Source organism: Festucalex cinctus, chromosome 18 (assembly GCF_051991245.1).
Source record: "Festucalex cinctus isolate MCC-2025b chromosome 18, RoL_Fcin_1.0, whole genome shotgun sequence".
Classification (NCBI taxonomy): Eukaryota; Metazoa; Chordata; class Actinopteri; order Syngnathiformes; family Syngnathidae; genus Festucalex; species Festucalex cinctus.
Window position 1 is genome coordinate 4,262,331 of NC_135428.1, and position 72,089 is coordinate 4,334,419.

The 72,089-nt window shown below is 37.9% G+C and overlaps 2 protein-coding genes across 3 annotated transcripts; both read left to right on the forward strand.

The window, feature by feature from the left end:
* Nucleotides 1-595: 595 nt before the first annotated feature.
* flrt1a (fibronectin leucine rich transmembrane protein 1a) lies at nt 596-57,954 on the forward strand. 2 transcript variants are annotated; one of them, XM_077505680.1, is made up of 3 exons: nt 596-1,135; nt 42,132-42,373; nt 53,836-57,954. In XM_077505680.1, the coding sequence occupies exon 3, from the start codon at nt 53,919-53,921 to the stop codon at nt 55,962-55,964; it is 2,046 nt and encodes a 681-aa protein (XP_077361806.1). In that variant the 5' UTR covers nt 596-1,135; nt 42,132-42,373; nt 53,836-53,918; the 3' UTR covers nt 55,965-57,954. The 2 variants fall into 2 exon arrangements, with proteins under 2 accessions (XP_077361806.1, XP_077361807.1); XM_077505681.1 differs by lacking the exon at nt 42,132-42,373.
* Nucleotides 57,955-67,369: 9,415 nt separating this feature from the next.
* On the forward strand, nt 67,370-71,804 carry zfpl1 (zinc finger protein-like 1). The gene is made up of 8 exons (XM_077505758.1): nt 67,370-67,559; nt 68,047-68,154; nt 68,247-68,358; nt 68,433-68,626; nt 69,797-69,875; nt 69,992-70,177; nt 70,928-71,045; nt 71,126-71,804. Exons 2-8 carry the CDS (start codon nt 68,053-68,055, stop codon nt 71,310-71,312), a joined length of 978 nt encoding a protein of 325 aa, XP_077361884.1. The 5' UTR covers nt 67,370-67,559; nt 68,047-68,052; the 3' UTR covers nt 71,313-71,804.
* Nucleotides 71,805-72,089: the final 285 nt, after the last annotated feature.

Consider the following 72,089-nt stretch of genomic DNA (forward strand, 5'->3'; position numbering starts at 1 on the left):
TCTGCATTGTGCTTTGAGGAGCTTTATCATCTTTGCTAACATTTGCATCTTCTTTTGTGCTGGATTTTTGCTTGTCTCCCCAAATGAGAATATCTTTTTTTTTTCCCCACAGAAAAAAAAAAAAAACGATAGAGCAAAACTAAAAAGATCGCATGATGGGGGGGGAGGCGTGCCGACATATAATTACACCAGCCGATTCATTTCAAGCTCTCAAGATGACAGTTCTTGTTTTAGCATGCGAGGCGTCAAATCGAAGCGGTTTCGTCTGAGCTCCAATCCAGTGGGGATTGACTGCACCCCCCCCCCCCCCCCGCACTCTGCCTGGTTCCTCCTTCAGTGAGCAGCGGTCCACATCGCCGCTCTGGAGACTGTGGCAGATGTGCAGCCAATTTGGAAAAAAAAAAAAAAAATGTGTGCAATGATTACAAAAATTAAAAAAAAAAAGCAAAACAGCAGCTCGTTTTTTTTTTGAGTCGATGCAAATCCTGCAGAGCGATGCGATTCCGATTCATTCACAAAATAGCATGTGTCTATGCATGGAAAACAGAAAGAGGAGGGAGGGAGGGAGGGAGGGAGAGCTGTGTGCCTCTTTCACCGTTAATCCTCTCCATCCTTTACGCTTCAGTCTGCCTCTTCTCTCTGAGGGAAATAAAAGCACGTTTCCGCGTCTCTTGAGCTTCATCCCCACCTCTCTGTGACAATAGAGAGCCGACACATTTTTTTTTCCTTTTTTTTTTGTGCAATCCCACAAAGGGCACGCTTGATTGAGCACGGCTGCCTCCGACGACTAATTGCTCTAATAAGTTGGCCGGCGCACGTTTTTTTTTTTTTTTTTTTTTTTACGTTTGCAGGCAGTTCCAGTGCCGCATCGAGGAGATTCAGGGGCGGGAGGGAGCTTTCCGCTCGCCGGCACATGAGAAGCTGGCAACCTCACACCATCAACGCGGACCGGCCAGCCAGCCAGCCAAGCGATCCGCCGGAGCATTCCTTCATCGAAGCGGCGACGACGACGACGACGGCGACATATGGGAATACAACTAGCCGAGCTTGCGGTCACACCTGGTGAGGGGACCCGTGCGGCGAGCGTCTTTGCACCCGTGTGACGGAAGGAGAAGCGACGACAGCGTCCCCTCCGGTAGGTGATTCTTGATTGACGTGCGTGCAACTGCCAATATTGTGTTCGTCGTTCGATCTTGACCGTATTCACACCTTCGTTTTTTTTGTGCATTACAAGCAAACATCAACACACTATTTGGCATCTTTGTGTGTAACCAACTGCTATGGCCGTGAGACAATACAATCGACTTGTGCCAGCTACCACTTGATTGAGGATGCAGTTTTAGCTGGCGGCTTTGACAGTGTGATCCGAATAGGCCCATTCTCTATATATCCATTTAAAAAAGCAGGCAATATACGTTACACTACATAATCAACATTTAAGTTTAGGGTTTGGGTGCAGCATGTTTCATGAATGAAAGTTAAACATTGACCAAAATAAAAAAAAATAAAATAAAATAAAATGCTAACCTGTCACTGGTTAAATTCTATAAATTGTAGTAGTCACATGAGTTCTGCTTCATGCTTCTCCTTAAGCCACGCCCCCAAGGCCAGGTGCCCATTTGATTGCCGTGATGGACGTGAGCAGAAAATACTGCATAAATCAGCACCGCAGCGGCGCCCCGCTCTCCCTCTCACCATTAATTGTGTCATTAAGATGGTAAAACTGTCTGATTTTATGACAGTGACAAAAGAAATTGTCAATCGGATCAACATGGGAGGGGCTTTGTGTTTGCTGAATCAGCAAAAAAAAAATCAAATGTCACCGCTTTGCGTCTTTGTATGATGTAAAGACAGTTAATTGAATTGATAAACCCAACTAATCGTTCCTGTCTCATCATGGCTACCGAACGGTCTAAAACACGATTGATTGGTCAAGCTAACACTTCCGATTAGGGCTGCACAATATATCGAAAAAATATCGATATCGCAATATTGGCCCTTTCAATATGTATATCGCAAAGGCACGCAATAATTTTTTTATGGAATTTTGTGCTTTTTATATGAATTTTACCAGTCAGATGCTAACTAAAATGTGCACCGTCATTCAATAGTTGGAAATGATCAAAACATAATTACAATTAACTCATTCACTGCCAATGACGACTATAGACGTCAAAAATCCAAGCAAACAGCCAGTGCAAATTTTGACAAGAAATTTGAATTTAGTTTAGTTTAGTTATTCATTGTTTTCATTCATAGTTATTAATCCCCATTGTTATTAATAACAACAATGACAACAATTTCATTGCTAAGTGCTACCGTCGTGCATCGTGATCGGTCTTGGTCTTACTGAGACCACAAACTGGGTCTCGACCTCCAGAAGTCAATTTAGTCGACTAAAATTGCTCCTTATTTTTGTCGACTAAAGTTGGACTAAAACTCCAATGCAATCAGGTGACTAAGTTATGACTAAGGCTTTAATTATATTTAGTCAGAAGACTATAACTAAAACTAAATTTAAATTATTTTTTTTTAATTAAAATTTTAATTTAATTTTATTTATTTTAATTTTTTTTTTCAAAATTAACACTGGCTGTTTGCTTGGATTTTTGATGTCTATAGTTGTCATTGGCAGTGAATGAGTTAATTAACTAAGATAACATGAAAGTTGCTTATTTTTGCCCCATGAAAAAATGTTTTTCTTTCATTAGGTAATAAAAATGTAATTTCTTTAGGTACATATCGCAATAATATCGATATCGCTATGTTCAGCAAATATATCGCACGTTTTTCCAATATCGTGCAGCCCTACTTCCGATATAAAAACTAGCAATAAGAAAGTGCGTGAATAAAGGACGGCAGTAGATTGAAGAAAGCTCGACTTAACCTGCGTGTTGGTACGTAGCGAGCGGCTGCTCGACAAACAGATGGCGTCTCCAAAGGAGACCATCTTGTGAAAGTTGGATGAGGTATTCTTGGATGGGCAACACTTGGACGTTCGGGAGCTGAGGCCGACGTCTGGCAGTCACCGAGAGCGGCATTGATTAGCAAAGGATCTTCAAAAAAACAAAAAAAAAATACAAATCCTCAGTCGCACCTCGGCTGCCATGCTGCAGAGTTGCCGCTGAATTGATTTGCATGCCTTATTCATACATCAATAGATATGCAAGCAATTGAAATTTGCAATTGTATGAGGAGCTCAGACACGGAGATGCTTGGTCATTAGTCAGTCTTGTCTTTGCATCTCATTACTAAAACAACACTCGGTGGAACGAAAACCTCTGCCAAGGTTGAATAGTTGACAAAATGGGGGGGAAGTTGTGTTGCATTGCGATTTGTTAGTCCGTATGCAGTAGCAGGCTACTTCCTGGTTTATGTGACTGATAAAAGAAGGCAACAGGGACAGCATCGATTTCAACTCCATTGTGACTCAGTGTTGTTTTACACCTGCTGTTCCGGAGACACTCGATGAGTTTGGAAATTTACGGCGCTTTCGTTTTAATCAAACTTGAGTTCTTTAGCTTTGTATTCTACGGTGGAGCGTGAGTAGCAATATTAGCATTAGCATGAGTAGCTAACAGGATTGTTTTGCTATCATTATGTTTATGTCGGGGTGTGAATTGCCAAGTACCTGACGATTCGATTCGTATCACGATTCATAGGTCACGATTCGATTCGATACCGATTAATCCCGATACGAATTTATAAGTCCATTGTTGTGATTTTTTTTTTAAATTTAAATTTATAAAATACTAATCAGTAAACTTGTATCTACAAGTAAGTAATTTCTAAATTTGAATGGAAAAAAATCGCAACAATCGGCTTATAAATTCGTATCGGGATTAATCGGTATCGAATCGTGACCTGCGAATCATGATACAAATCGAATCGTCAGCAATATATTGCATGTTTAGTTGGCAACCTGTTGGAGATTACAGACTATTCTTCAAAATCATTCATAATGCAACAATCCAAGTCCAAAGAAACGATTGATGCCTCCGATTTGCTTTACCCCCCGGTCTATTTCCGACCTACAAGTTGTTTGACACAGTTGTACACAACTGAGAAAAAAAAAAAAAAAAAAAAGCTTTAAAAGGTTTCACAGGAACAAGATAACACCCGACTTACAAGGGTGCTTGATACCTTCGACACATTTAGTAAGTGTCAGTCTTGCCTCAAAGCAACTTGACTATATCAGACAGAAGTGATGCAGTTTGAGCTCGACCAAACTGCAAACTGTCTGCCCTCTGTCAGTGCTTCTTAATCACACTGGGAATATGTGAACTTCCTGCCTTGAAGCCATTAAGAGCGGAGGCATTTTTATTTTATTTATTTATTTTTTAGATATCCATGACAACGCAGTCATTATAACAACTCACCTGCTATTTGTTGCCATGGAAAAATAGTTAAGAGTGGGTGATGTTAGAGATATGAAATAATAACAATCCATATATATCAGTATTTTCTTCATTCTTGGACTTTAGAATCATATGAATGGCCTGTTTGTTATATTTAAATCTAAAATGGGGCTAATAAGAAATAGTATGTAGGTCCTCATTTTTCCAGTTAAATTAGACTTTTAAACTATCACTTAAGCTTCTATCATATTTGCATATGACACATTCATAATTTACCAATTAGAGTCATTTCATCAAGAGTTTATCAATTTCTAAGGAAATTCAGGAATCAGTTAACTCATTCACTCGCCGCCATTTTCACATTTCGCAATCCCGTTCGCTCCCGGCTGTTTTACTGGATTTTGACTGATTTTGCAAGGCCCACAGAATATTGTGTTCTATTGCTATGAAAGCATATCAAAAGAAATATTAAAGTCTCTTCTTTCATCAGGAAAAAAAAAAAAAAGTATGTTTCTGTCTGTTTCCGTTTTGCAGCAATTAGCATTAGAAGAGAGCTAAGTCTCATCAGTTTTCACAAATCTATTTAAAATTGTAAGTAATTTAGCTTTTTTTTCTACATGGCCCTGGTTGATCTCCTTTGCTCTGCTGCCACCTGCTGGCCGTTTGTGTAATAACTACGATTTCTGCAACCGTTCTTTGCAGTTGAGAGGCTGCATCAAAGCCTTCTGTATGCTCTAGCATAAAAAAACAAAAAAAACGTATAAATACGTCTTTGGGACACGTAGAACATTAAAAAAAACGTATTTACACGTTATTTGGAGCAAATTAGTTAATTGGCTAAGTACGATCCATGTTGCCATTTCGTTTGTCCACATATTGAAGGAGAATTATTTTGTGTGTGTGTGTTTGGGGGTTGATCCAACAAGTATTTCGCAATGCGCGTGTGAATGTTTTCTCTCAAATATTCAGTAGAAAATTTCAGCGCCTTATCGGTCGAGATCGAAAATGCTTGTTGTCATGTGTTCATTGTCATGAGGCTTGTCATACCATTTTGCATTCGCTGGTTTTGCTGTTCAAATGACAGCCGGTCCCGGTCAACTTGCAGGAGTAGAAACGCTGCTTTCTTCTGCCGTGCTTTTAAAAGTCTTCGGGAGATTGAGGATGGGAAGAGAGAGAGAGAGAGAGGAAAGGAGAGGAGGTTGATGTTGGTACCCTTGCTACAGGCGTCTTTGCTGAGCTGGACAGCCTCCATATTAGACCTTGGTGACAAATTCATCTGGTGCACATTTGCAGGGTAAACAGCTTATTGAACTACAGGTTCAGCTCAGACCTCCAGCCAAACGAGCACCAATTTCAAAAAAAAGGGCTCTCTTTTTTTTTTTCATATAAGCCCTTTCTTCCTGACGATAAATCCTCTATTTCTTGATTTCTATGGGAGCAAAGGCGTCACATCCTCGTCCACATGCGACATTCTGTGCCGTCTATTAGTATATTTCATCGCAGAAGACTTGGCAGTGCTGCCTTTCATAGATTTATTCAGACATATATTGCAAACCTGCCGCCATCCTGTGCAGCAGACGTGAGTTTTATGAGCGCTATTTATTTGGCAGATTGGGAGTGGCTCTATCGGCGAGCCTAAATCCTTCCTTGAGCAAATAAATTTGCAAATGAATAGAAACGGTGAAAACGGTCCTCTAATTGACACGTTTAGTTTGCTGATTGTACGTCAGCATCAAATATAGTTTATTCACGCAAAGTTATAGTTACGAGAATATTCTTTTGACTAGATGGAGTGTCAGACCTCGGCACGTTGTCAGTGTTGACGGATGTTGCCAGAGAGGTATTCAATGATTAACAAAAAAAAAAAAAAACAAAAAAAAAACCTCTGTTTGCCTCAATAATAAACAAACCTTTACATGTCATTTGACCGAGGCCGAGTGATTCAGAAAACAGGGCAAATTGCTTGAATGATGATTTTAGCCTTCCCCTCTACCGCTGTAGCTTGAATGTGTGAAGTGTTTATCGAAAAGAAATTGTTCCGTGGGCTAAATCGCTTCCAAGGAAAACAACAACAACAACAACACACTAGCCATAATTTTACGTCTGGGCAGGCAAGTTGATTTAAAAACAGATGTGGTGGAGATTCAGACATAGTTAACAACATGATCATTAAGGGACAAGGATTAATAATTGACCTTTTATGATGCTCAATTAACTCATTAGCTCCAAAAAAAACATATAAATACGTCATATTTTAAATGTTTTAAGTGTCCCAAAGACGTATTTATAAGTTTTTTTTTTTTTTTTATGCCAGAGCATAGAGAAGGCTTTTATGCAGTCTTTCTACTGCAGAAAATGATTGAGTGGCAGCAGAGTATAAGAGATCAACCAGGCCATGTTAAAACTCCCACAGTTTTCCCACAGTTCTAAGCAGAATTGTAAAAAACGATGAAACTTAGCTATGTTCTATTGCTAATTGCTGCACAGTGGAAACGGATAGGAATCTACTTTTCCCTGATAATAGAAGAGACTCTAATCTCTGTTTTGGTATGTTCCATGTTTTTATAGCAATAGAACATAATATTTCACGGGCCTTGAAAAATCAGTCAAAATCCAGGAAAACACTTAAGTGAAACTGGTTGGGAGTGAATGAGTTAACAGCATAGACTTGCTCTTTCGAATGTGAAATGGATAACGTGTCCTAGCGCTAACATATGCTAGCAGGCTAGCTATCATGTTTTGCTAAATTACTCAAAGAAAACTCAAACATTTGATACAAACCTGTGATAAAACGGAGTCTCCCACAAACCTAAAGATTGAGGTTTGGTTAGGGTGACCACATTTTCAAAATGAAAAACTGGGGCACTATAATTTCACCAAATGATGCGCACCAATTGCTAAATGCTAAACGCGATCTTGGTTGACTCTTCATTATCCAGCCTCGGTCGCCATAGCTATTGGAAGCTGGCTGTGCCATTTTCCAGTCACGCATTGAATGTTAATTTAATATTTTTTGTTTTTGTTTAAACATTTATTAATTTTGTATTGTAAGTGCACAAAAACTAGTTTTCCCCACAAAAACAGCATGTGTGCCACAACTGCCTTTCCCCCCTCCTTCTTCGTTTCTAATTTAAGTAAAATAGATTTTTGGATATTAAATATCGATTCGATTAATAAATGAGAATCTCGATTCTTTTATGAATCGATTTTTTTGGCACACCCCTAGTGCCCAATATCAACACCTGATTGTGTACTGTGTGTTTTATCAATTTATAGTAACCTCGAAGATGAATAAAGAACTCACAAAATTGTTAAAGGGTACAACCTTCATTTTAATGATTGATTCAACGAGGTTCTCGTCTGTTATCCTGAAAAAAAAAATGATCAAAAATGGATGTGGTGCTCCGCAGGCTAACTCAAAATTAAGTTTGAGTCTCCTTCAATTAATCAATTGATTATCTATCCATTTTCTTGACCGCTTATTCCTCGCAAGGGTCGCGGGTCAATTGATTATTAATTTCAGAATGATCAATTATTGATTTCATAATTACTTGAACCAACGTCCCTGACTTTTTGCCAACTTCGGGTACCCTGGCACACATTGTTTACAAACATTGTGGACGGTCAATCGGGTAAATAAATACCAAATTTCACGGTAGATCTGTTTTCAATGTTGTCTTGCATGATGTTGCCAGGCTAGCATCATAGTTAGCATATCTACACGTCACAGTTTTCAGGCTTCGGGTACTCCGGCTTCCCAGCATATTCTAAAAATATACGTGACAGGTTCACTGAAGACTTTAAATTCCCCAAACTGTAGGTGTGAGTGTGAGTGTGAATGTTTTTTTTGTTTTTTTTCCCTCCGCCTTAATTCAGCTCGAATTGGCTCCAGCTTACTTGCAACCTTCATGAGGACGTGCTGTTGAAAATGAATGGATTATGCAGCCACATAAACAGGGCAAATAATTAACACAGCACCGTAGCAAAATACAACAATAAAACAATTCAATATTGCTCGTCGTCGTGTAGGTGTACCTAATGAAGTGGCCGATTACAAGAATGCTAAAGAATTGTGACCTGGTTTGACAAAATCACTACACAAGTAAATGAAAAACAAGAGCTGTTCAGTGACTCAAGTTAATGTCGAACATGAACAGCCCCACAAATTACCAGCAACAGAATCGTTTTTTTTTTGTTTTTTTCCCCCCCAAAAATTGCAACTATCGCTCCCATCTGCGGACTAAATTTCCCACTGTGCTTCAGTGAACACAGTCGATGCAGAAAGCAAGCCTGCCTCCCAACATTTTGTCCAACAGAAATGCAGACTCATCCGCGCGCACGTCGAACAAAAACGGTTAAGGGCGACTGGGGGTTGATGATGATACCCGCACTTCGATGTGCCGCCGCGACGGCCACATAGACCGATTAACATACACCCCTCGAGCCCGCGATCGGGTCGATTGTGAAGTTGAACCTCGCAAACAAAGATGAGAGATGAACAATTTCAGGGGCGGGGGGAAAAAAAAAAAAAAAAAAAAAGAGCAAACATCAGCTACCTTCCTTCCCTTCTGCCCTGTTTCACTCTTGCAGTTTGTGCACGTCCTTTCACGAGCACATCAGCTGCAATGCTGATATAACCACTTACTCTGGTTTTCGGCTTACACGTGGCCTCTTATAGATAGTACCGTATTTTCCGCACTATAAGGCGCACCTTCAATGAATGACATATTTTAAAACTTTTTCCATATATAAGGTGCTAAATAGAGGCTGGGGTTACGTTATGCATCCATTAGATGGTGCTGCGCTAAAGGGAATGTCAACAAAACAGTCAGATAGGTCAGTCAAACTTTATTAATAGATTACAGACCAGCTTTCTGACAACTCCAAAATGAATAAACAGCTGTTTTATTATTTTCTTTGAGGTAAAGTATTAGCATTAGCTAGCGATCCAAGATGGCGGGATCTTCTGCGCATGCTCGTCACCGATCGTGCAGGGTCACCGATAGCGTCTTGACAGCGAGACCTGTTGCGGCTCAATATTGATCCATATATAAGGCGCACTGGATTAAAAGGCGCATGGTCAGCTTTTGAAAAAAATTGAAGGCTTTTCGGTGCGACTTATAGTGCGGAAAATATGGTACATAAATAAATTGTCTAATGATGTTGCCTGTATATGTTGGATAACTTTCTTCTTTTTTTTTTTTTTTTTTTTTGCTTCTATATAAATATCAATATATTAGTTTCTATGAAAGAGCTAGACCAGTGGTGTCCAAACTACGGCCCGGGGGCCATTTGCGGCCCGCGACATCTGCTAAAAATGGCATTTGACTCAGTTCAAATAAAATAAACAAATCAAAAATGTTTGGAGATGGTCCAAGTGAGTAAGGGAGGGTATCGAAAAACAGGTGCCACTAAAGGTTATTTTAGTTAAATAAAACGAATGAAAAAAATTATAGCTACAATTCAAAATACAGTATTGTTACCGAAATAAAATAAAAACGAAAATACTTTGTAAAAAAATGAAAACTAACTAAAACTCACCATAATTATAGCAAACGTGTCCTTCGTTTTAGTCTTTGGTAATTAATTTGATTGCACGAGCCTTTGGGGATGATTTGAAATGTGTTTTTTAGTAGATTTATTTTGATATAAACCGGAATAATGACGTTTGAAAGTATGTCACACAGAAGTGACGTCATCTAGCAGCAGCCAATAGAAAAGCACCTTCAGATGACGTTGCTCCCATGCTGTTTCATCTTTAATTATCAGTTTTCAATATCTCAGTTTTGCTTCATTATGGGTTCATTTGTGCTGCTTTTTACGCTTATTACTTCTGTACAGCAAACCAGTGATTTGTGTTAGGATCTTACATACATGTATAAATTCATTTATGTTCCTGCTGTTTACAATTTTTAATATCTAAAATCTGCATAGAGCTTATGTTTGCATATTTTTTTGGTAGTTTTCACAAATCGCGATGTCATTTGTTTGTTTATGTTTCTTCTTCTTTTTTTTTTTTTTTTAGCAAGGAACGCTAATAGCCGTGATCAATTTGATAATAGTGGCGTTTTTATATTGGTTCATTTTTGGTTCAGCGTGTTCCAAAATGAGCTTGTTTGTCACACGTCGTGATGAATTGAAACATTTCTTTCTTACACACTTTGCCATCAGCCGCATCACATGCTGGCCTAATTAGCGAAAAGAGCATTTGAGAGGATTTATCGCGAGTTAGTTAGAACGCTTGCGAAAATTTGCTTTTTTTTTGGGGGGGGGGGGGGGGGGGGGTGTCTTATTGTACAGAGGGGAAAAGTGTGCCCTAATTAGTTGGATGAGTACTATAATGAATACATTAACTCTTTTACTGCCACACGTTATTTAAAAAACAACAACCCCCAATGCTAGCGGATTTCGAGCATTTGAATTTTTTTTTCGAAGCAAACAGAATATTGTGTTCTTTTACTACATAAACAACATGGGGTACCACATAAAAGATCGCATTCCAATCTTTCATTAGAAAAACGGATGTTTCTACCTTATTCTACTAATCACCATTTGAAAATAGGTAATTTGAGTGACATTAAGCGAAAATTTAAGATACATTTCCTCCACAACAGTGACATTGAAACAAATATTTTTTGTTTAGTGACGCTCCATCAAATTAGGTTTAATTTTACAAAGGCTTTGATCATTCACGTCAGCCTTGAAAACGTTCTATTTCATCACATTGCGGTCATGTTTCATTGGAATTCGCAGCTCTAGTTAGGGCCCGAGCAGCTACCGCTGCCATCCGCTGGCCATAGTTAGTGGGTGTTTTTGATTTCACAACTCATTGACCCCGGCTGCGCTGCACTTGGACGGTGCACTGACCACTGATATATTCACACAAAAAAAAAAAAGTAGTTGTCACTTAACGTTTACGGCGGCATACATCGCGCTTTTACTCAACGTTATTAAACGTTTTTGGCGGTCAAAGAGTTAATTTGCTGCGGGTAAACCTGTTGACCTCTGCAAACAAAGCAGCGCGGCGCACGAAAGGCACGTTTTTCTGTGTGGTTACTATCAACGGTGTGAAGTGATTTCAATACGTGCATTCGAATAACTGTGCTGCGACGACCCGCATATTGTGATCCCATTTTCCATTAGCGTGAGAAATGATTCTATTTACTTTCCGTCTCATTCTCCCCTTTTTCATTTCACCATTGTATCCTCCTCTTCCCCCCCCCCCCCCCCCCCCCCCCCTCAGAAGTCACAACCTCTCTCCATCTAGCTGCCGTGTTTTTTTTTTGTTATCGTCAAAGACAAAAATGAGAAAGCACGAGAGCGAGAGGACGCCTCGGCTTTGTGTCCTCGCATCTTTCGCCGCTCTCTTCATCTTAGCCCCCCCCCACCTCGTTCCTTATCTTCCATCTATGTGAGTGACAGCTGGCAGCCAGTAGGGTACAGTGGGCCATGCCAACCCGAGTGCACATTTTTTTTTGGGCCAAGCGACTTGAGAAAATGCACACTTGAGCGTGACTGCCTCATGCGTGCTGGAGTCGAGAATCTTGCTTCGCTTTAGCACGTGAGCATCCTGTTCCTCGCATACTTTGAAATTAAAACGTGGCAAAGGTTTGTCCGGAGTAACGAATCCGTTGTTATGGGTGCGATGCTTTGAAGTCAACCTTTTAAAGTGGGATATAAGCATTTATTTTAAAAACTACAAGGGACTCTATAGCTCTAGATGCAAGATAACATTATAACTGTTTGCGCAAGATAATGTGATTCAAAATAAGAACTGTATCACAAAATCAGCTATTTATAAATACATATTGTAAGCAAACACGTATACCAGGGATTGGCAACTTAAATGCATTTTTTTCAGTGCTACTCCGAGAATGTATGACAAAAATACTATTTTTAGATAAGAGAAAATAACCATGTACTGGAATTATTTTTATTTTATTTATTTATTTATTTTTCCATTGAAAAGGCCATTCAAGGGCGGCACATAACTGTTGAACAAGAAACCAACATTAAGTGCAAGAATGCATTTTGTGCAAACCAATTTTTTCCAGAAGAATCAACTCACTCGAAGTTATAATATTATTGAGGTACAATGTTTGTCCTTCATATCATTCCAAATCCACAAAAAAAAATAAAATAAAATACACCAACTCATGCTGTATTATAGGGCAGTATAACACCCAGTGCAAAAAAAAAAAAAAAGCCTGCCATCTAGTGGTGAATGGTGATATTACAACTTAAAACTGTAGATGCATATTTACGGATTTTGTTTTAATTCCCCCCAATATTATGTAATTATTAAATATTATGTATTTATTTATTTATTTTTCTGAGAGTCTTTTTACACATTTACTCTATTTTTAATATTGGTCAGTATTTTCTAGTTTTTCGGTTTGTAAAGGGATTTTTTTTTTTTTTTTTTTTTTTAATTCAATTTTCCCGCCAATTTTTTTCCAAGGGTCACTCAGAATGTGGACATACAGTTGCCCCTCCCTGATATAGACCATTTGTGTGTTCTTGTTTTTATAGGTTTACAGTGGTGCAGAATTGATAGCTGCATCAAATTTAGACTGTCGTGCACCTAAAATTAGGTATTCAAAATACTACAGACAGCTGCCAGTACAATGCAGTGCAGTTGAACAACGCTGCAAATTAAAACCACAACAATGGGCACATTGCTAAATTACAGTAATATCTCTGTTGACCAAGATTCATTACATTTTTTTTTTTTGCAGTCTTTTCACCTTCTTAAATATTGAGAATTAGTATCAAGTCGAGTTGATTTTTTTTCCATTGTCCAACTGGTCATAATATTATGGTGGGCTGTTGTGTATTTTGGTTATGATTCCAAGAACTTGTTTTTCATCGCTTTTCGCAAAGACGCCAGCAAGTGCTTCTGTACTGTTATGACTTGCTTTCTTGCTCACGTAGCCCTTTTCTGTTCTCCTCTATTAAAGACTTATGCTTCAGGGTTTATAGCACACAGTAAAACGAGCGCTCTTGTAATGATCCTGCAATATGCAAACAGCACCTTCTATTATACAAACAGTGTAAAAAAAAACAAAAAACTCTCAAGCTTCACACAAGACAGCACACGGCAGATGCAAAGATGAGTCTTGAATATGTGAAAATTAAACTGGCGAATAGTGTTACCGTGTTTACGCCTTGATCATTTTCACTTTCGCCAACAATTCCCCGGGAGCGCAAAGCCTTTCCTCTCCATTCTGTCACCCGACATTGGAAGTGATTTGGGTCAGGATCTGCAGTTGACGTTTGAGTGCGCACAACCAATGAAAATCCGAGATCTTATTAAGTTGTTGTGCGGAGGCGAGATTGAAGAATTTCCCAACAATTTACAGAAGGTCAGTGATTGCAAAGAAAACGGACACGAGATTAAAAAGGAACACACAGTGGGGGGGGGGGGAAAGAACGCGAGAGGGAATGACATGCACGCGCTCGATATCGAAGTGTAATCTAGGATTACTCCAGTGCAGAAGGAGGGCATGTCCACTCAAATGCACAAAGGCACAAATAGAAAAAAGGACACATGGCGAAAGCGCTGATGAAAAAAAAACAAAAAACACAAACTTAGATTGTTTTGCTTCAATGGCACACACGCAATAATCATAATCTGCTCGATCTTCGCCACCAATATTTCCATCGAGAGAAATCTGGCACATGAATGTTGATCTCGCGCCGATTGGAACGATTATCAATGCAAAACATAGCAGTCGAAACACTTGTGTAATCACTAGTGTTGTTCCAATGCCGATACTGGTATCGGCAGAGGTGCCGATGCTGCATTAAAACAGTGGTATCGGTATCGGTGACTACTCACATGTAACATGCCGATACCGTTAATTCCAACGCTAATATAGGATTTTTGATGCAGCATTTTGTGTCTCGCTGGTGCACGACATTCACTGATATGTGACATGTTCACTGCATGCCGATCTAAGATATCCTATTGGCCATTGAATGCCCTGAACCAATGGCAGGACAGCTTTTTCATGTTGAGGAAAAAAAAACCTTAAGTATCGGTATGTTATCGGTATCGGCCGATACGGCAAAGGTGGGTATCGGTATCGGTATCGGGGGACCAAAAAATGGTATCGGAACAACACTAGTAATCGCGATACCAAATAAGGCAGCCGTGCACTGCAGAATACTTTAATATGTGCGACAGGCTTTTTTGTTTTTTTTATGCTGGTAAACTGCAAAAATATTCCGTGACGCCTGCAGTGATAACTGGAGATACAAGACACTTAGAGCGACGCCATTATTGCTTCCTTATCTCAGAGCAGCAACAATGAACCCATTAACTCATTGTCAGCGACCTGATCGGTAAAAATGGAATAACTGGTGTTCGCTTTAATTCGTTTTTAAGGAAAAAGCGTTTAGAATGTGAATATTTTCTGCTCGTCTTTGTCTCCCAAGACAGTAAAATGATGGTTGGACAAGACTCGTGCCTTTTGTGATGATCCATTTTTCACCATTTCCAAGTGTCTGTGTAATATATGGAGTTCAGTGTGTTGTTCTTACTCCGGGTCTTGTTCAGAGGCTGAATTTATCGACGACCTGTTAGCGTTCATCTAATGAGAAACCTCCGCGGTCTAACAATAGTGCTGAACTCCACTTGAAGCAGCAAAAAAAAATGTTGCTATGTTTTATGATGGGAGTCGGTGTATATTGAAAATGAGTAATCCTGAATGCCGTTGCCATAGTTGCACGTTCGGCGGACGGCGACCGCGTAGAAGAAGGTGTCCCAGGGATAATAACGTTTCCGAAAAGGTTAGTACACTAGTTTGGTTGCTGTAAAGGGCTCGCCGAGCAAAGCTAATGATGAGCGGAATCTCGTTACGAGGCCCTGCGGAGCAGGCGTGCGGAGCAAGGGGCGCGGCCTGGCTGGTTAACTCATTGACTGCCATTGACGGAAAAATACGTCAAATAATGCATTTTTGCTGGGCTGGCAGTGAATGTGTTAAACACAATGTGCCAATATATTTTGTGATTATATTGCAGCCTCCTTTTTTCATTTTTTTTTTTTAAGGCAAATGTTGCTTAAAAATCCATCAATATTGGTTACATCTCATCTTAAGTCATTGACTGCCATTGACGGAAAAAGACGTCAAATAATGCATTTTTGCTGGACTGGCAGTGAATGTGTTAAAAGCGCCGCGATGATGGTTATACACTTCGCTTCACCAGTGAACGATCGTTTAAAACCCCTGGGCATTATCTTATTTTGAAATGACTTGGTCAGAACCATCAAAAGCCCAAAACGGGTCACAATAACGCCTACGGGTTAAGCAAATCGTGCAGGCCTCGGACGGTTCTTATGACGACAGCGTTGGACAATAACTTTGTGAAACTCGAGACGGGAAAGTGAATGGACTGGACGTTGATTTGCGCTCGGGGGAACAGTCAGAAAGGTTGAAGCATACAATTGTTAACAATGTCTTGGTAAGGCTAGACTGAGCGCAATTTCTGGAGAAATTGCGCGGGAATGCTGAAAGCAAATTGAGAGATAAATTAGGAAATTATGACCTCCTGGTTACTGGACTTGCACTTTACCAACTGTGCCATCGAGCAGTATCAGACACCTGGTAATGATGATAAGTTATATGTATGGAAGTGGGCCTGGAAAGTGTTACTTAGAAAACGTTCAATGTCTGTCCCATTGAAAATGAATGGGGACAAGTTTATATTAACACATTCACTGCCAGCCCAGCAAAAATGCATCATTTGACGACTTTTGCCGTCAATGGCAGTGAATGAGTTAAATGTTAAATTGTGCAAATACTGTAAGTAATGTGGAACCTGACGATATATACCCCGGGAGGCGTCAATTTTTGAAGCAAGTTGAAATTTGAACAGTGTAAATTGGAAGTATTATGTGGGAGTTGTTATGCGGCCAAAAAGTATGGAGAATAAAAATCACAATAACATATGTGGGAATGTTTCAGCATTTCCACAATAAAGAATAACTATTAACCAGGAGCGTCTAGTGTTCAAATTTTTTGTAGTGGGCCACATTATAGTTTTGGTAAATGTATGATTTCCTCATATTACATAAACTAGACAGATAACCGTTTTGATGGTTTATTGTGATTTTAAAAAGTCAATGTTTCAATAACCGCTCTTCTCTTTCATGAGGGGACGTCTAAGTTAAAAATATTTTTTAAAAAAATAAAGGAGCCAGCTGGTACTACTTAGCCCCAAGGATAACATGAGTAGCCCGCGGATCTGTTCTAAAAATAGTTCACCAGTGAAGGGACACTGAATAAGAAGAATTAAAACAGTTGAAGAATGTTAAAATGATACACATTTCCTCTGAACTAAATATTTTATATTATGTGAAAAAAATAAATAAAACGGTTTGCATGAAATGGAAAAAACTTTTTATTTACCCAAATATTTTTTTTAAAGAGTGTAATTTCAGAGCTGCAATTTTAATACCATGATATTTTTGTTCACAGTTATCATACTATCTGAATATAATTTCAGCCCACGCCTAACATAAACGCAAAAAAATTCTGTAGTTTCAAAAAAGAGGCCAGTAAAAACAGTTCATTCAAAAACATTATTACATTTATTTTATATATAATATCTCAACGTTTTTAAAAGTGAAGACAATTTGCAATTTTGGTATTCTAGCAAGAAACATCAAATTGTTGTACATAGTTTCATTTCAATTCATTCAATTTAATTTCGTGGGCCACATAAAATGATGTAGCGGGCCGAATCTGGCCCCCAGGCCTTAACTTTGACATCAGTGTGCTAACCTGATTAATATTTAATTGAGTAAATATTTGTATCTATAAGTACATAGCAAAACAAAACAGAATTGCAAATTTTAGTGTACTTGATTGCGACCCTTGTGAGGAATAAGCAGATAATTATTAAGAAAATGGACGGACGGACGGACTACTACTCACATTTGGTGCACCCGGCCTCAAAGAATTGCTGATGTTCAGTACGAGGGATCTGACCTGAGGCGAGAAACAACACAGCAGCACCAAATGGAACGTCCAAGCAAGCTCAGAAGCTCAAAGCCTCAAGATGAAAGAAAGTCATAAACACGGCTGAGATGCTCTTAGCAGGCGTGATGTTTTTACTTCAACCATGATGACGACATATTGACGCTTTTCCATGCAAATCCTGTTGCAAGGAATTCTGAAATCAAGTATTTAAAAAAAAAAAAAAAAAAAAAGATATAAATGCAGTTTGTATAAACCGATACGTCTCATTGTTCAGATACATCGATTTGCCCTGAATTTACAAATACAAATTCCAACTCTGAGGAGCATTGGAAATTTCTGGGTCAGAGACTGAAAGCATATCTGGGGAAAAAAAAAAAAAGAGGAATTATTTTTATTTCATATGCTGAACCTCAGCTATTGATTCCCCGAAGAGATTTTCTGGGTTACGAGTGCCTCACATTAGAATCTTTTGCACGCGGATCAAACATTAAGAGTCAAAACAACATCGTTCACCTCTGCCTTTTACACAGATTCCAATGATGCAAGATATTTCCGTAAACTGTGATCTTTCACACCGTCAGCTACCGCATATTAAATCATTCGATGTATAACATTTGGTGTGAAATTCAGTATACCAGCGATTCTCAAATTTTTTCACAAAGTACCACTTTTTTTTTTTTTTTTTTTGTTCTCCAAGGTCCACCATCATCGCCATCATTGAAATACAATTGTGTAGTAGTAGGTTCTATTATTAACACATTCACTGCCAGTCCAGCAAAAATGCATTGCATCATTTGACGTCTTTTTCCGTCAAAGGCAGTGAATGAGTTAGTAGTATTTATTATTTTTATAAGCCACTGTAGCAATTCACTTAAAAGTAGGAAAATAAAAAACTTTAAAAAAAAAAAACCCAAACAATTCCAATTCCGGTCCACGGGGTCCGGAGTCTTGCAGGTTTTAGATGTTTCCGCCTACCCACACCTGATACTAAAGATTAGGATCGTTATTGGGCATGAATGAGCTGATTATATGAATCAGGTGTGCTAGTGGGCGGAAACATCTAAAACCTGCAGGACTCTGGACCTCAAGGAACGGAATTGGTGAATCCTGGTCTAAACACGCCATTCGAATCAATTTTGTGTTTGTGAAATATTATTTAAACTGCAAAATCCACCCGTTTTTATCCTTCTCGGTTGGCCATTTTGCCATTTGCTGTCAACTGAAAATGACATCACGGGTGCTCAGGTAACGACTAATCACAGCTCACCTGTTTTCGGAGTTTGCTCATGTGACATTCGCAAGATGAGCTCTGATTGGTCGTTACCCTGAGCAACTGTGATGTCGTTTTCAGTCGACAGCAAGTGACAAAATGGTCACCTCCTGAGATGGATTTTAAAAAAAGAAAAAAAAAAAAAGGATGAATTTTGCTTCTTCATGACATTCACATTCCACAAATACAAAATTAATTATGAAATTTAGAGACTACTTTAGACTAGCAGGGCTGCATAGAACATGTTATTGTTAAAAAAAAAAAAGTTGACTTTCCCTTTCATTAATTAAATTAAAATAGATTACACATAAAACATGAATACATATTGTACCTAAATAAAACAAACAGCTGTTCAAGATTAAATGCAAAGGTATTTAGTTTAAAAGTTAAATGCAACTGAACTATACAAGCAGTGTTTTTTGTTGTTTTTTTTCGTTCTTTTTTTTTTTCCACGCAGTAGTACGCACTGCAGTTTTCAATCCTCGTCAGACCGCGACAGCTTTTAACACAACAGAGCAGGAGAAATGAGTCTCGGGTGATAAACGCCGGTGTCTCGCCTCTGTTTACCGCCCAAGTCTGCAAAATTGCCGGCTTGCCCTTGTCCTCCCATTCTGATGTCATTTATGCAGCCACACAGGGAAACGATTTGAAAATGCTGGCTTTTTTGCAGGCAATGAAAAATGGACTATTGTTGTCTTTATGGAATTTGATTCACATATGCCATTAAATAGTGTGTAATAAACTCATTTTCACATTTCGCAATCCCGTTCGCTCCCGGCTGTTTTACTGAATTTTAACTGATTTTGCAAGGCCCACAGAATATTGTGTTCAATTGCTATAAAAGCATGGAATCTATCCAAAGAAAGATTCAAGTCTCTTCTTTCATCAGGAAAAAAAAGTATGTTTCTATTTGTTACCGTTTTGCAGCGATTAGCATTAGAAGAGAGCTAAGTTTCATCAGTTTTCACAAATCTATTCAAAATTGTAAGTAATTTAGCTTTTTCTTCTATACGGCTCTGGTTGATCTCCTTTGCTCTGCTGCCACCTGCTGGTCGTTTGTGTAATAACTACCATTTCTGCAACCGTTCTTTGCAGTTGAGAGGCTGCATCAAAGCCTTCTGTATGCTTTAGCATTAAAAACAACAACAACAAAAACATATAAATACGTCTTTGGGACACTTAGAACATCAAAAAAACGTATTTATACGTTATTGGGAGTAAATGAGTTAATGGCAATTTTCTATTCTTCTAATTGCTACTTCTGAACATAAAAACGTCCACAAGAGGGCAGTCGCGACTATGATACCTTGAAAAAAAACGTATAAATACGTCTTTGGGACACTTAGAACATTAATAAAAAAGGTATTTATATGTTATTGGGAGTAAATGAGTTAATGGCAATTTTCTATTCTTCTAATTGCTACTTCTGATCATAAAAACGTCCACAAGAGGGCAGTCGCGACTATGATACCTTGAAAAAAACGTATAAATACGTCTTTGGGACACTTAGAACATTGAAAAAACAACCTATTTACACGTTATTGGGAGCAAATGAGTTGTGTTCACTGCATGAGCAACACAGGCAGGAATTCTCTTCCCATCCCTGAAACAAAAACAAAACCAGGAGGAACATTCAGGCTTGTGTTGTAGCAGAACCGCACTGCACTGCTTGAGCGCATCGCAGTGTTAAAAGTGGCTTCGCCCTCCAGTCATTTACGTCACGCTTAGATTTCAGTGGTCATCGGGATTGCTTTTTACGAGCCCGCCGATCAATCTGCCCCGTAATTCAATCCGCCAGTCAATCATGTTTTAAATGAATAATTCACAGGCCATCAGAGAAAGCTCGGTGAAAAGGTTCGCGAGCGAGGTGCCGAACTACAACCCGAGTCGAACAAGAACCAAACGGAGCTGGATCAAATGCATGAAACTTTTTTTTTACATTTGTGCATCGCTATGTTGTGGGCAGCGTGATAAAGAAGTGACAGGAAATCTCTTCAAAAGCATACAAGGAGCCAAACAAACTGATGTGCATGTATTTTATCCATGTTGGATCATGATGTAAAAAATTATAACACCTGAGAGGAGGCTGATTACTGAACACTAAAAATAAAGCTACAACTGTAATTGCTTGCAAAGAAAATGAAAGTCCACGTTGAAAACCTGACTGAGGTTAAGATGCTGAACGTGTAAATTTGAATGCCAAGCGTGCGTTTCCCTGGACACCAATCAAAAACGGTGCCTATTTTGTTCGAGATTAGGGCTGCATTTTTTTTTGTTTTTTTTTACTTCAATGAATAACTGACAAATCAACTGTTTGGGGTTATTTATTTAAACTAAAATGTGTCAAATAACTCAATAAGCGACATTTTCTTTGTTTTTTGTTTGCTTTTAATTTTATTTCTTTATTTATTTTAAGAAAATAACTCATTATTTTCGGACCGACCCAGTTTTGGGTTATGCATGTAAACCAGAAAGATGTCAAAAGAATGACACCGAGGCGCAGTTTTTTGGGTTGTTTTGTGAATTTGTATTTTTATGTATTTATTTATTTATTTTTAATGGAACAAACCATTTTTTAAGGTTATTTCCTGTTATTCATTTCACCCAACTTTTGTTTTTAAATGATTAACTCAAGCAATTTGGCCTGTCCGTTTTTGATTGATTATTTATTTATTTATTTATTTATTTTGCAAAACAACTCGTTTTTTCTCTTCCCCCAAATGAATAAACCACAAATCAACCATTTTTGAGTTATTAATTTAAACTAAAAAGTTGTCAAATAACTCAATAAACGAGTCCTTTTTTTCCCCCCTTTGTTTTTTGTTTGCTTGCTTATTAATTAATTAATTAATGTATTTATTTATTTATTTATTATCAAAATCAGTAATTCACAAAAAAAACCAAATTGGTATCAGTGCCATTCTTTTGAGTTATTTTCTAAATAAATGCATTAATTAATTAATTAATTTATTAATTAATTAATGCATTTATTTAGAAAATAACTCAAAAGAATGGCACTGATACCAATTTGTTTTTTTTTTTGAATTACTGATTGTGATAATTACAATGTATTTATTTATTTTTAACAGTATAACCCAATTATTTATTTATTTATTTATTTATTTATTTATTTATTTTTAACGGAACAACCCATTTTGGGGGTTTATTTTTGTGTTACTTATTCTCACCCAACTTTTTTTTTTGGTTTAAATGATTAACACAAATAGTTGGGCCTGTCCCATTTTGATTGGGTTATTTATTTTTGACCCAATTGTTTTTAGAGTAATAGGGCTCTAACGCTGTCACCACTGGATTTTTTTTTTTTTTTTTTAAATGGGATGAACAACAATAGATTGAGTCGCTTTTTTACCCACCAAATATAGCGAGCGTGTCCTTTGTTGCTCTACAGCCATTCTCATTCCAACTCTGGCGCTGTAGCAGGAAGAAGCTGTAACAAAGAGATGAGCTTGTACTCAGTGAAGACTTGGAAGAGGCTCGCAATGTGCTTCATCCAACTTTTGTCCGCCAATGTAGCAGAACTGAGCAGCAGCCCAGTACTCACAGTTCTTTCAGTTTGTTTTTTTTTTTCCCCCAACTTGTAATCGTAGACAAGTGCAAAAAAAAAAGGATTAAACAGTTGGCCAACAGAAAGAAAAACACATTTTAAAATACAGTCAAACCTCGATTTTTGAACACTTCTCAACCAAATCGGTTTTCGACAAGAAAATTTGAGAATTTTATGTCTCAGAACTCGTCCAAAAAAATCGGCTCTCGACCAAACTGAAAAAAAGCCGAGCGTACCTGAACGCGACTCACTCTGGAGCCGAGCTAACTCGAATGCCCAGGATGCTTCCTTCGTAGCACATTCGTGTTAAAAGTTCGTTCGGAGCAGACCTGCTCATCGTTATTTACGCAAATCTGATTTTTTTTTTTTTTTTTTTTTGCATCGTGTATTAGCTCCTAATCATGGGTCCAAAGAAAAGCAAGTGCAAGTGGTAAAGCTGGTGAAGAAAAGAGGAAAGTAGTGCACAGAACTATTGAATTTAAAAAAGAAATGTTTGCATTTTGTTTTTTGTTTTTTTTCATCATTTTAGATATCTTCTATTAAAATAAAACAGTGTCTATTTCTACCCATTTCTATTTATGGTAAACAGTATACAGTGCAGTTTATGGTGTAAAATAGTAAAAAAAAAATTGGAAAAAGTTTGGAACGGATTAAAATTATTCACATTAATTATAATGGGAACACTTGTTTTGGATTTCGAACAAATCGTTTTTAGAACAGCCTTCTGTTGGAAAACCGAGGTTTGACTGTATTACAAAACTGGCAAATGGCATTGTTGAATAATTTCCTCCAATATTTTTTTTTGTGTATATTCTGCTAAAAATAAAAGAGAATGACCCTTGCTTTGTTTAAAACCCAAAGCCGTGTGACGAGACGGGATCATAGCAGCCTTAAGAGCCTGTTGCAACACCCGCACTAGATCGCATTACAGCGACACATCTCGCAGCGTGGATGGCCTGTCAGGGAGCTGTAACCAGCAGCCCAGATGGACGTGCCCACCGCCGCGACTCATTTCCTCCCCCACAAGACACCAACACCTCTTCCTGCCCCCCTTCCTTGCCTCCAGCAGCAACTCTCCCTCTTTGTCCGTTTCAGACTTTTCGCTCGGTGAAACGAAGCGACGAAAAACGAAAAACGTCTCGGCGGATTGCGGGCCGTTTAATATCCAGACGTCAGTTGTGAAATATGTATGTGCGCATATTACAATGCATCGTATGATGAATGGGGCCTTTTTAGAAAATTGCGGCGAATACAATGGTCAGATTTATTTTTGTGACATAACAAGAGTTTCTGACCCCATTTTGAAAAATGATCCCCCGTGTACTTTTTCAGTGGGTCAATCATAATTAGGCACATGGCCATGGCAGACGTCCAGTGCGCAAATAAGAGAAAATAACCTGTCGTGATATTTTTTATTTATTTTTCCTTTATTGCTGAGAGCTGCATAAAGGATACAAAGAGATAAGGGAAGCTAATCTCACTTAGACTTGGTGAAATCTGCGAGATGGCTAATGGAGTATTGCACTATGGTCAATCAAGTCGAGGCACTGCAGTGGGCGTTTGGTACGACGTGGACGTTTGTCATACATCAGTGGATGGAGGACGAGCAAAAATACTCCTGCAGCAAAATTACAGACCACAAATACTTCTACACCAATCCTGATCCTTTTAAAGGGATCCTTTCCGTTCATTATAGCCGATGAAGAACACGCACTACATTTCCACAGAAGACATTTTCGACTGTCACTGCTGGAGATGCAATTAACTCATTTGCTCCCAATAACGTGTAAATACGTTTTTTATGTTGTAAGTGTCCCAAAGACGTATTTATACGTTTTTTTTTTTTTAATGCTAGAGCATACAGAAGGCTTTGATGCAGCCTCTCAACTGCAAAGAACGGTTGCAGAAATGGTAGTTATTACACAAACGGCCAGCAGGTGGCACCAGAGCAAAAGAGATCAACCAGGGCCATCTAGAAAAAAAGCTCAATTACTTACAATTTTAAATAGATTTGTGAAAACTGATGAAACTTAGCTCTCTTCTAATGCTAATTACTGCAAAACGGAAACATCGAAACATACTTTTTATTTCTTGGTGAAAGAAGAGACTTTAATCTTTCTTTTGGTAGGTTCCATGCTTTTATAGCAATTGAACACAATATTCTGTGGGCCTTGCAAAATCAGTCAAAATCCAGTAAAACAGCCGGGAGCGAACGGGATTTGCGAAATGTGAAAATGGCGGCGAGTGAATGAGTTAAATAATGACGGCCCTGTTCCATTTAGGTGGAACAAAAACCCGCTATCATGTATGCTGGCTTACAGAATTTGCAGTCAAAATAAACTGGACCATAAATGATCATAATTACTTGGCTGTCCACTTTAAATAATATCTCATTGACTGATGAATAGGATAGCAAGATAAAAATACTTTGATTCAAGTGTGTGTGTATATTTAAGTGAGTGCGTGTGCGTGAATGTGTTCATGTCTATATTAGGAGTGTGATAAAATATCAATATTGCAATCAATCGTGATATTTTTCTTGATGGATTGATTGTCTTGATTATTGATATGCCTTCGCCAAGTAATTTTTTTGTTTGTTTGTTTGTTTTTTAATTCATTGAAATTTGACAGGGTTGTTAACACGCCTCTCTGTGGTGCGTCAAATTTACAAGACGTTTTTATTTTCGCTTTACAGGCACTTTAATGGCGGTTTTATGTGGCAGTCACCGATGGTGTAGTGATCCACTCACCTGACTTCAGTTGAATGTGAGTGAGTCTCTGTAATGCGGCCTGTGATTGATTAACTGGTCTCGGCTTTAATCTGAGGAGAATTGATTACAGAAATTTTTGTTGTTGTTGTACCAATAGTTAAATATAGGACAGAGATTGCCTTTTGTTTTTGTCATCAACTTCCTCATTCTTGTTAGCGTCACTGTGTAGATCAGGGGTGTCCAAACGACGGCCCGGGGGCCATTTGCGGCCCGCCGTCCATTTTTTTCAGTGGCCCGCGACATATGCTAAAAATGGCATTTGACTCAGTTCAAATCAAATAAAAACAAAAATGTTTGGAGATGGTCAAAGTAGGAAGGGAACGTGTCGAAAAACACAGGTGCTATTAAATGTTATATTAGTTAACTAAAACTAACGAAAAAAATAGAATTCAAAAAAGTATTTCGTTAACGAAATAGAATATGCTTTTGAAAAAAAGAAAACTAACTGAAACCTACATTTTACGTTTACAAAACTAACTAAAATAAAACTAACGATAATTCTAGTAAACATGTCCTTCGTTTTAGTCTTTGGTAATTAATTTAATGCATGAGCCTTTGGGGATGATTTCAAATGTGATTTTTAGTAGATTTATTTTGATATAAACCGGAATTATGACATCACGCCCATGGTGTTTTTCAAAAAATTGCGCACAAGTAATACAGATAAAAAAAAAAACTAAAACTAATACTGAAACTAACTAAACTAAAACTAAGCATTTATTAAAGAACTAAAACTAATACAAAAACTAACATTACCACCCTGAAAACTAATTAAAACTAAATAAATAATAAAACAAAACTCAAAACAAAATAAAAACTAAAATAAAAAAATTCCAAAACTAGAATAACCCTATTGCCATATTACAAATAAATTGGTTCATATACTGTAGCATTTTTCTAAATATGCAAAAGCACAAATAAATTATTTGTACAATTTTTAGGACTAAACACAATTTCTCTTCATAACATTATGTGGCCCTTGCGTCCTTCTGATTTTCTGTATGTGGCCCTCAAATGAAAAAGTTTGGACACCCCCTGGTGTAGATTATCACTAATAGGGAGGAACAAACATGAGTATGGCACTTTATTTTTTTTTTATTTTTTTTTTTTTACAATTTGTTAAACAATTCAACCTTGGTGGAGGTCTTTTCTCTACTGAGTGAATCGTATTGTAGTTTACTGCAAGTTTATAGAATGCTAGTGAAAAAAAATACAGAACTGTATTGGATGCTTTTTGGAATGTCACCTTGTCCAAATTAGATTTTTGCTGGGTTCATAAAATTGGACTCGAGGGACTGTGGATAATCTGAGGGCGTCTGAGGAAACGCTCCTTTTTTTTTTTTTTTTTTTCCCATCCACAATGGAGCTTGCCACGGCAAAGTCACGTTTCTCCTCGCTGTCTTTGTTTCCGCTGCTCTCCATTTGTCAAGTCCCACTCGATGCTTGGCGCTCTTTTTCCTTATTACCGCTCGCGCCCACTGTAAGGGCAGCCCTTGGGATATGTCAGCATGCAGATCCATTAAATTATTAGACCTCGTTTATTATTAACTCTGTTGCATACGGAACTGGCCCGTGAGCTTTTAATATTCATTGCGGGATGACTGTTCCCAACAGATGCTAACAGGACCAAGTGGGATCAGATGAACGCAGTCGAGTGCGGAACGCGGTCGAGCAAAGCACACATTTTGACAGCCGGCGTTTTAATAATTAGTGCTACAACAGGTCAGCACACTGGTTAGTGAAGGAAATAGTAATCAATAGTCAAACAACTGTCGAGACGCACATCCGACTTTCAGTGCTGCAGAGAATTTGGTGCACTCAGTTGTGGTCGTGTAATTTCTTTATTAATTGTTATCAGAGGTGGGCAGAGTAGCCAAAAATTGTACTCAAGTTTATAAGTAAATAAATGTTCATATTCTTCCTCTGCTTGAATTGTTTTTTAGCAAAACACAGTGTCCAATCACTGGTGAGCTATTTTTGCATTAATTGTCGGGGTGTGAATTGCCTAGTACCTGACGATTCGATTCTCATCACGATTCATAGGTCGCGATTCGATTCGATACCGATTAATCCCGATATGAATTTATAAGTCAATTGTTGTTTGTTTTTTTTATTCACATTGAGAAAATACTAATCAGTAAACATGTACAGTGTAAGATTTGTATGAAATGTATTATTTATCTGAAACTTCAGTCTTATAGAGGTTGTAATCTGTTTCATGTTTGAACAGCATTGAAATGAAATATTAAGTCTAACTGTTCCATTAATAGAACATTCTTTCATGCTTAAGGTGTGAATCCTAAGACGTTTTGGTAAATATTTTTCCATCAAATATGGATGTTTAAAAATCGATTCGGCCACCCATTGAATCGATTCGAGAATTGCGCGATGTAATATTGCGATATATTGCCGAATCGATTTTTTTTTAACACCCCTAATTAATTGAAGGCAATTAACTTCAAAGACGCTGCTGGTTTTTATTTTTTAGGTACAATGCAAGCTGCAAAGGCAAACGTTAACCGCCTATTTAGTAGTTAACAAGCAATATCGATTTCTGACGCCTACGCATCGATACGCGTATTGTAACGAGGCCCGCAACGCTATATTGCCGTATCGATTTTTCGAACACACCCCCGAGTATTCGGCTTCGTCCTCTCCCGCTGCTATGTTCAAATGCCGCCCGCTCGTGTTTCCGCTGCCTGTGCGGTCATGTGACTGCATTGTTACGTCTGATTGGTAGAATGTTAAGGGAAGGAGTCGTCATGTGATTATTGTTGCTACGTCTCATTGGTGAAACGCAGTCATGTGGCAGAACAGCTGTTGAGAGAGAGAGAGAGATTAACTCATTGACTGCCATTGACGGAAAAAGACGTCAAATAATGCATTTTTGCTGGGCTGGCAGTGAATGTGTTAAACACAATGTGCCAATATATTTTGTGATTATATTGCAGCATCCTTTTTTCCTTTTTTCTTTTTTTAAGGCAAATTTTGCTTAAAAATCCGTCAATTTTGGTTACATCTCATCTTAACTCATTGACTGCCATTGACGGAAAAAGACGTCAAATAATGCATTTTTGCTGGGCTGGCAGTGAATGTGTTAAAAAAAAAAAAAGTTACTCAAGTAGGCTACATGTAACTGAGTAACTCGTTACTACCCACCTCTGATTGTTATCCCTTCATACTAACTAACTAAAAGAGTGAGAGCTCCAGGCATATGCAAGGACACGAAAAAAAACATGTCACGTTCCGTAGCAGCCATAACCAAAAAATGGCCACAAAGTGCTAATATAATCTGTTGTGCTCTTGCGGGGCTGTAAATTTGTCATCAAACGAGCCGTTCCAGTGAGTCATCCGTAAGATTAGTCTCCTTTCCAGATTTGCTCCGCGCCTCTTTGCTTAATTTCCTCTCTCGCTTTGTCCCCTGCATGTTGACCTTGTCCCTTTTTCCACCTTGCTCCATTGTCACATTGTCCACAATGTATGCGACGTGCGTGAGCGCTGCGGTGTCCAGCGCGTAAATTGCCTGTTTATTTCCAGTTATTGCATCAATTATGCGTATACAGCATTACAATGAGTCTGTGTGTGTGTGTGTGTGTGTGTGTGTGTATGAGTGGACTACAGAAATAATTAAGTAAGCAAAGGCGCACACCAGGTGCAGTAAAGCAACATTTCAGTTCATTGACGTGAGGAAAAACGGGGGACTGTGCAAGTGTGTATATAAAGTAAGCGTACGTTATATGGAGAAAGATCAACACGATGACGGTTTCTTTTCTGGGGACGAGAGGCGGGCGGGTCCGTGACAGGCTGCGATGATTAGTGGATCTTTTGTGGGCAGAATTTGTCAAACGCGGGCAGCCGAGGCCGCGACTGCAACTCTTCAATTTGTCTCATAGCAGTTCAACCTCAGTGGATTCCAACGTGCGCGTTTGCAACATGTGCGATCGAGCTTTGTGATTCTGCGGCTGAAGAAGTGATCGTGATGTAAATTATGAACACATTTGGTATAGCTACAATATCACATTTATGAATATTTCAGTGGTAAGTTTTAATAGACATTGTCGGTATTAGGTATATTATTAAACTCACCGCCATTTTCACTGAAGCAGTCCCGTTCACTTCCGGCTGTTTTACTGGATTTTGACTGATTTTGCAAGGCCCACAGAATATTGTGTTCAAATGCTATAAAAGCATGGAACCTATCAAAAGAAAGATTAAAGTCTCTTCTTTCATCAGGGGAAAAAAAGTATGTTTCTATCTGTTTCCGTTTTGCAGCAATTAGCATTAGAAGAGAGCTAAGTTTCATCAGTTTTCACAAATCTATTCAAAATTGTAAGTAATTGAGTTTTTTTATCTACATGGCCCTGATTGATCTCCTTTGCGCTCTGCCACCTGCTGGCCGTTTGTGTAATAACTACCATTTCTGCAACCGTTCTTTGTAGTTGAGAGGCTGCATCAAAGCCTTCTGTATGCTCTAGCATAAAAAAAAACCCCAAAAAACCCCAAAAAAACAAACACATTTCGCAATCCCGTTCGCTCCCGGCTGTTTTACTGGATTTTGACTGATTTTGCAAGGCCCACAGAATATTGTGTTCAATTGCTATAAAAGCATGGAACCTACCAAAAGAAAGATTAAAGTCTCTTCTTTCACCAAGAAATAAAAAGTATGTTTCTATGTTTCCGTTTTGCAGTAATTAGCATTAGAAGAGAGCTAAGTTTCATCAGTTTTCACAAATCTATTTAAAATTGTAAGTAATTGAGCTTTTTTTCTAGATGGCCCTGGTTGATCTCTTTTGCTCTGGTGCCACCTGCTGGCCATTTGTGTAATAACTACCATTTCTGCAACCGTTCTTTGCAGTTGAGAGGCTGCATCAAAGCCTTCTGTATGCTCTAGCATAAAACAAAACAAAACGTATAAATACGTCTTTGGGACACTTAGAACATTTAAAAAAACAAAACGTATTTACACATTATTGGGAGAAAATGAGTTAATTTAACTATATGTTTAAACCAGGCCAGCTATAATATTAACATTAATTGCAAATAACGATACAGGTGAGTATCAGCACTGCACATTGACTGTTGAAACCAGAATAAATGTGATAGGTCACGCTAGCTGAATGTGAATGGTGATTTTTCATAAAAATGAGTGAAAATTAGATTTGTATTTTTTCTCATATTATGAAATATAAACATTTTGAAGCTAATCTAACAAAAATATCTTATTAAAAGACAACCTAGAGGATCAAAAATGCATTTCTAAAATGTGACCTGCTCTGGCGTGTCGTAGATATTACTTCTTGACAAAAAATAAATGGGGTCGTTTAAAAACGATTCTAATTTGGGATTTTTCCCAAAAATACCCTCATTATTTCCATTTCCAAGGAGCCCAAAAAGTTCAAATTTTAGTCTAAGTGTATGAAAATAAGTGTTTAATAGACAAATGTGTATCATTAGCCAATTGCTAGCTAGCTAGCATCGCAGGAAAACTGCCTCAAAATAACCTGGAGTTTCTTGCCTCTAATTTCATTTCACAAATGATTGATATACATGAAGATAGAAACCACTAAAAGTTGAAATATAGCATAATATGACTCCTCAACACGAAATTGAACAGACAGTTGCATAACAACAACTTTAGGTTAACCCATATAGCGCAAGCTAACGTCGTCCTGGGAACTGGACATCGGCAAATGTTTGTAATCCAAATCTCTTTCTTTAAAAAGTATATTTCTACTCTTAATTTAATGTATTCATGCACTAAAAAATAGTTACGGCATAATCACGAGGGCGTTAAACGCTCCTCTGTTTACATGTGAGCGCCAGAGGAGAGCGACATTATAAGCTAGCTCCTAAAGATAAGATTTTTGTATTTTTAAATTTCAAAGAACATCACAGTTAATAGATTTATTATTGTGGTGGTAGTTTACTACACTGCATTCATCATGCTGAGATTATACTGAGACCTGCTTGTAATCTTTTAGTCAGGTAAGTTGATTTCTTAAAACAATACTAACTAAAAAAAAATATGCATAATCTTTAAAGTATTAAAACAATTTTCCCCCCACCCACATTGACGAGCGTATTAGATTTGTGTACATGAAATGTCGAAGTAAATCCATGCATTAGAAGAAACGACTTTTAATCAGCCGTTGAAAAGCCAATCAAACTTGCCTGGCTCATTACTGTCAAGAGCAGAGGGCATGAAAAACACGGATGACAGATTTAGTGGCCTCTATCCCCGCTGGGACGCATGCACACTTTTATGGTAAGGGAAACAATTTATCACAAGGCAATTCATCTGCGGTTAACTTTTAATTAATGTTGGAAGATGATGACTTTTAATATGCCCAAGCCTCGCTCGCTGCCCTGTCTGCTCCGTTTGTTTCTCTTTTCAAAACTCCACATCACTTTCCCACCAATTCCAATCCTACTCCTGAAAAGAGAAGTCAAACTTAAAACATTTCTTGACAATAATGTGTTATATGTGACCTCGCTAGTCTAAACGTGACATTCTGATTAATGTTACATTTGTTGGAATATGAGTTTTATCCATCTCAGGGGGCGGCCATTTTACCACTCGTCGCGTGAAAATGACATCATGGTCGCTTAGGTCTCGGGTAACAACCAATCACAGCTCGGCTTCAGAAAACAGGTGAGCTGTGATTGGTCATTGCCTGAGCCCTGAGCAACTGTTGTGATCTTCAGTCGACAGCAAAGTGGCAAAATGGCCGCCCCCCGAGATAGAGAAAAACAAATGGATTTTGCTTCCTTAACTCATATTTCACGAACACAATATTAACCAGAATACCATATTTAGACTAGTGCTGGTGCATAGAACACATTATTGTCAAAAAATAAATAAATAAATAAATAAATAAAGGTTGACTTCCCTTTTAAAGCAACAGTAAGTTTGGAATATTGTAGTTGCGTTACGGCAACATGGTGCGCTAGTGGTTTGCACGTTGCCTCACATTTCTGAGGTTTGGGATTCGAATCTCGGCTCTGTGTGGACTTTACGCGTTCTAGCAGTACTTGTGGGTGTTTTTGGTTTTTTGTTTTTTTTTCCCAGGCCAAGTGCCGGCTTCCTCCCACACTCCAACAACACGCATATTAATGGGAGACTCCAAGTTGCCGATAGGTGTGAAAGAGTGTTCGTTGTTATAGTTTGTTGTTAGTTTGTCTATTTGTGCAATTGGCTGGCGACCAGTCCAGAGTACACGCTGCCTCTTGCCCCAAAACTGGGATTGGCTCCAGCTCACTCATGAGGATATGTGGTATTGAAAACAGGTGAATTAAAGCTTGTCACTAGCATTACAGTCGCTGTTTCTTTCTTTCTTTCTTTCTTTCTTTCTTTCTTTCTTTCTTTCTTTCTTTCTTTCTTTCAATGGTCAGGCTAAAGACCATTGAAAAACGGAGGAGATAGAGAAGGCCACAAATTAGAAACGCATGTGGATGTGTTTATCACTTGGTCACTATGCTTCCAATTCATAAAATAATAAATAGGGGTGTCAGGCGATTACATTTTTTTAATCGAATGTTAACTCAAGATTAAGATTTGTTCTAAATGTACAATAAAAAAAAAAAAAAATTCCACACTCTTCTTAACATAAAAGTACAAAACATGTTATTTAAACTAATAGAAATATTGATGTATCTTTTAGTCATTGATACAGTAATTTCATAATAATTCATAAAATTGAGTTAAAATTAAAAAGATGTCATTTACCGTCAAAAAAAAAAAAAAAAAAAAGTGTAATATTGATTTGTGTTGAGGTCAGTTGTCTGCCACTAGATGGCATAATTGCATTTGTAAGACATTTGTGACAGCTCATCGCATTTTTCTTTTCATATTAACTTGTGAAATTCTGCACATTTTTAAACTTTTAAAATACAGCTTGGGCCCCAGTCTACACAAATATATGCATTATTTTCAAATGTATTACTGCTAAATTTTGACGTGGACGTGTCTGCTCGCACATTTTAAAAATTAGTCGCGTTATAGGAACTTTAAATTAGCTCAAAAAATGAACGCACTAATTTTGGCGCCCCAAATAATAATCACCAGGGTAGCCATGACACCCTAAAAAGCCTCAAAATAATATTGCCACTTTATAAAGTGGCAAGCTAACATTCTTACATCGTGTTGCTTCAAAGTTTTGTTTGTCTTCTCTTACCCATCTGCCCCCCCACCCACTTCATTTCCACAGCTTCTCTATTAACTCTCCACTCTATATTCCTTTCATGTTTACATTAGTTTCGCTGGCCAGCCTCCTGAGGCTCAGTCCCTGCCAATGTTTGTGTTTGGGTGAAAGCAGCACCCTATTTCCTGTATTTTATCATCTCCCTCTACCAACTCATTTATTGCCCTCTTTATCTATATTTTTTTTCCCCTTCCTTGGCCCTCTCCTCCCCTCTTGTCTGTCCTGAATTAACAACATTGAGGATGAAACTTAAAAAAAATAAAATAAAAAAAATCCAGTGAATAAGCGCAGTGGAGGAAGAACCGAGAGCGATGACTCAAAAACAGAGTAAATTGGACAGTGCAGAAGTGGCCTTGATGTAGAAAGGACCACATTATAATAAAAGCAGAGTCCCTATGATTGATTCAGATTGTCGATCGAGAAAAGGAGTATAATTAGCATTACACAGTGCATCTTAACATGGCTTAATTAACTAATTTGCTCCCAATAACGTATAAATACGTTTTTTTTTCATGTTCTAAGTGTCCCAAAGACGTATTTATACATTTTTTTGTTTTTTTTATGCTAGTGATGCAACCTCTCAACTGCGAAGAACGGTTGCAGAAATGGTAGTTATTACTCATTTGCTCCCAATAACGTGTAAATACGTTTTTTTAAATGTTGTAAGTGTCCCAAAGACATACTTATACTTTTTTATTTATTTTTTTATGCCAGAGCATACAGAAGGTGTTGATGCAGCCTCTCAACTGCAAAGAACGGTTGCAGAAATGGTAGTTATTACACAAACGGCCAGCAGGTCGCAGCAGAGCAAAGGATATCAACCAGGGCCATGTCGAAAAAAAGCTCAATTACTTACAATTTTAAATAGATTTGTGAAAACTGATGAAACTTAGCTCTCTTCTAATGCTAATTGCTGCGAAACGGAAACGGATATAAACAGACTTTTTTTTCTGATGAAAGAAGAGACTTTAATCTTTCTTTTGATAGGTTCCATGCTTTTATAGCAATAGAACACAATATTCTGTGGGCCTTGCAAAATCAGTCAAAATCCAGTAAAACAGCCGGGAGTGAAAATGGCTGGGAGTGAATGAGTTAAGCATGTAAAAGCTTTCTTAGGAGCACAGATACGCTCTTTCTTTAAAACGGGAACCGTTGTCATTAAGAAGAAGAAGAAAAAAAAAAAGTCAAACAGCTCAATCGTCGAGAGGCGCGAGTATGACAAAGAAACGTCCGAGCCAACTGCTCATATGAATTCATCACATTTCTCGCTTTTTTTCACCCCCCCCTCCCCATAATGTGTCATCTTTGACATCCCAGACGACACTTGCTCTCCACCACCTCCGTCGCTGAATAGACATTATGTGCCCGCCGCATTAAAAGTCCGATCACATCGCCGGCTCACTGTGTGTGAGAGGAGCGTGTGTGTGTGTGTGTGTATGTGTGTGTGAGTGTCACATCATCACAGCGTCGCTTTTCTGCACATCTATCACTGTAAAATCACAGTGAGCTACAAACCACTTACAGCAAGGCGTGAAGGTTTGAATCTTTTATGAGGATGTACTGTAATAACAGACCTGCGCAACAAAATCCTCCGTTTAGACAGAAGGCCGTTTAGGAAATACAGATTACGCCGGATCTTGAAGACGTACTTCCACAATATTTGATTTCATAACATTGTCATCTAACACGGCGGTGCTCATTAATGGGCGCCGCAAAGATGGAACTGAAGAAATGTTGCAGGGAATTTATGTGAAATAGACATTTAAGTGGTGGCAAAAAAAAACAACAACTTTTGTTTGAAATGTTTGTTTGAAATCTTTATTTCGAATATATCAACATTATTTCAATACATAAATAAAATGACAATACTCAAGAAGAAAAGGAAACCAAAGAAAACGTACAATAGTAAAGAAAACAATCGTATATGCAGGGGTAAAGTTACGATTCAGTAAGTTGTGGTATTTTGCTAGATTCTCAGAAGCTGTGCAAATGATAATATTTACCACACAGTGCTATAACCTCATCATTTTATCGATTGAATATTCATGATAATATGAAACCTTTTTTCATTACTTAGCAAAACACAAGAAAATTATTTGTATCCATTCTTTTAGCAACAACACAGTATGTTAGTCAAAAAAAAAAGTGGGTGAACACAAAATTTCAAAGCAAAAAACATCGATAACTTTTTTTTTTTTTAAGTTCGGCAAATCAACAACATATTTTCAATTTTGCTGTTGCAAAAATTGGCTTTGCCACATATTATACAACAAAGTCCCTTGTATTGTTTTGCTGTGCTAAATAAAGTAGTTGCCATAAATACAAAATTTTATTTTAAACTCATTTGCTCCCAATAACGTGTAAATACGTTATTTTTAAAAAAATGTTTTAAGTGTCCCAAAGACGTATTTTTACGTTGTTGTTGTTGTTGTTGTTGTTTTTTTTATGCTAGAGCATACAGAAGGCTTTGATGCAGCCTCTCAACTGCAAAGAACGGTTGCAGAAATGGTAGTTATTACACAAACGGCCAGCAGGTGGCAGCAGAGCAAAGAAGATCAACCAGGGCTATCAAGAAAAAAAACCTAAATTACTTACAATTTTAAATAGATTTGTGAAAACTGATGAAGCTTAGCTCTCTTCTAATGCTAATTGCTGCAAAACGGAAACAGAAAGAAACATACTTTTTTTTTTTTTCCCTGATGAAAGAAGAGACTTTAATCTTTCTTTTGATAGGTTCCATGCTTTTATAGCAATTGAACACAATATTCTGTGGGCCTTTCAAAATCAGTCAAAATTGCAGATTCACAGTTTACAACTATAATTGCAATCCCAAGCGTAACAGCAAACCATAATCGATAATAAATATGTTATCATATGACCGTAGACTGCGACACAAGGATGCTCGGATGCAACCAGCGGGCTGCTAAAAGCACCCAAACATTCCCAGTCTGCGCCACAGCGTGACACATACTTAACCGTGCATCCTCGATGCCGTGTGGCGGCATCCTCCATGTGGTCACGTTTCATGGCCGGGAGGACGCACCTCATGCTGTCATTACTCACAACGCTCCTTTGGCACCATTTTTAAACATGAGGGCAGCAAGGTTCCTCCGAGACTTTTGTAAGTAATTACTATTCTTCCTGTGGAATACGCCGGCGCCGGAGATTTCACCATTATTCAAATAAAATGGCGAAGAATATTTCCATCTTAACACATTCACTGCCATAGACGGCTTTAGACGTCAAAGATTCTTTTTTTTTTTTCCTGCACACGCAATAAAACAATGTGCAAAAAAGCTTTTTCGTTATGCATCAATTTGGTATGAAAGCAACAACAGTAAATTGCAGCGTTTACTACACATAGTTAAAAAAAAAAAAAAAAAATCAACTTTTGTGTAGTCTCCAAGAATATTCAAAACATGCGGACATCCAACTTTAACACATTCACTGCCATAGACGGTTTTAGACGTCAATGATTTATTTTTTATTTTTTGTCCTGGACTGGCAGTGAATGAGTTAACAGCGTGGCTTTCTGTGAAAGCGTTTGGCTGCCGCTCGCTTTGTTGTGTTAATCACTATTTATTTTTATTTTTATTTTTTTATAGCAGACAATTTGAAATGTGCGGTTTCAATTCCGAATGGATTATACCAGTGAGTGAGTTGATTTGTATAGCACATTTCATACACAAGGCAACTCAATGTGCTTTTTACACAAGGAAAGACAACACATGAGCATCAACAGTAATTAACATTCAGAGGAAGAAGAGACAATAAAAATAGGTTACAAAATTTACTTTAAAAAAAAAACCCATACATTGTCAATATTAAAAACATTTTAAAAACATATTAAAACATTATTCAACAAACTTAAAAAACATTTAACATGAAAAAAAGTTTAAAATAATAAAAATAATAATTAAAAAAGAAAGGAAAAAAAAACCTTAATTAAAGCTGTTTAAAAGTCCCTTTGATTATGAGAAAAAAGCAAAGTTTTTAGTTGTACTCAGGCTGATTCTAGTTAAGAGTATGTGAAAGAATCACTGCAGTTAAGCTGTATTTAACTTACAATTTTCATTAATTATTTATTTATTTGTTTATTTTTTAGGATTTAGACTCAGACTTAGACTTGACTTTATTGTTCCTTTGGAATGGCTCCTATTTATTTATTTATTTATTAAATGTTTATTTATTTATTTATTTATTTATTTATTTATTTATTTATTTATTTATTGTGGTGTTGTTGTTTTTAAATTGGTAGGTTCTGTTGAGAATGACTAGACGATACCAAAAAATAAATAAATTAAGAAAAATTACCTGATTTCCAGTCCAAGTTAATGTTTCTTGTCATTTAATCCATTGGTGTCCAAACTACGGCCCAGGGGCCATTTGTGGTCCATCATCAATTTTCTATTCTTGGGTGAGGCAGGATTGTGAGCCGCCCCAAAATCATGAAAAATCCCAAACTGCTTATCACCTTTAACAGGTGTTAATAATAACTATAAAACAAAACAAAAAGAACCCCGCTGAAAATGTCTCTAATACACAATTGCTTCATTGATTGGTTTCAGCTTATTTCATAAATTTGGGCATTGTCGAAGTAGCACTTGCATCATTCGATTTCTCTGTATGCGGCCCTAATTTAATCAAACAGTGGCTGAAAAATGACTAAAAAGGAAACTAGTGCAAAGTCCATGTGTAGCACACCATAAACGGGAACTGTCTTTCCCCCATACACAAGCACATTATGTTTGACCCTTTCTAAGTCAGTTTGAATTAGAATCATCTTTAACCACCGTCTTTAAAAAAATAAAATAAATGGCTATAAGTAAATCTGCCGCACCAAGACGCGCACGTGCACAATAAAATCATATGGAAGACAGATATGGGATTAGTCGATGTAAAGTAGATGAATGTGCAGCCAAAAACCAAAATTGCCGCCCCTTGAGATGGATAACTCTTTCACTGCCAATGACGGCAAAAGACGTCAAATTATGTATTATTGCTGAGCTGGCAGTGAATGTGATAAAAATGGCGGATTTTCTGATGAATTCATATGCTGCAATATTAATCAGAACACTCTGTTCAGACTAGCGGGGTGGATAAAACATATTTTGTAAAGAAATTTTTTTTTTGACCTGACTTAAAATTCATAATGACAACAATCTCAATGTTTCTCCGTCAGATCGAATCTGCCGCAAGCCAGATGGCAGACAAAGAAGGTTTGCAGTCAGTCTGAGTCAGCACATTTTACACACGTGCACATCTGCAATTTCAGCTATAGCGATCTTCTCGGGATTGAGCGCGCCATTGCCATGGTGATTGACGGCTCTTGTTAATGGTTGGATTTCTGGGAGGAGAACAGCGGGTTAGTGTCAAGGTCAATCGGGAGCCGTTTGGCAGAAATCCAATCGGAGATTTCAACGAGAAAATTGGAAACACGCAACCCCGCCTGTGAGTCAGAAGTGGTGAATCAAAAGGTCAGTTTGGGTGTGCGTGGATGTGGTGACAGCATCAAGGAGAGGGCTTGTGATGATATCGCTCATGCAATGTTTTCAACTGCCGCAGATGTTCGACTTCACCACAAGTGACGTTGATACATTGTTTTGATCAGTATACACATAAAAAAATAAAGCGAAAGAATGTCTCAGCTAAAATTCTGTAAGTAGCTCAAATGCAGCAACCTTTACTGTCAAAAGAGCCATTTTAGGCCAAATAAATAACAAAAAAATGTGTCTGGAGCAGCAAAACGTGAATATTGATGATGAACGAAACAGTGTGTTAGTGTTAATCTAATGAACGAATTAGAGCTGCACCATAACAGAAATTTTTATTTTCTTCTACCTTTCGTCTTATATACATTTTTAGACTTTTCTGCATTTCTGTCAGTTTCTGAGATTTTTGGTCATTTTATGAACATACTATGGTAATTTTCTACCTCTCTTCTTCCTTTCTTTTTCATGGCTATTTTTTTTTTTTTACATTTATTCTGCCTTTTTTTTTTAATAAATTCAATTCTCTGACATTTTGCAATTTTGTGGATATTTTATGATATATTATGGGATTTCTTCTTTTGTTTTTCGGACATTTTATGGTTATTTTTCGTACGTTTTCTTTTCTGCCTTTTTGTTTATTCAATTTTCTGACATTTTTGGAAAATTTATCGACATTTTATGGTAATTTTCTGCTTTTCCTCTTCCTTTTTGCACATTTTATGGTCACTTTTTGTGACCAGTGAAATTAATTTGAATTTTGATGTAAAATGCTTTAAAAGACCTTGAACATAGGAAAAAGGGAAAAAATAATTTATATTTGGGCTGACTTCATTTCTGTTGACAGATCATCTACATGCAGCATAACAGCTAAATGCTGCTTCACCGTATTGCGTTGAACTCTAGCCACCACTAATTGACCCAAATCTGCAGGTCTCAGAGCCCTACTGGGTTTATAATAAGACTTTATTTAATGTATTCAGGACCTAAACCGTTCAGTGATTCATAGAACAGCAGCAGAAATTTAAAATCTATTCTACAGCTGATAGGGATCCAGTTGAAATCCTTTACATCTGCTTCTGATCTCTGGAAAGAACCTGAGCTGCAGCATTCTGAAATAATAATAAAATGCTGTTAATTGTGCAAAACGGGGAAGCTTGATGCAAAACAAACACTAAATAGTTAAAAAAAAAAAAAAAAGTGAAAGAGTACAAATAAAGGAGAACGTTAGCAGAGCTGTCGTGACAGGCTGCCGACTCACATGCGACTCTTTGAAGATGTCCTTGCGAAGTATTAAGAACAGAGCTATACAAATTTGATTTTTTTTAATCTATTTTCTGTTCATTCATTTCCCATACAACTTATCATCTTCTTCTTCTTCTTTGGGCTTGTGTCCGGACGTTTGGAAAAGATGATCCTGACCTACCGTGCTGTGGCTTGGGGTATTTTCCCTCCCCTTTTCTGCAAAAAAAATAATAATTAAAAAACAAATAAATAAATTGTACCCCAAAATTGTAAATGTTGAGCTTATTAGTTGCAAATCCTTATGTGTGTGGTCGAGTGTTTGTGATGTGGAACGGAATGATAGCCAATATAGGAAGCAACCTGAAGCTTATGTTGTTGCCGGGCAGAAAATAATGGAGCAAGTTGTTGTCTTGACTGCTGAGTGTTTGTATAACGTGTCTTCCAAATCTTTCACTTCAATGAAAATGACAAGAACAGTTTGCAAGCACATTGTAATTGGCAGGAACGCTAACAGTCTAAGCTTCTTTTTCTTTCTACTCGTTCTTCTTTGTTGTATTTTCAAGCAGTCTGGATGCCCCGTGGCAGCATTTAAAAATCAGTTAAAGATATTTAAAATCATTGTCATGAAAATCTGCTGCTCTCCCCAGTTGAGTATGTGATTCTATTTGACACACAGTGCTACTTACTGTATAGTTTAATATGCCAGAAACAAAGACAATTTCCTTCACAACACATTCATATTTCATATACTTACGCATTCATTTGAATCCCAGTTTAGCTTACCTCATTCACTCGCCACCATTTTCACATTTCGCAATCCCGTTCGCTCCCGGCTGTTTTACTGAATTTGGACTGATTTTGCAAGGCCCACAGAATATTGTGTTCTATTGCTATAAGAGCATGGAACCTATCAAATGAAAGATTAAAGTCTCTTCTTTCATCTGTTTGCGTTTTGCAGCAATTAGCATTAGAAGAGAGCTAAGTTTGATCTCCTTTGCTCTGCTGCCACCTGCTGGCCGTTTGTGTAATAACTACCATTTCTGCAACCGTTCTTTGCAGTTGAGAGGCTGCATCAAAGCCATCTGTATGCTTTAGCATAAAAAATAAAATAAAATTAAAATAAAAAAACGTATAAATACGTCTTTGGGACACTTAAAACGAAAACAACGTATTTACACGTTATTGGGAGCAAATGAGTTAATGTTTATCTGTACGACGGCGTATTAGGGTCACACACAAATATATATTTTTTTAGGGGGCGGGGGCAATATGACAAGAAAAAAGTTGGCAAATTTGCCACTTTTTAATATGTCGAGAAAAAAAGTGGCAAATCTGCCACTTTATAAACTGGCAACTATGTTATTGTTGTTGCTATGATATTTTAAGGAGTGCTTCCTCTGTAGACTTTTTGCAAACTGCGACTTGTGTAGCGTGACGTATGCGTTTCCTTTCTGCCGACACAAACAGCCGCCCGGCGAGGAAAAAAAAAAGTGGCAAATTTGCCACTTTTTTTTTCTCATCATATTGACCCCGCCCTCTAAAAAAAATATATATATATTTGTACGTGGCCCAAATACGCCGTCGTATATCTGAAAGTATTTTAACTCCTTTTTATGATTAAGTAAAAGTCTTCATTTGTCAGATGTACTGAAAGTCCCGTGAGTGACAAACGCACGATTTGCACAATAGGCGTTCTTGAAGTCCAAATCTTTGAGGAAGGTTGTAGTGGTTGAATACTGTGATATCATCATATTTTAGGTAAGATAGCAAGCTCGGAAGTGTTTCTTTGAACTCGCTTTGATCGGATTTTTTTTATGGAGAGGCTTTCATCAACTGAGCGGAGATGAGGGCAGCGTTATTATATTTGATGGAAAATCAAATGAATTTTAAAGTGGTTTGACAGTTTATTTTTATAATTGGTATTAAAAGCGCATCGAGAAATTTCAATAAGCGTCGGCAAAGCTTTTGCAAACACGCTTTTTGATTTATGTTCAAGAGGCCGTAATGAAAGTTGAAGAGCAAATCATGTAATCCTCTTCCCCCCCCCAAAAAAAAATAAAGACCTTCAACGAGTTTGCTGTATATGACACCTGCCGTATAGCGCACTTGACAGGCGACGTCCTGCAGGGAGATCAGTAATGCCATTACAGTTTCATTCCACAACGTGACATCTTTGACACTTGATTTACATCGACGGTCAGCTGTGACCCTTGTGATTTTTATCTGTCATCAACTTGTCTCCACAGAGCGCCCATCTGACACCCAGCGGCGGCATCTCATTGACATAAAAAACGGGAAATAAAAAGACTCCAGAGAGCTTCTGCGGCTGATAGTGGCAACACACTTCCAAAACAACACCTCGTGTATCACCGTTTATGGACGACGTGTCGACAGGAGCTGGAGAAGATACAGCTGGCACACTTTAAAGAATCGTGTGTGTGTGTGGGGGGGGGGCGAGAAATGTAGAGCAAATGGCACTGGAAGAAAGGTATGGTTGCTTTTTTTTTTCTCTCTCTCTCAAAGTGGTGTCAATTGCTTGGAATGTTGGAACAAATTTGACATTCAACTGCGTGCTGTCTTAGATGATTAAGAATCTAACATAACATACTGTTTTTTTGGCTGCTTTTTGGCTACCATTTCTGCAACCGTTCTTTGCAGTTGAGAGGCTGCATCAAAGACTTTTGTATGCTCTAGCATAAAACAAAACAAAACAAACTTATAAATACGTCTTTGGGACACTTAGAACATTAAAAATAAAAACGTATTTATACGTTATTGGGAGTAAATGAGTTAATGGCAATTTTCTATTCTTCTAATTGCTACTTCTGATCATAAAAACGTCCACAAGAGGGCAGTCGCGACTATGACACCTTGAAATAAGGCCAGGTATCCCCCATCTGTATACAGCGTTCCCTCGTTTATCACGGGTTCATTTTTTTGCGGATATTTTACAGCGTACTTTTTGTTTTTTTTAACATGCTTTTTGGTTTGTTTGTTTATTTATTTTATTTTTTGTCTTTGCACGGCCGTATCTCTCGAACCTTATGTCTGATCCGGGGAAATACATTACAGAGATAAAAATATATACTGTGCTGTTTAAGTATATTAAAATTAAGTATATTAAAATTAAGTATATAATAATAATAATAATAATAATAATAATATAATATTAAGTATATTAAAAACACGTAGGCTACTTTTAATGAAAAAAAAAGACTAAATGAAAAAAACAAACAAACATAAATGATGAATGAAAAAAGATTCAGAATAAACTAAAAATCATGCCAAATTGAAAAAAACATACAATAAACGAATAAACTATGCTGTAAACTGTAATAATTTTTTTTTTTTAAAAACATACTTTTAATGGACAAAAAAATCATACAAAAACTAAAAACGTATATAATAAATGAAAATATATATATATATATATATATATATATATATATATATATATATAATTAATAGGGATGTAACAATATCCAAACATCACAATACAATATTATCACATATGAAGCTCACGCTACGATAATTATCATGATATTGTGGGGAGGTTGGCGATATTTAATAATGGTCACAATATTGTGTAAAATAATGAGTTCATACTAAAATAAAAAATAAAAAAAGAAGTATTGTGCTATTGTACATAACATACATCTCAGGAGGCGGCCATTTTGCCACTTCCTGTCGAATGAAAATGACATCACAGTTGCTCTGCGCTCAGGCAACAACCAATCACAGCTCACCTGTTTTCTGAAGCTGGCTGTGATTGGTTTCTTGCCTGAGACCTGAGCAACTAAAATGTAAATTTCGCTCGACAGCAAGTGGCAAAATGGCCGCCTTCTGATATTGATAAAAATTTGCTGGATTTTACTGCTTATTTTACTGCATATTCCACTATGACAATATTAACCACAATACTATATTTGACTAGTGGGGCTGCATAGATTATATTGTTGTGAAGAATTTATTTTTGATTTGACTTCTTTAAAGAAAATGTTTGGTTTGACTTCCCTTTTAATTATTGTGACTTCGCACAAGCATCTCCGATTCACTGCTCACAGAACTGTCATGAATGGTAGAATTAATATTGCCAACTTTTGTCAATGGTAGAGAATAGCACATTTGTGTCAAGGGCAGAAATCTGATTAGAGATTTCAACATGAAAATATGTTGCTCATTCAAATGAAAAAATTGGGGCTATCATAGGATTTCCTGGTTATTGTGAACCAAAAATGGCACCATTATATTGCATAAAAGTGTTGGTTCTTTCACATTTTCAGTCATCCTGCAATATTATTCTTGTTTAACAAAAAAAGAGGAAATACAGTTGTAACAGGAAATGGGCCGAATCTGTCATCGTAATCAAGCTGTATAGAGAATGCCAGATGGTGAGAGTAGTAAATGTTGTTCAACAAGCTTCTAGAGTTCTCTCCGAGATCATCAAGTATTCATAGTGCTGAGACATGGTTCTTTGTGCTGTGACGCATAATGCTACAACACAAAAATAAAAGAACAAAAATGGGCTGTTTTAATGCCATAGTGAGGACAACAAATGGCAATTTAGAATAAAGCTGTCTCAGGCAGCGTTTTTTTTTGTTTTGTTTTTTTTTGCCTTTATTTGCTCCGACGAAGAAAAACAAATCATTGAGCGTTTTGAGGATGATTGTAGAAAAATGGCTTTGACATCACATTTACTTGGCTGTCAAGTCCAGAATGTAGTTGCAAATGACATATGATACTTGAATTTGCTCTTTCCGTTAATCAATTTTTATCCATCAATCATTTGATCGCACGTGCAGGAGTAGGAAAAAAAAAAAGTCTATCATTCTCGACTGTTTCTATTTGAACATAATTCATGTGGTGTGATTTCATAAATATCGGCGCATTGAGAACGATGTGCGGTTTTTGTTTAGCAGCCGTGTGAAGCAGACTTGAGATGAGCAAAAGAATAAATAAAAGGATGATGACAATAAGAATAAAAGTTGCACAGATGATAGTCGATGCAGGAGAAGGCCCCACGCTGTGAAGTCTGTGCCACGCTCTTAATGATCTTTTTCTGAGCCCCAAAGGCAGCTTATATGTTTATTAATCTACTGCTATCTCCACCACGGCGCGCACAATCAGCTGCAACATTGCGCAAAAAGTTCATATTCGTGTCAACGTACGTTGGTTATCTCGAAACAACAAATTCCGGTCGAGCGCACAGAAGTGAAGTCCCTGCAAATGTACTTGAATTTAGATTTATTGATTTAATGTCACGTCGTTAATTTTCCAAGTCACATGACTGCATTTGGATCACATTTGATTAGACAGAAGGCTGCTTGTAACTGAATGTTGTTGTTTTTTTGTTGCCAGCATTTATTGTTTCAGCCTCTCAAGAGGAAGCCATTTGTTCTCCTTAAGATTTCCGTTTGGAGGATATAAAGTCTGTTGAAAATGGGATCAAGCAAATGTTGCGTTTAGCGAGAGCTGACATACAGAAAGATCTTTTTTTTTTTTTTTTTTTGTAGACACAAAAGAAATTATGCAGGGAGATGAACCAAAAAAAACATTTTTGACTGTTCCAAATTAAATCCAAGTGATAAACAGCTTGAACAAAAAAAGAGGACATGGTGAGGAGACATGAGTGCTTTGTTTATTTATGGATGAAACAAAAGAGTGCATTGTCGGATGCGTCATCACTCCCACCAGCCAAATACGTCTGAGAGTGTGAACACAATTTATTAAGGCTAGCCGAGTAGCAATACCAAGTATCAGTATTGGTCCCAGCATTATCTTAAAGCAATGTTATCAGCCACCCTTTTGTGGCCATTAGAAACTACAAATGTGAAATTAGAAGAATAGTAACTTAACATTAATTCATGCAATTTTATATTGGGAAAAAAAAAAAAACATTGGGGGGACATTTTATATATAAAAAGTACTAGTGGTATTTTTTGATAGGCTCCAGCAACCCCGCGACCCTTGTGAGGAGCACGCGGTTAAGAAAATGGATGGATATTTGTGGATATTGGGGGCCAAGTAGTATTTTACAATTTTAAAAATGTTCATAATTTCACAAGATTAGATTGCTCGAAAGACGAAAAGAAAAATGCACAGAACCGTCACCGTCTTACAAATGCGCTTATGCCATCTAGTGGCTCGAAATATGACGTCAACACAAATCAATATCACGCTCGTTGTTTACAGTACTGTACATCTTTTTGATTTTAAGTCAATTTTCCGAATTATTATGAAATGGCTGTCAATGACTAAAAGGTGCAGCCATATTTCCATTAGTTTAACATTTTCCCCACTTTTATGTTAACAAGAATATGAAAACTTAGAAGATAATATTTTATTGAACATTTAAATTGCACATTTAGAACTGATAAAATTTGTGATTAATCATGAGTTGTCTATTGAAGTCATGCTCCTTGACTTCCTTTTGCTGAAAATTAGAAGGAAAAAATATATATATATAAATTCCATCAAAATCGCATCTTGAAGCTTGACAATCACAGCCCTTGGCTTGTAGGAAGAAGATACCTTTACAAGAACATGTTCTCAAAAATAAAGAGGTTTTACTGTCTGAGAGTAAACAATTTCCTCTAATTTATGTTAGCACAAACAGCAGCATTAAATCGGAGCCAAATGAGCTCCGGATGTCGACAGGAAGGGGGGTGATCAAAGAGTGAAATATGATCACTGGCAGGAGTGACACATCTAAAGTTTTATTTGCAGGCTTGTCTGCCAAGCTTGCAGCATTAGACACCAATGGGGCTGAGCAGGAAGATCCTCCATTCTGTAATCTCAAAACTGGTGAATAAAGGCATATTCTGTAGGTGCACTAATACCCGATTAATATTTAAAGCACCCGTATGTTGTTATTTTACTTGAAAATGCCAGAAAACCCAGATCACTGACTTTAGTGGACCAGTCAAGATGCTTCTGCTGCCTTAGTCCTGAAATTGTTCTCAATTGTGCCCGCGCAAACTCTTCACCCGTAATCCCGCTAGCTAACAAGCTAACAAACAAACGTGATTAGCATGCTGCAACTATATGGAGAATCATCCTAGCCTTTTGTATTGACTTCACATGTGGTACAGTTTGAGTAAAATCCTCTCCCACGCCCAGTCAATGTCAGATTAATTCTCTTCTTTGTACGCATCTTTCTGCAGAGCAGCCGAACCTTTTTGCGAGGGATTTACCTGTAATCTGCCCGTCGAGAGAATTTAGGGGCAGCAGCAGAAGCAGCAGGGGGAGAACGTTGAAGTCGACCGGTGGCGCTATTGACAGCGCGGGTCGCACGGGGATATGCGGCACAACGTGTCACAGTGCTCTTGAGCTAAATATCAAGTCACTTAAGGGCTCTCGGAGTTGTCCATTCACCCATCCACCCGCCCCCAAAAAACATCAAGCTACTCTCATGTGGAGCACTCTGTATTTGCTTCTATCTCTTGACCTTTGCCACCATCTTGAAAGCAATATATGTGCTACATTGATATATTGTTCTGTTAAGTCAACACCATTTTATTTAATATGGATTGGAATTTAAATCAGCTAAATAGAATCTTTAACTCATTCACTCCCAGCCGTTTTCACAGAAGCAATCCCGTTCGCTCCCGGCCTGTTTTACTGGATTTTGACTGATTTTGCAAGGCCCACAGAATATTGTGTTCTATTGCATCGTCAAAAGCACCCATCAAAAGAAAGATTAAAGTATCATCTTTCATCAGGGAAAAAAAGTATGTTTCTATCTGTTCTGTTCTGTTGCTCTGCTGCCACCTGCTGGCCGTTTGTGTAATAACTACCATTTCTGCAACCATTATTTGCAGTTGAGAGGCTGCATCAAAGGCTTCTGTATGCTCAAGCATAAAAAAACAAAACAAAACAAAAACGTATAAATATGTCTTTGGGACACTTAGAACATTAAAAAGAAAAACGTATTTATACGTTATTGGGAGCAAATGAGTTAATATGGATTAGATCAGGGGTGTCAAACTCATATTTGCTCAGGGGCCCCATGGAGCATCGGTAAAATTACGGTATATAACTTAAAAACGATTACTGTCATTTATACACATATTTTTGTGGACCTAAATTACAGAGCTCAACTGTAATCATGTTGTTCCGAAAAATAACACAAATGCAAATGGGACGCGGAAACACTTTGCCTGTATACGTTCCAGACGTGTTAAATCCACCTGTTTTGCATATATATTGTTCCCAGAATGCATTGCGTGGCGCAGTTAATGACGTTATAAGGACGCTAATCCTTGTCATATCTATTTGTGTTAACAGTAATTGAATTTGTGTCGTATTTAACACATTTATGTCGGTCTATGATTTAAAAAAATAAGAATAACAATTAAACAAACTATAACTTTAAGTTGTGTGTAAAATAATGACGATTCTCCCGTACGTTGCATTGCTCATCTGAGGACTGCTTGTGAAATTCCAAATGTTATATATTTTGATTGTGGCCGGCTGATTAATTAGTGCAACATTACAATTTTTTTTTTTTTTTTAACTTTACAAAATCATCTCGTGGGCTGGATTAAACCCTGCGGGCCTTCTGTTTGACACCCCTGGATTAGATTATAAAATGTTGATGTTTAGCTCCACTTTAATGTAGAGAATGGCAATTTCCAGGCACAGCATGAATACACATTTCCTAATATTTGAAAGTAATGAATGAAAATGCAGACTTTCATCATGTTTATGGGGAGGGAAATGACGGTTCTGATTCGTACCTTCCTTGTTTTTCTGGCGATTTAAAGCCATTTTCTACCCACCAAGTACAGTACATGATTGCAAAACAGCTACACTATTATAGAAAATAACACACCCACGTGCGCACAAAAGCAAATAAATAGGCCGCACTCCCCTGGCTTTTTAATGTTTCTCATCTCAGATCCCTCGATTTATTTCTGTCATCTCCTTACCCGTCATGTTTCCTTGTCCTCCTTTCCACATGTCCAATCCCACCATCAACAACAAGATACATAAACATTGCATGTAAGATAAGCTACAGGCTTGCTATTATCTTTTCCCTGCCGTCCAGTAAAGTGGATCTCACCGACCCCCGCTGGTCATCTAAAATCTTGTTCCGTCTCTCTGTGGGGGGGGGGGTTAATGTGGAACGGGATTCAAAGGTCCTCACTCAAAGCTTCTTTCTGTCACTCTCTCCATCTTTGCCTTTTTTTTTTTTGCTAATTTGTAAATTGATCCAGTCTTGGGTTCCAGTATTAGGTTGGGGGTCGTCGTGTGTCCTGTGTTCTCCCTGAGGCGACTGTCTGTCTGCGAAGCACATTAGCCCACATCTCGGGCTGCCGTGCTCCCCATGCGCACGCAGATGAAACGCAGACAGAAACCGTATATGCGCATTGTCCACATATGGGTCAGTGTCCACAAATTCATCACGCACGGTCAGACAATCACTCAAGTGCATTTTGAACTGCAAACATTCATATATGATGCCAACACGCAATGGCAGAGCTGCTAAGCGCATTCTCGGTAATCATAATATAATAAAATCATCTTGACAGAAAAAGCATACAGTTCTCGGTTGCTGCTTTTGTGGCCCATCTGAAGTCGAAGGAATTGCGGTTGTAAGTATTGAGCAGGTTTCATTTTTCAAACAGATCGAGGAGGGAAAATCTTACCCCATTACGAGGGCTGCTCGATTGTGGAAAAAAATAGTCATCACAATTATTTTGGCAATAATTGAAATTTATTTTTGGGTACAAAACAAGAAAATGTTTACATATTTAAAAATATTAAGAGCAATTAAAAAAATAGAAACACTATAATTATGTAAGCTCCTTTTGTACCAACACAATTAATAATAATATATATTTATAATAATATATATATTTATTTATTTATGTTGGCAAAAAACTTAAAAGTTTGACTGCAGCATGTCTGCTATGCACATGTGTTTTGGACTTTTTTTTTGGTATAAAACAAGAAAATGTTTAAATGTAAATAATAATAATAATAATAATAATAATAATAATAATATATATATATATATATATATATATATATATATATATATATATATATATATATATATATATATATTAATACAAATAAAATTATTTGAAAAACTAGAATTATGCAAGTTCCTTTTGGACGAAACAAAATTTATTAAATTAGTTATTTTATTTTATTTTTTTTAAAGTGCAAATGTATAAATCTAAACTACCAAAAAATGAGCATTAATCTATTTTGTACGATTATGCTGATTGTGTAAATGTGGAGTCTAATAATTGAAATTGGAATTGAATTTTGAATTAATTGCACAGCCATACACCATACATACCACAGAGTAATCAGCCAGGATCATAGAAAAAAATAACTAAAAATGCTCGAATATGGCGAATATATGGATGGTCCCGTATCTCAATGTACCCCTCCTTGTCTTGAGTATTTTGGCTTATACACAACAATATATATTCCCTGCAGAGCTAATATTCCTCTGGTCAATTACCATACTGTTTTATTTACACCCTTGAGAATACTGTAATCTACATGAGCGCTGACCGTCTCTGTCAGCTCACTCGGGTTTGCGAAGGAATCAATACTACAACGCGAGTGTGTCTGATATTGTGTGGCCCGTAAAGGTTTGACTAATGACCCTGGTTATTGATGACTCTCGAGGGCTCAAGTTGTCCCAGCGTTGTAGTCCGCCAGTTCTCAAAGCTCTGAATTATGACATATCGCGCTCACATGTACTATTGTAAAGAATCTAGAGAGGCACGTAGACTGGAAGTAGTGATTGCGCTTGCTCTCATCATTAGATTTGTGCAACAGGCTTCTTACTTTGCATGTTTCAAGTAGTGGCAACAGCACTCCAGCTCACGAGAAGAGGGCTCAGGCGTTGGAGTGTACCTTATAGTCTGGGGGAAGTGGCAGATGAATAAAAAAGTAAAATCGTGACCACTTTTTGAGAACCCATCTCATTATCTCAAGTAAGATATGAATTGCCAAAGAGCTGTGGTCTGTAGAACAGAATCCTGCTGAGCAACAGCTGTTTCGGCAATTACTGGATCAGCATTGTACTTTTTTTTTTCTTTTTTTTTTTGAGAGAGAGAGAGAGAGAGAGAGAGAATTGTTCATTCTGTAGTCTTACCGATTCAACATCTTATCATCATTGCTCTCTCTTTTTTTTATGTTTTTATTTATTTTATTTATTTTTTTATGTGTTTACGTTTTTTAACATTTTGTCATTCCTTCCCAAAAACGTGTTCACACATTTTATGTTTTTGTTTTTGTTTTGTTTTTTATGCAAGAGCATATAGAAGGCTTTGATGCAGCTTCTGACATGAAGAGGTGGCTTAAAGCAATGGTAGTTATTGCGGACGGCAGGTGGCAGCAGAGTATAAGAGACCAGCCAGGGCTGTGTTGCAGCAAGCTCTTTTTGTCAGTGTTTTTACCAGGAATGTGAAGCTACATTCTAATGCTAATTGCTGAAAACAGATACAAATACACTTTTTTTTCCCTGATGTAAACAGAGACTCTAATCTTTCTTTTTGGTGTGTTCCATGTTTTTATAGCAATAGCGTTTGTGTGTGTGCGCGTATGTACGTGTGTGCGCGTGCGTGCGTCACGTGCGTGCGAGCGCCTGCATGCGCGTGCGTGTAAATACGTGCAAATTTATACTCATTAATTCACCTAAAACATAATAAAAAATCCCATTACCCTTCACCTTAACCGGATACTTCAGAGTCTGGCCATTGTCGTGAAGTTCAGAAGGTCAGGAGACCAGAGGAAAGGTCAAAGAAAAGAAAGATAAATCAAAGTAAAATCCAGCACCAACTAAACACTTCCTGCCATCCACATGGTTACAAGATAAGAGTCTTACGCCAAACCCAGAAAATTCCAACAAATTGAGGAGATCTGAAGAGACCAGAGGAAAAACAAAAGAGAGGATCCACAGACACCAGCACATCCAGTCCATCAAAGTGAAATCCAGCACCAAGATCAACATTGTACTTAACACTTCAAAAAATGAATTATATAAACTTATATTGTAGGTACATTACATTTAATATTTTACATGAGCATTATATTCAAAAAACCTCTTAGGATGCGGAAGTGCAATTCTTCATCAGTTTAAAACTTCAACGACCTAGTGAAGTGTGTTTACACTGATTTTTTTCCTTATAATTTTACTTTCTACTACTGTGAAAATGTAATTTATTTTAAGTTCCACTCACACAGAATATCCATTCACTTCCACATTACATTACCGCTAAAATATTTAATTATACATACTTTTTAAATGTGACACTTCATTATGTAGACTTTTTTTTTTTTTTTTTTTTTTTTTCAATCAGAAATAGCCCTCGGCTCACCTAAATGACGAAATTAAACTCTTGTGCATTGTCTTCCTTCTTGATAATGAAAAGTGCCTTGAGCTCTGTCTGGCTAAGGGAACCATCTGCTAGCAACTCCTGGAGACTCTCAAGATCTCTTCAATAATTTAGAGTATTCTTAAGTCTTCATATCTATCAACGGGGTGAGCGTAATTCTAAATGTGGAGCTGAATTTGTCAATTTGAGTTTTAAGACTTCGCTTGGTTCACTGTGCTTTGCGCAGTCAGTTGCATATAAAAATACAAGTGGAAGTCCAATTCTGTCAAGATCACTCGAGTCAAAAAGGCCATTCGCAGTAAGTTTTAATTTGATGGTCTGGCTTTGTTCCGGGACCGGTCTCGCCTTGAGTGTACACAGAGAGCCTTGGTCAGGGAAAGTTACATGGGCAAAAAATAACAACACCGACATGACAATGATTAAGTCTGATACAGCGTGGAGAAGTGGAAGTGGGGTGGATGAGGAATGGTGCAGCATATAGAGGAAGCCAAAACTAAAGGAATATTAAAAAATGACATGACAAGAAAGGGAATCAACTGATCCAGTTGAATATAGCTGAAGGTAATAACTCAACACATTCTCTCATAGGACCCCTGAGCCGTCCAATTACATGCCTGATGTAGTAAATGAGCGCAAAAAAAGTACCCCTTATCTGTGCAACAATATGCCTGACATATTACGCACAAACTGAGCGCAAAACTATAATGCCTGCATGCAATTAACTCATTCACTCCCAGCTATTTGCACTATTTGCTTCCGTGTCTTTTATTGAATTTTGCAAGGCCCACAGAATATTCTGTTCTATTGCTATAAAAACATGGAACACACCAAAAAGAAAGATTAGAGTCGCTGTTTTCATCAAGAAAAAAAAAAAGTGTATTTGTATCTGTTTTCAGCAATTAGCATTAGAATGTAGCTTCACATTCCTGGTAAAAACACTGACAAAAAGAGCTTGCTGCAACACAGCCCTGGCTGGTCTCTTATACTCTGCTGCCACCTGCCGGCCGCAATAACTACCATTGCTTTAAGCCACCTCTTCATGTCAGAAGCTGCATCAAAGCCTTCTGTATGCTCTTGCATAAAAAAAAAGAAAAAAGAAAACAAAACGTGCTAACGCATTTTTGGGAGGGAAGGACAAAATGTTAAAAAAAAAAAAACGTTTTTACACGTTTTTGGGATTGAATGAGTTAACAAAGCGACTGATAGGTGATAGGTAGATAGTTTCCCGTCATTCGTCAACAAAATGGTCATCCGTCAGTGACTAGATGGAATGCCAACCTCTGCTCATATCAGTATATCAGCTAATTTACAAGAGACTGCCAGCTAAATAACATATCTTATGACCTCATAGGGGAATTTCTGAAAAAGTGATTATTAATTGTGCTGTTATCTTTCTTTGTTTTGCTATAAATCATTGGCATAATGATGGAAATCCTTAGCAGACAATTTCTTCACACCCCAGATGTTTGATAAAATGATAAATGGTGTTATTATTATTATTACAAATTGTTTCTCACTTGTTGACAACAAATTAGTTTTGTTTTTTTTTCATCTTTACTAACCGTAATTTCTCTTTGCCTTACAGGGTCGAGGTCACTGGATTCCATCTCACTACAGCAATTTGAGCAATTTAAGACCAGAACAAAAACAATCCCCATACTCACCATCATGGCAACTTTCGGTATTGCTAAATTGGAGGCTGGACTGCCATTGCTTTTACTTAGTTTGACAATGTGCGTGTGTGTGCTTGAGTTCACCGCCGCCACAATACAAGGATACATCGGAGAAAAAGACCCTATATGCCCATCTGTGTGTCGATGCGATGAAGACTTTATCTACTGTAACGATCGTGGCCTGAGCTCCATCCCCTCACTGCCTGCTTCTGCGTCTGTGCTTTACCTTCAAAACAACCAGATCAACAACCCCGGCCTTCCAACCTCCTTGGAGCGCCAGCTCACCGTACGTGTAGTCTACCTCTATGATAATGAACTGGACGAATTCCCCGTGCACTTGCCGCCGTCTGTCCGTGAGCTGCATTTGCAAGACAATAACATCCGCACCATTCCTCGTAGCGCTCTGGCTCGGATGCCCCTTCTGGAGAAGCTCCACTTGGACGACAACTCGATTTCCACAGTCAGCATTGAGGACCAGGCTTTTGCGGACAACCCACGACTGCGCCTACTTTTCCTTTCCCGTAATCACCTATCCAGCATCCCCTCAGGTCTGCCAGCATCTCTGGAAGAACTCCGTCTGGATGACAACAGAATCTCCACAATCCCTACACATGCCTTTCGGGGTCTCACCTCACTTAGATGTCTTGTTTTAGATGGCAATCTTCTGGCCAATCAGCGCATTGCTGATGACACCTTCTCACGTCTCTCCAACTTGACAGAATTATCCTTAGTGCGTAACTCCCTTCAAACGCCGCCTGTCAACCTTCCCAGTGCCCATCTCCAGCGCCTGTCGCTACAGGAGAATGCCCTGATTCACATGCCCCGTGGTTCTTTGGATCGTATGCACAGGCTGCAAAGACTGGACCTCTCCGGAAACAACCTGACTACCCTTCCGCGGGGGTTGTTCAAAGACCTGGACAACTTGGGTCAGCTTCTGGTGCGAGGCAATCCTTGGCACTGTGGCTGTAACCTGCGTTGGCTGTATGACTGGTTACATGCCCGTGGTAACTCAATCACGGTGAGAGGTCTTAACTGCCACGGGCCTGAAAGGGTGCGAGAAATGGCCTTGAAAGACCTGACTACAGAGATGGAGGAATGCGAAGTGGTGAGGACATCTGGGACCAAAGACAGAGCCGGTCTTGGTGGAGGGGATAGTTCCACCACCAACACACCACCCCAAGGGTCCCTCTTCACCCTGCGGTCTAAGCGACCTGGTCTAGGACTTCCTGACTCCGGCTTGGACTTCACTCTCAGCAGCAGCGGTGTAGGGAAGAGTCTGGCTCTCAACGTCAAGCCTCTGTCTCATAATAGCGTCCGTGTTACCTGGAGTGTCGCGCAGCCAAGTTCATCCTTCAGGCTCAGTTGGCTCCGACTAGGTATTGGTAACGCCATGGGCTCAATCACTGAGACGTTGGTCCGGGGTGATCGTCGGGAATATCTGCTTACCTCCCTGCAACCGCGCTCAAGTTACATCATCTGCATGGTGCCCATGCCTGCCAGCTCCGAGAACAAAGTGGGGATTTCAGGAGAAGCCGATGCCGATGAAGCGCAGGTGTGTGCAAAAGCTGAAACTTCGGATCCCAGTCCACTGGAGGAAGACGAAGATAACAATTTGCAACCTATGACGGTGCTGCCGCTCACGGGGATCATTGGCGGAGCTACTGCAATTGTATCCCTGGCACTTATTTTTGCCATCTTTTGCTGGTACGGACACAGGAGTGGCCACTTGTGTTCCCGAGACCATTACACTCGCAACAGCTCCCGCAAGAGCAAGAATCACGATGACTACATTGAGTCGGGCACCAAGAAAGACAATACCATATTAGAGATCCGTGGTCCGGGGTTACAGATGACACCGATGGCAGCTTGCCAGTCAATGCAACCTAAACCCTTACAAGAGGATTACATCATTCATACCATATTCCCATCGAATGGCACCGGCCTGTACAAAGGTGCCAATCATATGTCTAATGCCAGGCAGAGCACCAACAGGGGTTATAGAGAAGGAGGAATCCCAGATATAGACTATTGTTACACATGATGTACTGTACCGGATCCTGACCACAGAATCATTGGTAAACTGTATCAGATGCACAATATTCCTCCACATGGACACTTCAGAAGCACCCTTCTGTGCCTTTGACTTCTGGTCTCCCATTCCATATGACCTGTGGTTTTCTGCACTAAGAAGACGGTATATGATTATCTGGACCTGAAACTGTGTGGGAACAGACAAAATATCTTTTGTGTAAATGCACAGTGGACCGTTTCTTTACATCATAGTAATGGCGCCCGTGTATGATTTACCGTGTATGCTCTCTCTCTCTCTCTGTGACATGTAAGCAAAGAATGTATACACTGTGGAACGATTGGACGATAGCGGAGACTGACGTTCGCTCTCCAACAGGATCCGTTATCCAAATGGAAGTTGCGTTTGAACAGACATTTCTGATGCTCGTCTCCTTCTTGCTCATCGGTCACACTATGAAATTTGATCAAATCATTATTTCCAAACGCCTCAATTTTATTGTTGTGCCCGACCGGCTACCCAGGGAAAGGGCTTTGTAAAGCTGTGAACTGTTCTAATTCAAAAATGAAATAACCACTTGTCTTAAAGTAAAGCTTGTCATGAACTTTTTTTCAGTTTTTGGGCAGGTTGGAGATCTTTATATCACCGGTCAACCTTGGTTCAACCTCAGATCATTCACATTCACGTGTCGGTGTGTAGATAATTAAATTTGGTATTGATTGCATTATGTGCTCTTTGTTTTTAAATGACCAATTTTTTAGATATCATGTCATGTTGCACAGCTTTGAATTGACTTTCTTTTATATGTTTTCGTCGTGTTTTTGTTCACCCTTATATTTGTCACTATTTATGAAAAAACACTTTTGAGACCGTGCATTGTTATATCAAAACAGAAAAAAAATGAGTCTCCAGGTTTTTACAGTATATTAAATGTCAGATTTTTAAATAAGACCCCACGCAAATTACACCTTACGGCGGCGACATCAATTTGGCATATGCGGAATTATGCTGATCGCTCGGTCGACATCCATGTTCGGAACGTAAGAAATTTAACTGGAAAATTTGTTTGGGAGAATGATGAATGAGGCGTCACAGTGGACTTGACTATCCAAGTCATGAATGTGCAAGTGGATTGACTGGTGGAGTCGTTCAACGATGGGGGTGATGAGAAAGGTTTATTGCTGTTTGTTTTTTGGGATGGTAAAAAGACTCATTCTGACATTTTTATTACCGAGCGGCACTGAAAATGTATTAGCACTTAGGAATGAAGAGGAATAAATGTAATGAGAGACACGGTGGCGGGTAAAGTTACCTCTCCAGGCACTGGCAAAGACACAGAATTGATAGCGTTGTCATGATGAAGTTCACCCATGCATCAATATGTTTGTCATTCACAAATAGCTGTCAATTGGACCTTGGGCATAATGTTGTTTACTACCATGTGACTTCCAAAGGGGAAACCAATTGTGCTTCCTTGACTGTTTTGTCTGCCACAGCTTTACAGTGGTCTCTGACAACATGTCAGAGCAATTTATAGTTCTATTTGCACCCAAAAGCTAGAAATAGCAGCAAGTCACTGGCCTGGATGATTCTATTTAAGAGAATGTGGATATTCTGTAATTGCTATTTTGCAGTCATAATAAACTAGAAATGTGCATACTAATCAAGTAATTGTTTGGCAGAGCTGCTGTTGATTCAGTTCAAAAAGTGTTTCTGGTGTAAAGAGGAAAACATCACACCAACCTGTGGGAATTTAAGCGACAGCCACACTATGGCAACTCATCTGGGCAGCATTTGTTTATGCCAGACTGGCATTGCGAAAAAAAAAAAGAAAAAAAAAAAAGAGTTGCAAAATATTCAGAAGAGATTCAATCATGTCATTGAAATAACGCAAAAACAACAATTCATTGATTTCCCACGAACAAAGAAATGCCCATCCCTAATACATCCTGTACCTTCTCATCATTTGTATAAATATAATCAGGACCACAACCGCACCATTCCCCCCCCCCCCCCCCCCCTCTGAAATTGCAGAAGATAAAGGGTGCCATCAATTTGCGTAAAATGTACATGTGAAATCAAATGAATTTGTGTGAAATCAGATGGAATTAATAAAGGTTTTGTAATCTTTTTTTTTTTTTTTTTTTTTGTGTGAAATCTGTCATTTCGACAGACCAAACAGAAATTGAAAACAACTGTGTGTGGAGATACTGCAATCAATGTGAGAAATTACATTTCTGGGGATTTGGTGGGCCAGTTGAACCTTTTGCCATCATTTGGTTATTTGAAGATGGATGGGAAAATAATTGTGCTTAATAAAGTCTATTCTCTTGTACAAACAATCTCGGTTTCACTATGAAGGACAAAATCCAACTGATTCAATTACAAGCTCCAATTGGGCTCTTTGCACAGCTCGACTACTTCCTGACTTCTTCCATGAGTGGACAAACCGATTAATCCAGGTGTGTCTGGCCAATGTCGTTGTAGTTACGGAGATCAGGCACACCTGGATTAATTAATCATCTTGTCCACTCATGAAAGACAGGAAATGAAGGAGTGGATTTGTGCAAAGAGCCCATTCCCAATTAAGTTTTGACATTCTTGTCATTTTATACCAGCAACATGAGCTGTTTTTCCACCAGCAACAAGCCCAGGAACGTTGAGTTCTGGGTAAAAGGAGTTCTTGGTTGTAAAAGTTCAGCTGCGAATTTAGAATTGTGTTTCCGCGGCGTTTTAGAGTTCTCGGTAGGGATGTTCGATACCACTTTTTTTCAGACCGATACCGATAGTCAGACCCTCAGTACTCACCAACTGCCGATACCAGTCGTACATTTTGACAAATATAAAATCACTAAAATATTTTTAAACAAATATATTTCCTTTAATTTTGACAAAAACAAAACAGCACAGTCACTCTTCAATAGTCTTAACGCTCAAAATAAAGTATTATAAAGTATTTCCAAACCGGTGAAGTTTTGGTGAAAAACTGCTGCAAGCTAGCTAGCGCCACTTACAGGCAAGGAGGACTCACTTAACGTCTTCCCGCTCTGCCATCGGTCGCCTGTACTCGTCTGCGTCACGAGTACTCGAGTACTTGAAAAAAGGCTGGTATCGGCCCGATACCGATGCCTGGTATCGGTACTCGCCCATCCCTAGTTCTCGGGAATTCATTCAAATGAGTTTGATTGAGCCCAGCTGACGTAAAAACAACGCCACCAATTTTTTTTACCCCGGTAATTGTTGTTGGTGGAAAAACACGCAAACTGAGCAACAGTTTACCAAGGTAAAGTGAAAATGTAGAATCTGCTGTATCCGCTAAGAGCGCTAAATATTGAATCATGTTCTGTTTTATTACTGATACATAGTGAAAGTTGCGCTCCAACATTTTCTTCATTTTTGTGGTTGTTGTCATTTCCTTAATTCGAATATGAACATATCTACGTGACAGTAGTTATATTTTCTTCTCTGTTTGTACACACTGAGCAATTACTGTGCTGTAATGAGGACTGCAGTACATTCGTGTCATGTCGACCTGTGTCAAATGTGTCTCATTTGGATGTCTTTGGCTTGGATAGACAAATCTCTGCTTTTTATGACACTAAAAGCATTTTAAGAAAATCACGAGAATCTAAGGAAAAATAAAATGCCACCGCCGTTTCAGTTTGTGCAATTTAGTAATTCCCCCCCCCCCCCCCCCCTTTTTGTAAATTTAATTAGATTGCCTTGTAACTATCACCGACATTTCTTCCCTACCCACAGGCACATTGTAGGTGTGAGCGAGAATCAACCGCTTCGGAGCATCGTAAACAGTTTTGTAATGGTGGCAACGTTCCCCAGGCAGAGTACCACAAGTTAATTGGATTTGCGGCCCTTCAAGATGCTGGTATGCGTCCCAAACAAATACAAATTAATTAAAGGGCAATGAAAAATGAATGTTTACCAATAATCCGTAGGCTTAAGAAAGCTTCCTTCAAAATTCACTTGCGATTGCTGTGTGGAATTACTGCATAGAGAACAGCCTTCGGACACTCGTTCAAGTATCAGGTGGCTGAGCTATCAAATATTCCTTTTTAACTCATTCACTGCCAATGACGACTATAGACGTAAAAAATCCAAGCAAACAGCCAGTGCAAATTTTGACAAGAAATTTGAATTTAGTTTTAGTTATACATTATTTTCATTCATAGTTATTAATCCCAATTGTTATTAATAACAACAATGACAACAATTTCATTGCTAAGTGCTACCATCGTGCATAGTGATTGGTCTTGGTCTTACTGAGACCACAAACTGGGTCTCGACCTCCAGAAGTCAATTTAGTCGACTAAAATTGCTCCTTATTTTTTTTCAACTAAAGTTGGATTAAAACTCAAATACAATCAGGTGACTAAGTTATGACTAAGGCTTTAATTATATTTAGTCAGAAGACTATAACTAAAACTAAATTGAAATTTCTTTTTTTTTTTTATTAAAATTTTAATTTAATTTTATTTAATTTTATTTTTGACGTCTATAGTCGTCATTGGCAGTGAATGAGTTAAACTTGAGTTTAGCTCACTTCTTGTGTGATTGTGCCCAAGTATAAGACATCAAACAGCTTTGGATGAACAATTAACTCGTTCACTCCCAGCCATTTTCACATAAGCAGTCCCGTTCGCTCCCAGCTGTTTTACTGGATTTTGACTGATTTTGCAAGGCCCACAGAATATTGTGTTCTATTGCATGGAACCTATCAAAACAAAGATCAAAGTATGTTTCCATCTGTTTCCATTTTACAGCGATTAGCATTAGAAGACAGCTAAGTTTCATCAGTTTTCGCAAATCTATTTAAAATTGTAAGTAATGGAGCTTTTTTTTTCTACATGGCCCTGGTTGATGGCCGTTTGTGTAATAACTACCATTTCTGCAACCGTTCTTTGCAGTTGAGAGGCTGCATCAAATCAAATCACTTTATTTCACTCTTCAAAATAAAAGAAATGAAAGGGGACGGAAAGAAGTAATACTTGTTTTGTCTGCCCCTAATCGACACACACAAAAAAAAGAATCAACACAAAATCAATGACCGCAAGTGGTCAAGACGCTTTTGGTGTTACAATACTACCAAACAATTCAAAAATAATTCAACTGCATGTCCTTTTGTTATACATATTTTTGCAGTAAATGTGCTTTTATACATTTTTTTTTTTAAATACAAAAATATTGAGAAGATTTTTTTTTACAATCCAAATTGTTCCATAGACTGACACCTTGAGTTGAAATACATCGTTCTTTTTGTTTTGTTCCATATTTAGGTTTAGAGAAAATGTATATTCCTCTTAATTGATACTCACTTTCCCTTTTTATAAATCTAGTTTGTATATTATTAACTGGTAGAATTTCACGGTCGGCTTTATACAATATTTTAAGGCGGTTAAACTCCGTCAATTCGTTAAATTTTAAAATCTTTAGTTGTATAAATAGTGGATTTGTGTGGTCTCTGTATCCACAACCCAAAATGACACAGATTGCATGTTTCTGTATAAGAAAAACGTTCCCCTTCATCTGAAAATTAGTGTCGATTTTAAACATAGAAAGGCAAAAACATGCCTTGTGGAAATTAAACTGCACTAAAAAACTAGCCAACTATATATCATAAGTCTTCAGTCGCAAAGTGTAACTGCGCTCTCGATCAGTACAAGGTTCTGTCGAGCAAATGGCGATTTCACAATTAGATCAAGGGACACGAAATGTTTTAAGGGGTCTTGGATAGTAAAAGCTTTCCACAGCGGTCGTTTGATAATACTATACAGTAATTCAATTACTGGAAAACTGCAGCCGTTGCGAGTTGGCCTGCAAAGCTGCTGCTTGTCAAATATGAATGGAGACGAGTGATTGTACAGCAAGGTTGCTCTGTGGATTTGTCACATACCGATGGCATGTGCTTATAATTTTGAGGTTTCTTTATTAAAAAAATAAATAAAATAAAAAATTCTGGGAAGAAAACAAAAAAATGGCGGTTTCCCCTCACCCAACCCCTCAAAAAAAAAAAGAAAATTAAAAACCATCTATGAATAGTTGAATCCGCTGTGCCACGGTAGTTGATTTTGTGTGCATTTCTAAATGACTTTCATGCCACCGAGTAATTCCACTATTTGTTTGGCACGACATAACACCGAGGGAACAGGAAATATTTTTGCGAGAAGGATGTGTCACTGCTGTGTGAATTAATGCAAGCTGTGAGATGGGGGGAAAAAAAAAATGCTCATTTTTGGCAAGATGTACATGAGCTGCGCTCATTCATTAAAGGCTTTTTAATTTTTGTAATACTGTTATTGAGTAATGATTTAAGTCCAACCTCTTTTTTTTTATTTCTTTCTGTCCTTTATTTTTTAACAGTATTTAACGTCAGATTTTAATCTTCGGGTCTACACTATCCTAAATGGTACATTTTATAGTGAAAGGATCCTTACATTAATTTAATTTGCCGGTATATTGTAATTTCTTTTCATAGACTGTTTTTTTTTTTTTTTTTTTTGCCAGTACACTATTCTTTTATGACAAACATTTTGTGACTTTATAGCAATGTATTGCATCTTTTATGTTGTTTGCAGGTTGCTATGTCCTTGTGTCTTATAGGCATCAGCCCATCTGTTACCATGGTAATAATCTTGCCACCACCCCATTCCCTGCACAGGTTATAAAATACTGTTTTTTTTCCCCCAACATCTGCCTCATTATGTACATTACGTGCTCTACACACAAGCATTGGGTTCACTTAAACTGCACCATTTATAGAGTAGGAGTGGCTGACAAATTGTGTGTGCAAAAAAATTTGTGCAGTTTGGTGGGAAGAATAAACGATAGCCTCATTAACAATGTGCTGAACTGAGCGTTTTTAGTGTTAAAAAAAAATGGACACTCAACCTATTGAGTATTGAAAGAGTTTGTTTCTGCAATTCGTTAAGTGTAGGTGCTCCTGAGAGAGAGGTAACAAGCATCAGAAGACAGCAAACCACGTTTTTACATGACAATATAGGCAGCAACTATGTAAGGGAATTGCTAAGTAATATGACTACTACTATAAACACAAAAGATAGGATTGGGTTCCCAAATTTGACTTGATTTGACTTATTTGGACGTGTGCATTCCCATTCTAAACATTTACGTCAACATAAGAGTACATGCAGATTTCTAGGTTCTACGATCCTTCACCATTTCACAGATAGTGGTGACTACTGTGGACAGCTATAAAAACGTTAAAAAAAAAAAAAAAAGCGCTCCTAGATGTGATGGAGTCGTGACGTTTTTGGCAAAACAAGCCTGATAATCAAAATTAATACACCCATTTTGCACAGAAAAGCAAGAAAGGGGCTTTATTAGCTATTAAAAACAGTGAGTAATAACTAGTGTTGTTCCGATACTGTTTTTTGGCCCCAGATACCGATACCGATACCCAGCTTTGCAGTATCGGCCGATACCGATACCTAAGTTTTTTTTTTTTCCCTGATCATGAAAAAGCTGTCCTGCCATTGGTTCAGAGCATTCAAGGGCCAATAGGATATCTTAGATCGGCATGCAGTGAACATTTTACATATCAATGAATGTCGTGCACGAGCAAGACACAAGATGCTGCATCCAAAATCCTATATTAGTGTTGGAATTATTGGTATCGGCATGTTACTTGTGAGTAGTCACCGATACCGATACCACTGTTTTAATGCAGTATCGGCACCTCTGCCGATACTAGTATCGGTATCGGAACAACACTAATTACTATTGTTGTTGTTGTTGTTGTTATTATTAGGTGGGACTATAGTTATTTTAGAATTCTAGTAGTGCTAGTGTTAACAGTTTTTCAGAACTAACTAAATCAATTGTTGCTTTGAAAGTGTCACGAATTGTAGTTGCCCATGTCGCTGCTCTGTGTGGCATTGACGTTTTATCTGCCACTTTGCTCATTGAGCGCAATGACCAGGCCAGTCTAAGTGCATCAGACCTCTCCCGGTCTTGATAAGATTACTGGCTACAAAATTAAATAGAAGCATGTGCAAAGGTTGAGAGGCCAGGAAGGCAGGGCTGAGGTAATGTCACAGTTTCTGATCTTTATTGGGAGAGGCACAAACAAGTGCGCCGTTGTGCACAAACACACACACACACACACAATTGCCTGTATTGATTAGTTGTAAAAAAACAAAAAAAAAACAGTTGAGGTCAGCAGGCACATGTCTGAATTTCTTTCTCTCTGTCTCTCACACTGCATTTGTCTTATGTCTGATTCAATACTCTCCTTGCCCCATCAGGGGGTCTCGCTTTATCCACATGCGCAGCCGCCCTCCCCAGGCCTGTTCTTACACTCTGCGGTTTTCCTTTAGTCTTTCTCTTTGCCCTTCAATTGACACACACCAATCAATCAGTCCATCCAGTTTTGTTCCAAGCGAAGTCTGATGGATCCGCTTCTGTCCTGATAATATTCGAGGATTCAGCGTCGATTACGTCGCAAATCAGACGATGGGATGATCGACCGCTGATTTGTTTCGGTTCTTTTTCATTATATATATGTAACGGGTTTTTTTTGACGTGTACATCATTCAAATCAACTTGCGATTGTGATTGGTTAGCTAGGATCCAATCATGAACCAGAAGTGTTGACATCATTCAAATTATCACGCAAATGTGTCATGCCAACTGCAATCATCTATGGATTCAAATAATTGTCATTTTTTTTAATGCAAACATTATTATTAGGGGTGTTAAAAAAAAAACGTTTCGGCAATATATCGCGATATTACATCGCGCAATTCTCGAATCGATTCAATAGGCGGCCGAATCGATTTTTAAATATCCATTTTTGATGGAAAAATATTCACTAAAACGTCTTGGGGTTCACACCTTAAGCATGGACGAATGTTATGCTAATGGAACGTTAAGCCTTGATATTTTATTTCAATGCTGTTCAAACATGAAACAGATTACAACCTGTATAAGATAAATAAGATAAATAAATAATACATTTTCATACAAAGCTTACACTGTACAAGTTTACTGATTAGTATTTTCTAAATTTAAATGAAAAAAATCGCAACAATCGACTCTTAGATTCGTATTATTTTTATCCATCAATATATCACATGGCTCGAGCAGATTATTTTTTATTGTCAACATTACTTCAGATTTAAAATCCTGCGCGACACAGGCTTGAATCCGCGCCTCGCTGATAAAGTCGATAGCGGATCGATAATAGCCAGACCGATCGGTCATTGAACGCGCCCCCCCCCCCAGGCCCAACCCGACCAAGCTTTCTGATGGCCGCTTCTCTCCCAACTGCCGCAGCCGGGAGACTCATTTGTCCTCCAGTGCCGGTGTCATTTGTCTTCACATTTGCCTTCCATCTGATAGTTCAAGTGCTTTCCAGATGCCCTTTTCGTGTGTCTTTACAACTGTCACTGATTTATGTGTCCTTGACAACACTTATAATTCATGTTCATCTGGCCTCAGATAATAAAAGGGAATCTCCATGTAATTACTTTTTTTTTTTTCCAGCTCAGGTGAAATTGTTCCACAGAACAGGATGCTATTAAAAATCAGATGAATGTCACTGAAAATATGTGTGGGGTGGTTACTAATTAATTATTTATTTTTGAGAAAATGGAATAGCATGTGACGAGAAATCTTTTGGTTGAATTCAGGAAAAAAAAAAAAAAAAGATCAGGATTTATAATGGCTGACATTGTCCAAGCTGTGATTGTCTCTCCCTTTTTTTTTTTTTTTTTTTTTTTTAAAGGAGCAGATTTGAATTATTACAACACCCTAGGTGTGTAGCGGGGATCGCCGGTGTTTTTATGACCATCATTTCCTATAGTCACAATCCTTCACTATCTCATTCCCCTCATTTGCATTTTACATTTAGGACATTTGGCAGTCGCAGGTCTCTGGAGTGACTAGAAATGTTGCTCATTAACGCAATCGCATCGGTTTAAATGAACATACACGTTTAGCAAAGATCAAATCGCTTTGGCGGTCAGATCACCCCATAAGAAGATGAAATGTTACATCCCAGAACAATTTCTTCTTCGAGCTCATTTACTCGCGTGAATGAAGGCAAAGTGGATTAATTAACTTCAATGACTATTTGGCCGCAATCATTGATCACCAATTTAAATAAAGTATGAAAATCAACATAAACCTACTAAACAATGTTTGTGATGACAATGTTTGTGGTAGGGAAAGATAAAAACAAGGATCCTTTGTCCAGGCCATTCTCATGTCGGCGCACCAGTATTACGCCATCTGCTGACAGAAGACCAGAAATGCAGTTAGACCACAGACGTAACATCACGCTACTGTAGGCTACTGTTTATCGTGAATGGCTGCACAGAGATGTCGTTGTGCATCTAAATTCGTTGTTTTCATTTTGTGCGATACCGTTTAGGGTGTAACTATTATTTATATAGCCCTTTTACCAATATACAATATTACTACTGTTTTATTCATGGCTTTTAGTTTGTTTTAGTCTATAAAATTCTTGATGTACCAACAGTAAAAACTGTAGACTGCATTTCCCCCCTTTAGGCAGAAGATTGTGCCTCAAAACTGTTTGATTTATTGAACGCATTAATCATTTTCAACATACGTAAACAAAAATATGAATATTCTTCATCAATAACATTATACCACAACTTCTTGCAGTGTTCAGCCTGATTAGGCATTTCTACTCTCTTTTTAAACAAGACGATACCCATTTTTACCTGTTCATGAGCAGGGCGTGATTTTTTTATTTATTTTTTTTTTCAATATTCACTATTCCAATAATTCCGACAAAATTCCCAAGTTAAAGAGATATTGTAACCCTCTTGTGGTTAAGGTCGACAGTTGTTGATACTCTTCCGTTACTTTATTCGCACTAGCTGTAACAGAATGCATAGTCACTCAAGACCTGCTGTCGGCCACAGCTCACAGCCCAGTCACTCGGCGCCATGACTGCCTCACATAAGCCGTCAAGCTTATATACTAGTGTAGAACTTCCACCATCTCATTTAAAATATTCATTTGATCTTCTATTCGCTGGTCTTCCATATCCAAGGACATAACAGACACACTTATGACAAATAAGAGCAGCTTTTTTTTTCTTCTTTTTTTTCTTTTTTTTTTTTAACTATATGCACACCTATTCGCAAGCATGCCTGGGTGGGAAGTTTGTGGCTTCACCATCGCTACATTTCTTACATAATCACCTCCTTCCACATACTTCACTGATTCACACCATTCCAACTTTAATTCTCACATTATTCATTGAAATGGTTCACTTACATATTAAGAAAGAAAGAAAGAAAGAAAGAAAGAAAGAAAGAAAGAAAGAAAGAAAGAAAGAAAGAGTCATTTGACGCAATGTGTACTCCACGACAATAGGTGGCGCCCGTGCTTATCAGATGAAAGACAAGAAGCGTCTGCAGAGCGGAAGAGACGTGGCACATAAACAGAAGCAGGAAAGCAGCAGCCGCGTTGAAGTTTACTCATGACTGGTCCCTCCTGTATCTTTCCTTCTTTGAAATTTACACACCTAACAGGGTGAATGTCAGCATTTCAACATTCCCTAAAGCCACCGGGACTTCATTGAAGTTTTTGTTACAGGTGAGATTGTCGTGAGCGGTAACGCTTCTGCCCTATTAGCTAGCATACTTAGCATGCTAACCATATCCTGTCTGACGAGCCAGTAGCAAAATGTGACGTTTTGTCATCGCTGGATAAATGTCAAGCTAAAGCATTTGTTGTGTTGTTTGGTAATCTACGGCTTGTCAGACTAAATGTAAGACCAATGAAGTTTTGCTTTTAGCAATTAAAAAACAAAAAGGTATGCAATTACATAAGTGGCTTATTTATTTACTCATTCGAATTTAATTTAAAAAAAAAAATAGTAAAGGTGTTTCATAGAGCAAAAGGATAGTCTTGAAAAATATTAACATTTGCTTTGAACATCAGATTGTTTATTACATTAGTACTAACCTGACCGCTAGTGTCACTCAAATTTAAGAATGAGGTTTTGTCACGATGTTCGCTGACTGTGTTCTGTATGGGGGTGAGAAAAAAAAATGACATGTCTAATGTGTTTTTACCACAGGAGGCTATGGGTCTCTGCAAGTGTCCAAAGAGAAAGGTGACCAATTTATTCTGCTTTGAGCACCGCGTAAATGTGTGCGAGCATTGCCTCGTCTCCAACCACAACAAGGTCAGTGAGGGGGGGGGAAAAAAAAAGGATGCACAGACATATTCATGATCATAATGAAATAGTGAGTTTTTTCCCCCCGTGCCTCCTTTTAGTGCATTGTGCAATCATATCTGCAATGGCTTCAAGACAGTGATTATAACCCAAACTGTCCTCTGTGCAATAATCCGCTGATTGCTGAAGACACCATTAGACTCATCTGCTATGGTGAGATTTCTGTCTTCTTCAATCTACATTTGTAATTGTATTAAGGTTACACTGTTTATTTTTGCTTTTTCCAGATGTTTTTCACTGGACCTGTCTTAACAACTTGGCATCCCGCCTGCCCCTCCATACGGCTCCAGCGGGATACCAGTGCCCCAGCTGTCAGGGTCCAGTGTTCCCCCCCTCCAACCTGGCCAGCCCGGTTGCCGACGTGCTTAAAGAGCAGCTGTCATCTGTTAACTGGGCTAGGGCGGGTTTGGGCTTACCACTGGTAAGGAGTAGGACCTGTATAGTAAATCCAAGTGAGAATGAAATTATCATTTTTGCATTTGTATTGAGGTGAAATGTATATTAATGAGGCGCTGCGTAATGGACATAGGTTTTCTCCGTTTTTTTCCGACTTCTCCCACTTTCCAAAAATATGCATTGTTAGGTAAATTAAAGACTAAATGAGGAGTGTCGAGATCAGGGGTGTCCAAACTTTTTCATTTGAGGGCCACATGCAGAAAATCAGAAGGACGCAAGGGCCACATCATGTTATGAAGAGAAATTGTGTTTAGTCCTAAAAATTGTACAAATAATTTATTTGTGCTTTTGCATATTTAGAAAAATGCTACAATATATACACCAATTTATTTGTAATATGGAAGTAGGGTTATTATAGTTTGGGAGTTTTTCATTTTAGTTAGTTTTTATTAGTTTTCATGGTGGTTCTGTTTTTTTTTAGTTTTAGTTCTTTAATAAATGCTTAGTTTTAGTTTAGTTTTAGTTAGTTTCAGTATTAGTTTTAGTTATTTTTTTGTGTTTTTGTTATTCTTTTTAAATGTGTTTTACTTGTGCACAATATTTAAAAAAACAAAACATGGGAGTGACGTGATCTGAAGGTACTTTTCTATTGGCTGTTGCTAGATGACATCACTTCTGTGTGACATACTTTCAAACGTCATTATCCCAGTTGATATTAATAAATTACTAAAAATCACACCAAAGACTAAAACGAAGTACATTTTTGCTATAATTATGGTTTTAGTTAGTTTTTTAAATATAAAATGTAATTGCAATTAGTTTGTTTTTTTTAAAAAGCATTTTCGTTTTTATTTTATTTCGTTAACGAAGTTGTTTTTTTAATTTTACTTTATTTCATTATTTTTAGTGAACTAAAATTACCTTTAATAGCACCTGTGTTTTTCGACACCCTTCCTTCTTACTTTGACCATCTCCAAACATTTTTATTTTATTTTAACTGAGTCAAATGCCATTTTTAGCATATGTCGCGGGCCACTAAAAAATGGACGGCGGGCCGCACATGGCCCCCGGGCCGTAGTTTGGACACCCCTGGTCTAGATCATTTTCGTTACTGGCCACATCATAGTTCTCCTTTTACTAAATTAAGTTAAAATCATTGCAAGTCATAATTGTGTATTTTCATGATCAAATCCAGATCGATGAGCCAGTGGATATCCTTCAGGAGGTCACAGCTAATGATGCTACAGACTACACTGACTGGTCATCATTTGATGGTGAGTATAAATGTTCCCTTCTATTTATATCATTTTCTGTTTGTGTTAGCCGTTTTCATTTCATGATCTAATCAAGGTCTCCAGAATGGTCTCTCTTTGTTTCTTTGGCGTGACAGCACAAGAGCAAAGTCACATTTACCACAGCCGCTCCTACAATGCCAGCCTCAACCAAGCACCAAATACTGTTTCATCACCAGCAGAGGACAATTTTGGTCATAAGAATGGCAATCCAAATAGTCAAGATCACTCCGTCGTCAATTTTCCAGAGACCACTACATGTGACACAATTACTATTCACACAGGTAAGGAGAGAGAAAAATGGTGTATCTTATTTTGGTCTAGCAGAGAAAAATATGTAGCGTCCAATATGTAGAGATTCCATTTCTTCTACCATTCGTCTCCCGTGTTTGGATTTGTTTTTGTAATTTTTAATACTTAGTTTATCATACATTTTTAGACTGTTCTGTCAGATTTCTGACATTTTTGGCACTTTAATGGACATACAGCATTTATTTTTTTTTTTTTACCTCATTTTCCTTTTCTGTACATTTTATGGCTTTTTTTTAATGTTCTAGATTTTTTTGCTATCAATTTTCTGACATTTTTGCCAATTTTTTGGTCATTTTGTGGTAATTTGGGGAATTTCTTGTTGTGGGACATTTTATGGTTACTTTCGAAGAATTTTTCCCTGCCTTTCCTCAAATTAATTTTCTGGCGTTTTTAGCAATTTTGTGTACATTTTATGGCAATTTTCGAGATTTCTTTTTTTTTGTGTAGGAAATTTTACTGTTACTTTTTGAATGTTTTCTTTTTTTGCTTTTTATTTCATCAATTTTCTGAACTTTTTGGCAATTCTATAGACATTTTAAAGCAATTTTCTTCCTTTCTGCTTTTGTTTTTGAACATATTATGGGCACTTATTGGACATTTTTAGGTAATTTTGAATTTTTTTTCCATCCAACTTTCATCTCTCTTTCTGACAACGTAAAATGACATTTTTTTTTTTATGTAAATCATTAATTAATTCAATGAATATTTTAAAAAATTAATAGGATCATCGCCAAGAAAAATCTATGACACGAGGGACAACAGTTCGGTCACGCAGATGGACTTTGATGACGACAAGTACAGACGACGGCCAACATTGAGCTGGTTTGCTCGAATTCTCAAGTAAGTCATATGGGATTCACTCTCTCGTTTTATTTATCATCATTGCTATATAAAGAACTCTTGGTTGATTTTTCTTCCAGGAATTGCACAGGCTCAAAGCGGGCGTCCCTGTCCTGGAAACAGCGGCTCTTCATGTTCCTTTTGGTTGGCATGCTGGGATTCTTTACGTTGATTATCATAATGGCTAAACTTGGACGTGCCTCAGCCGGTTCAGACCCAAATTTAGACCCTCTTCTGAACCCGCACATCCGTGTGGGCAAAAACTGAAACCAGACTTTGATTACTTACTTTTACCCATCTCAAGTGTTTGAACAACATTCACGCCGTATTGGATAGACGCAAAGCATATTGGCACTGTAGTACACAATTTGGCCAGCAGAGAGCGACATTTTCCCACCAGGAACTGAAGCGGAAGTGCTCTCTCACAAACAGTTCTTCCATTAAGGACCAAAAAAAGCTGTAAGATGGATGGATCTAATGGGGTGCAATATTTATATTTACCAGTAGACTGACTAATCGTAAATATTGTTGAAACCTAAACTATGATGTATATAATTCTGAATGTAAAAAAATGCTTCCATGTTAATTGCAGAAATGAAGTGCATCAAAACTGGAGTCAAACATACCTAATTATGAACACATATTTGCGTGTCTGTTTTTCTTTTCAAAATGAGTGCTTTTAGATACTTTGTAATCTTTCTGCTGTGTTGGGTTTTTTTTTTCCGACTATCAATTAAATGGTAACACTACAGAATTTCATCCATATGGTGCTTATTGTTGAACTAAGCAAAATTGAAGTTGTCCATAAAAATTCTAAAAATTGCACTGAACTCAAATTTATGATATATACAGTATGTTGCTAATTGATTTGATATTTTGTGCATAATTTGGCAAGAAGAGGCCTGAATGAATTGACTCGCTGTGGCGAACAATGCAGTGACATTGAAACAATTTTCATAGCTCTTGTGTTACATTCAGAGCTCAATTATGTCCTCTGGGGAAGTCTGAACTTAACAGTAGTGTCACAGGTTAGGTTGTTTTGAA

Coding starts and splice junctions, on each gene's coding strand:
- flrt1a (XM_077505680.1), top strand. CDS start 53,919: ATGGCAACTTTCGGTATTGCTAAATTGGAGGCTGGACTGCCATTGCTT.
- zfpl1 (XM_077505758.1), top strand. CDS start 68,053: ATGGGTCTCTGCAAGTGTCCAAAGAGAAAGGTGACCAATTTATTCTGC. Junction 70,178..70,927: donor CACAATTACTATTCACACAG/GTAAGGAGAGAG, acceptor AAAAATTAATAG/GATCATCGCCAAGAAAAATC. Junction 71,046..71,125: donor TGGTTTGCTCGAATTCTCAA/GTAAGTCATATG, acceptor TTTTTCTTCCAG/GAATTGCACAGGCTCAAAGC.